This window comes from Sarcophilus harrisii, chromosome 3 (genome assembly GCF_902635505.1).
Source record: "Sarcophilus harrisii chromosome 3, mSarHar1.11, whole genome shotgun sequence".
NCBI classification, from domain to species: domain Eukaryota; kingdom Metazoa; phylum Chordata; class Mammalia; order Dasyuromorphia; family Dasyuridae; genus Sarcophilus; species Sarcophilus harrisii.
Genome location: NC_045428.1, coordinates 281,909,237 through 281,981,325, shown reverse-complemented (window position 1 = coordinate 281,981,325; position 72,089 = coordinate 281,909,237).

Below are 72,089 nucleotides of genomic sequence, written 5' to 3'. Positions count from 1 at the left end.
CTAAATCTATATCTATCTTTCTAGCTACTTATCTATCTTTATATCTATATCTATATAGCTCTTTCCATCATCTGATGACTTCCTCTTTTATTAATAAAAAACACACACATACAAGTCTTTCTCATATGAACTCCCTCAATTCTCTCTTCATTTTTTTAAAAAAGCTTCCTGTCTTCAGTTTATCTCTTTATTAGCTCTCTATTTCCTTCAGAATCAAAAATAAAATAATCTGTATATTTCATAAAGCACTTTATAACTTAGTCCTACTAATCTGTCCAATCTTCTTATCCCTCAATATACTTTTCAATCAGTGATCATACTGGCCACCTTGTATTCCTTTACAAAACATTCTATATCCTGACACAAAATTATTAATTGATAAATTATAATTTTTTTTCCTTCTCCTTTGCAACTCTTGGTTTACTTGACTTCCTTTATGTTAAAGCAAGAGTCTCACTTTTTAAAAGACCATTTTCCAAATTTAGAGCTGTACCTCCGAGGAATATCCTATATATTTTTTCTGTAAATTATTGTTTTCATGTTGTATCTTCCATTAGATTGTGAGTTACTTAAGAATAGGCACTGTCCTTTGACTTTCTTTGTATCTCCAGCACTTTGCACAATATCTGGCATATAGTAGATATTGTTAAATGTTAAATAATTATGTAGGTCTAATTATGTCACCATCTACTTAATGATATAACTTCTTACTCCCTCTGGGACCAAATAAAAAATATTTTGATATTCAAAATGTTTTGTACCTAGTTTCTTTCTACCTTTCTAATCTTCTTACACATCTTGCCAATACATACTCTTCAATCTAGTGCCTCTGTCCTCCAGCTCTTGGCTCTGGACATTATCTCTTACTACTCCTCATGCCTGGAAAACTATCCCTCCTTACCCAAAGCACTAATTAATATCCCTGACTTCTTTTAAACTCCAACTTAAATTTCACCTTAAAAAAATTTTGTTTTTATTTATTTTAAAATTTAATATTTTAATATTAAATAATTTATTTAATAATTTTGTTAATTTAATATTGTAAAAATGTTTTATCAATATTAATTGATTTTAATATATTTATTTTGATACTATATTTACTATTAAATACTTTGATATTACATTTTTTGATATTTTAATTGATAAATTTAATTGATATTAATATTTAATATTAGAGAAATGTGAAGATATAAAATAGTTCTTGTAGTTAGTGTTATTGGAAGTTAATGAGAGAAGCAAAAGGATTTATACACACTGGTAAAAGTTACATGTAAAGTGTGGTTTTTTACATTTATTTTTAAACTTTGAGTTTCAGATTTTTCTCCTTCCTCCCCACCCTACCCCCATTAAAAAAGCATATGTGAAGTTATGTAAAATATTTCCACTAAATTACATTATGAAAGAAAACATAGATTGCCCCTGCCCTCTGCCAAAAAAAAAAAAAAAAAAACAAACAAACAAAACAAAATGAAACAAACAACAACAAAACCTCAAGAAAAACAAAGTGTTATAATAACAACAAAACAACAAACAACAAAACTTCAATTTGTATTCAGACACAATCATTTCTTTCTCTGGTTATGGATAGCATTTTTCATCATAAGTCCTCCAGAGTTTTCTTGCATTAGCATTGCTGAGAATAGCAGTCATTTCCCACTGATGCACAACATTATTATTACTTTGTATACAGTACATTTCACTTTGCTTTAATTCATAGAAGACTTCCCAAGTTTTAATTCCACCTTCTATAGGAAGCTTTCCAGTGTCTTTCCTTTATTATCTCCTATTTAGATACATACAGGTATATGTATGTATGCACATATATACACACAAATGTATGTATATTTGCATATATACACATATATGTATGTTTGCATGCATATGTATAGATATGCATATATACAAATACAATATATACATATATGTATATATATATATATATATTTCTCTATTTTGCTTTGTATTCATGTACTTACATGTTGACTCCCTTTTAAAAGTATTAACTTTTTGAAGACTAGAACTGTCTTCTGCCTTTTGTTATGTCATCATTGTAGCACAATTACTGACACATAATAGGCACTTAATCAATTTTTATTGATTTGATTAACTCTCTTCTTACAAAAAGAAGTTTTCTTTCCATTTCAAAATTAAAGCCTTTCCAGTAACCTGATTCTATTCTTTCTCATGTCATCTAAAATTCACCCATCAATTGTCCTTTTCTTATCATTTTCAATCTTTCTCTTTCTTAGAGATCTTCACCTATTTCCCTCCATTCATGCTTTCCCTATGATAAAGACAAAGATTAGAAAGTTTCTGTTAGTGTAGAGAAGTCAGTAAGGAGGGAAATTCCTTTCAGTAAAGCAGATCAATGTGTTTTTATGTGACTTATAATCAGATATCTATCCAGAAAATGAATGTTTTTCTGACTGGAACTGGTTCGCTCTTCATTGTGTCTATAGTTAATATATCCAAGATCTTCCTAAATGTTAGATTTATTATTATTATTTCTTGCTCTAACACTACCTTTATTGTGTTTATGACTCTCATTGTTTCTTTGTTGACTCATTTTCTTTCTTCCCTTCCCCGAATGTGTACTCTGTATTAATATGTCTTCACTTCTATAAATTCATCTCTCCTCCCCAGACATTTCTACTCCTATGTTGTGAGCTGTATATATAGATAAATGGAGATTTTATTATCAACACTAATCTCTTCTCCAACTACAGATATTTTCACCTACCTTCTGGGAAGCTTCTTGTCAAAACATGTCCAAAAAAATCTTATTGAACTTTTCCCTAAAATTTGATCAGTGATTTCACGGCTGTACGAAACTCTCATGGAACAATCTTGTTCTCTCTTCTAATGTTTACTAATACCTTTGTAACTTAGAGTCTTAAAGAAGTATTTGAGATACTGAAGTGATATGATTTCCTCTCAACATTAAGCTACTTTAACTTGCTCTCCCAAGTTTCTTAATCACTGATCTTTCTAATTACATATGCTCAATATCTTGAAGTCATTCATACTCTTACTCATTCACTTCAATAAAAACTTAAGTAGAGAATTAACATGGTTTAGAAAACCAACTTCAGAATAATGAAGATACACAACCCTATGCAAATTACTTAACATTCCAATAGTCCAAGAAATTTCTCTGAGATTATGAGTCCCACACAACTCTGATTGCAGATGTTCTATGCACTGCTGTTATAGTCTATGTTATAAATACATTCATTTGTCTTATCACCTCTAGTAATAGGGCTTCTTTTATCTTTCTTGTTTACAGACTAACAAAGTATAACACAGATCATAGTAGGTGCTTAATTAAGTGTGAATTTAAATATTATTCAGTTTAACTTAAAGTTCAGGGTATCAGCAAGCATGCTCTAAGTGTGCTCTTACAACAGAAAAACCTTATGAATAGGTGCTTAGGGCATTCTCTGAAGTATCTTTTAAGGGTACACTCTTAATTATTCAATTATGACTAAAACTAGGCCAACTCCTTTGGGGATTAAATATCAGAGAATTGAAAATGATTCAAGCACTGTTGCTGTGAGTAGCACATTTGCCTCAGAGAAAAAGGCTTTCTTATTTTCCTTTGTGATGTCCCAATGATGAACTTAGTGTAAATTCATTAGCCTCTATCACCACTTATTCATCAGAAAATAAATTAGACTAATGAGCATTATTTTTATTAGAACTTAAAACATGTGGATAATTCCTTACTCTAAGTCCTTATTATATTTACTAAATGAGTTTCCCGAGTAAATAATGCTTTTTGTTTATTTTTATTTTTATTTTTCTGCTTCTCTTTTCTTGTGGGATTAAGTGAACATCCTTGCCAAATTCCATTTCTTCCTCTGCTTATGTTTCTTCTCATATTTCCAGCTCACATATGCAGATTCTTCACAAAGGCTAAGCAAGATTCTATTTGAGTTGAGAGGTCCTGGATTTGAATATTAATTGTGGCACTGTCTACAACTGTAACTTTTTGGCAAATCACTTAATCTTTTAAGGCCCAGATTGGATTGATGCTAAGAATTATCCAAGTTGTCCAAGCTTTAAAGATGTAATGTTGAGCATGGTACCAAACTTATTTGGAATATAAGTGGGTGTATATGTGTGTATGAGAGAGAGAGAGAGAGAGAGAGAGAGAGAGAGACAGAGAGAAAGAGACAGAGACAGAAAGACAGAAAGACAGAGAGAGACAGAGACAGAGACAGAAAGACAGAAAGACAGAGAGAGACAGAGACAGAGAGACAGTCTTTTAGTAAAAGACAAGATATAGCTCCGCAGAGAAATAGCTTTGGTTGTACCATATGATATATAACATCTTGATTCCTTATGGGATACATAATTCTATCTCTCCCTTTTTATTTTCTTAACAAGATATTAATTTCTTCAAACATTCTATCAATAGACTGATAGCTTTAAGTGGGCTTCTCTCCATAAACAAGTATGTACCAGATGGTAAAAACACATTTAAAATGGGAAAGAATACCTGCAAGGTAAGTCACACCAGTTAACCCTAGAAGCAAATACACCAGATGCAGACACAAATTTTCTGTGTAATTATTCACAGGATGGCTAATACCCTAGCACTGGCCCTTATGCTCAGTGGGTATAAAGGACATTGGAAAGAAAATTACCAAAGATCAGGGGGTCTTCTGCTTTTAATTGGGCTCTTTTTTTCTCCAAAAAACTCTTTTCATGGTTGTTTCAAAATAGATATTCCTTGTTCTGCATTTTAAATAATAGGAATACTGATGTACCCGCTGAATGAATATCAACAATACCAAAATTTCAGCATCATAAAGAGCCAGAGAGTAAGAGGGGAAATTGAGGGGGGTGAGGGTGGAGAGAGTTGGTTTTAGAAACTGCAGCTCTTACAGATTTCTTTTCAGATATTGTCATGTTTAGCAAATCATCCAAAAACACTTCTGCTGAGCTGTTTGTGAGGATATCCTAGAGAGTGTTTGCTTTATCTTCATTGTTGTTATTATTTTGTTTTGACCATAGCTTGTTTATTTGTAGCTTGTCAAAAATATCAGTGGCAACCACCATGGCAGAAGTAAATGAAGATAGAAAAGTTCTGTACTCTGAAATAAATGTATTAAGAAAGGAAGTTCCTGCAGAGCAGACAGGTTTTCGGTTAGGCTTCTGAAAGGATAAAAATGGTGCTGGCAAGTGAAATGATTCAATTCCTGAAGCTTTTAGAGTTAAGTAACATCAAGTCATTTTTCTTTGTAACAAAAGCTATGGGGGTAGAATGGCATGATAAGACTAATTAGAAGTTTTCTTTATTTCTATTTGACTGCTAAGCTCAGAAATATGGAATCTCAGTTTCCTTATGTTTGAAGTATAGATAGCAATCATTGTAGGTACCTAAAGAATTGTTCAGAGGAAAGCATTTCATTTTCCAAAAAAAATCCTATGGAAACACATATAGTGCACGAACATATGTACACACAATCATATTTAAAACATAGTTGACAAGGAAATTTTAGGGGAACATCTTTTCTCCTCTGTGAGCCAGCATAAAGCTTTAGATAATAATCTGGACTTATTTATTTATAAAGTGAGGGGATTGGTGGACATGGCCTTGATGGTTCCTTCAAATGTTAAATTTATAATTTTATGTTCTATTTCAGTATGAAACTTGATTTGACCCTCATTTCTCTCTGGTTTCCCAGGAAATAGTACTGATCTTCTTATTAAGCCAAGGAAATTCACATGAAGGGCTGGTAAATGAGAGAATAAGGATAAATTGATCATGAATATTTTTCAACTATGTTAGTAGGTCTAACAATAATAATTACTTCTTATATTTAATAATATTTATAGCTCACAAAGTACTTTCTTTTGCATTAAACCATCTGATGTTCACAACATTCCTAAGAAAAAAGGTGGCATGTGTATTATTTTTCCTTTTTATGAATGAAAAAAACTGAATATATGCAACTTATTAATCAATCAATACATCAAAACAAAAAAAGCATTCATTAAGTTCTTACATTATATATCATGAACTATGGTAATCATTGCACATATAAAGAAAACTTTAAAATTGTTTCTGGCTTGAAGAAGTTTCTTGCTAATAAGACTACATATACATACATGCAGAATACATGCACAAATAACCATAGATTATCGTAATTCCTTATCTTATTCCTATCTTAACCATAGATTATATTATGAAAATGTATATGCATATATCTCTACAATCACATATAAATATACATCTTCTATATGCATAAATATACATATACCATGTATCTATAAGTATATACACACATGCATATGTGCATGTATATACCTGTTGGAATCCTAGTGTCAACTCAACTTGAAATAAGGTGAAAACTCAAGGGTGATGTCAGAATCCTGGTGTTAACTCAATAGAATTGATACAGTGCTTATTGGTTCACACCTTAGAGCAAATCCTTACAAGGTGATAAGTTGCTAATACTGATGGAAACAATGCATGTGTTCATACCTTTAGAGAGCTCATAAGTATCTAAGTACTCAATGGAGTTCACACATTTGGGAGATTCAGAGTTTAGAAAGAGATATCTCAATTCACACCTCCCTTATGGCCAGAGAGCATTCTGGGAGATATCCCACAATCCCACTCTCGGAGAAGTAGCATAAATACAGCTCCAGTAAGCCACTCGAAAGAGTTCTCTTGTGAACATTGACTGGGGTAGGAGTGGAGCACTCTGGAAGAAAGCCTGTCTTCCAGGCAAGAGAGATTCATTGCATCTTCCAACTTGGTGCTGGCTGGAGACTGAAGAAAGCAGAGGCAGAAGCCAAGGACAAAGCTGCAAGATCTCTTGGAACCAGGCAGAGAGATAGGCCTGAGCTAACCGGGTATATTGAAGGACACAATAAAAGTTCAGATCTTTTATCAGCTGGCTGCGATTTTGGAGTAATTATTTATTTCAACTGAGACTAAGGCTGCCTCCAGAAAACCTTCACATATACCCATACATATAATTGTATATAAATGTATGTATTGAATTTGTGTGTATACATGTATGTATATATCCAACTGTGAATTTGTAGAGTAGAGAAAAAAAGACTTCAGGACATATACTTGGCTCTTAAAGATTCTTCTGGTATCTTTCCTACAACTGTCAGAACCAACATTCTAACACAAGCCTTTTGATTCCAAGTTGCATTTGCTTTCAAATACATGACAATTGCAACTGTCATTTAATATATATATCACTGCTGTGATGAACAGGTCAAACCTTTCATAAATATATGAAACTATGCCAAATTCATTTGGATTTAGCTCCACGGCTGCGATAGGATAATAAATTAAAATATAAAAACTTGGAATAGTTTAGTGCTATATTCAGATTGCCTGTTACTTTAATCTAAGACTTGGAGAGATGTGCCTTTACATTTTTTTTTCAATTGTCAAATAGTAAAGGTAATTCTTTAGTTTACCAGTATTGGCAAAATACTCTGAGATCCTTACATGATAACTGTTGTAGAACACAAAGAAGTTTTATTTTAATCAGTTATAGTTAGAAACATTGCCTTCTATCATAACAGGAACATGTTACTTGTTGTTTACCCTTCATTTTTGAATAGGACCAGTGACTTAATGGATGATGTCTTGAAATAGATTTAAGTGAGGAAGAGTTGCTTAAAGTCATCAGCCTCATTATTGACTCTAGTCAGCTAAGTCGAATACTAAAATAAATGACAAGATGACTGGGAATGGCTCAGGATGCATTTTTGTTGTCTGAAGAAGCCCCAAGTGTTCTACAGTGCCTACTTTCATCACCTTCATAGCAGTTAAAGTAAATTGTTCTCATTTGTCTGTAGGGAGATGTCTTTCCATGTTTAGAATAGACATCCCGATAACTCACTAATAGGTTTGAGGTCCCTCTGATACTCTCACCCTGGTTTGACTGGTTTGACTGGTTTGACTGTGCATGTTAACAGCTTCTTGGAGACAAAGGTAAGAAATGGGTGAATGTGGATACCCAAAGAAAGATGAGAAGTCCTGAAAAGGGCTTATACCAAGGTTGTTAGTCATACATAAGTATCCCATATAGCTGCTAAGACTCAGTGCTATTCTCAAGCTTGTTATTTATGGAGATCATGAAAACTTCAGATCTCTTTCTTAGTCACATAGTTCATAGAAATAGTTTTATTTTTATGTATTTATGTGGAATAAAAGGTAAGATGGACAAGATAACTTCCTGATTTTTTTTTATACTCTAAGGAGTTTAAGATTTTATGGACAGCATCAATCAAATTGTGGATACTAACTTTGTAATTAATTTGAACCACAAAGACTTTTTATAAAACAAAATGTATTAATTCAAGTTTTTATTCAAAATTTTAATTGAAAAGAAACAAAAAAGATGAAAAAAACTTTTCTTCGACAATTGAAAGATGAGGAACATTGATTTATTTTGAAATTTCATTATCCTATTACTTTTTAAGATTTACATAATTGGGAGGGGAAGTGATAGAGGACCATTTTGAACAACAGGTTTTTGAATTCTAAGCATCTAAAAAGACTTAATGTCTCTCATAAAGTTGGCACCATTATATCCACAGCAGGTATGTTGTCATGAACCATAACTTCTGATCATTATTACAACAACTGTTGTTATTGATGTTCTTTATAGACCAGATTCATATTCAGTGCAGTTCTATAGGTAATTTTCCATACACATTACCACTGAGTTGCACAACATTTTTGCACCTGACACTGTGATGGTATTTTATGGTATTTTCATTGACTTTAGTGAGTTTAAAAGGCTTGCTGGAAGTAAAAATTCTCGGCACTTTGGGGATTTATTGTGCAGGTTGTAGGGACACACAGCCTTCACTTTTCTTCAACTTCAATTCTTCTGCCTCAGACCAAAAAATTGATTGTGCATTAAAATATATGCAAAAACTTGGATTCTTTTTTTTTTTTTTTTTTAATTTAATAGCCTTTTATTTACAGGATATATACATGGGTAACTTTACAGCATTAACAATTGCCAAACCTCTTGTTCCAATTTTTTCCTCTTACCCCCACCCTCCCTAAATGGCAGGATGACCAGTAGATGTTAAATATATTAAAATATAACTTAGATACATAATAAGTATACATGACAAAACATTATTTTGCTGTACAAAAGAATCAGACTCTGAATTATTGTACATTTAGCTTGTGAAGGAAATCAAAAATGCAGGTGTGCATAAATATAGGGATTAGGAATTCAATGTAATGGTTTTAGTCATCTCCCAGAGTTCTTTTTCTGGGTATAGCTAGTTCAGTTCATTACTGCTCCATTAAAATGATTTGGTTGATCTCGTTGCTGAGGATGGCCTGATCCATCAGAACTGGTCATCATCTAGTATTGTTGTTGAAGTATATAATGATCTCCTGGTCCTGCTCATTTCACTCAGCATCAGTTCGTGTAAGTCTCTCAGGCCTTTCTGAAATCATCCTGTTGGTCATTTCTTACAGAACAGTAATATTCCATAATTTTCATATACCACAATTTATTCAGCCATTCTCCAACTGATGGACATCCATTCAGTTTCCAGTTTCTAGCCACTACAAAAGGGCTGCCACAAACATTCGTGCACATACAGGTCCCTTTCCCTTCTTTATAATCTCTTTGGGATATAATCCCAGTAGTAACACTGCTGGATCAAAGGGTATGCACAGTTTGATAACTTTTGAGCATAGTTCCAAACTACTCTCCAAAATGGTTGGATTCGTTCACAACTCCACCAACAATGAATCAATGTCCCAGTTTTCCACATCCCCTCCAACAATCATTATTTTTCCTGTCATCTTAGCCAATCTGACAGGTGTGTAGTGGTATCTTAGAGTTGTCTTAATTTGCATTTCTCTGATTAATAATGACTTGGAGCATCTTTTCATATGACTAGAAATAATTTCAATTTCTTCATCTGAGAATTGTCTGTTCATATCCTTTGACCATTTTTCAATTGGAGAATGGCTTGATTTTTATAAATTAGAGTTAATTCTCTATATATTTTGGAAATGAGGCCTTTATCAGAACCTTTGACTGTAAAAATATTTTCCCAGTTTATTGCTTCCCTTCTAATCTTGTCTGCATTAGTTTTGTTTGTACAAAAACTTTTCAGTTTGGTATAATCGAAATTTTCTATTTTGTGATCAGTAATGATCTCTAGTTCTGCTTTGGTCATAAAGACCTTCCCCTTCCACAGGTCTGAGAGGTAAACTATCCTATGTTCCTCTAATTTATTAATAATTTCATTCTTTATGCCTAGGTCATGAACCCATTTTGACCTTATCTTGGTGTACGGCGTTAAGTATGGATCAATGCCTAGTTTCTGCCATATTAGTTTCCAATTTTCCCAGCAATTTTTATCAAACAGTAAGTTCTTATCCCAAAAGCTGGGATCTTTGGGTTTGTCAAAGACTAGGTTGCTATATTTGTTGACTGAAAAACTTGGATTCTGATAAGCCATTTCTGCTTCTCGTTGAAAGGATTTTATAATTAGTTGTTATATGCCAGGCACAATACTAAATGACAGAGATAGCAAGAAAGGCAAATATAGTCTTTCTCCTCAAGTAGCCCACATTTTAATGCAAGAGACAACATAAAAAAAAAAAAAAACTACACACATTTTCTCTTTCTCTTCCTTTCTCCCTCCCTCTCTTCTCTCTCTTTCTCTCCTTTTCCTCTCTTCTCTCTTAACTCTCCTTTCTCTCTCTCTCCATATAAAATTCCATATAGATACACACATGTGTGTACATGTATATATTGTATATATGTACATATATATTAAAAATAAAAAAATATTTTTAAAAAGCTAATTTGAGAAAGTAGAAATGATTAAGAGTGGCATTAGGACAGACTACTTTTTCCAGGTATGTATGAAATGTCCTAAAACCTGAAAAAAGCCAGGAGTGGACAAGAGAGATTTCAGAAATAGAAATAGGGAAGAAATGGTGAAAAGGCCAGACATGATAAGCAAGCTACAACAACAAAAAAAAATAATATACTAGATCATAGAGTATTTGGAGGAGAGTAAGGTACAGGTCTGGAAAGATTTTTTTTTAAAGCAAGTCATAAGGGGCAGCTAGGTGGTGCAGAGTACCAGCCCTAAAGTCAGAAGGATCTGAGTTCAAACCTGGCCTCAGCACTTAACACTTCCTAGCTGTGACTCTGGGCAAGTCATCTGACTTGCCCAATTTCAGTTTAAAAAAAAAAAAGGAAAAAAAAAGAAGCAGGTTATGAAAGGCTTTAAAAGCTAAACAAGGAATTTTATCATTGATCCTGGAGCTAATAGATACATACTAGATTTTATTGATTAAGAAAGTGACCAGATTAGATTTCCATTTAAGGATTATCATTTTGAAAGTTGAGTGAAGGGTGGATTATAGAGGGAAGAGATGAGTGTACAATCAAAAAGATTTTGCCATAGCTCACGCATGAGATGATGAGTGCCTCAAACAGAAAGTAGTGAAGAAGCTAGCCAAAATAGGGTTTGGAACTGGGAAAACATTTTTACAGTCAAAGACTCTGATAAAGGCCTCATCTCCAAAATATATAGAGAATTGACACTAATTTATAAGAAATCAAGCCATTCTCCAATTGATAAATGGTCAAAGGATGTGAACAGACAATTCTTAGACAAAGAAATTAAAACTATTTCTAGCCATGTAAAAAGATGCTCCAAGTCATTATTAATCAGAGAAATGCACATTAAGACAACTCTGAGATATCACTACACACCTGTCAGATTGGCTAGAATGACAGGGAAAGATAATGTGGAATGCTGGAGGAGATGTGGGAAAACAGGGACACTGATACATTGTTGGTGGAATTGTGAATACATCCAGCCACTCTGGAGAGCAATTTGGAACTATGCTCAAAAAGCTATAAAATTGTGCATACCCTTTGACCCAGAAGTGCTACTACTGGACTTTAAAGTCCAAAGATTTTAAAGAAGGGAAAGAGGCTTGTATGTGCAAGAATGTTTGTGGCAGTCCTCTTTGTAGTGCCAGAAACTGGAAACTGAGTGGATGTCCATCAATTGGAGAATAACTGAACAAACTGTGGTATATGAATATTGTGGAATATTATTGTTCTCTAAGAAATGACCAGCAGGAATGATTTCAGAAAGGCCTGGAGAGACTTACATGAACTGATGCTGAGTGAAATGAGCAGGACCAGAAGCTCATCATATACTTCAACAACAATACTATATGATGATCAGTTTTGATGGACATGTCCCTTTCAACAATGAAGATGAACCAAATCAGTTCCGATAGCGCAGTAATGAACTGAACCAGCTACACCCAGGGAAAGAATTCTGGGAGATGACTATGAACCACTACATAGAATTCCCAATCCCTCTATTTTTGTCCCCCTGCATTTTTGATTTCCTTCACAGGCTAATTGCACACTATTTCAAAGTCCAACTCTTTTTATACAGCAAATTTACAGTTTGGAAATGCATACATAATATTTTATTTAACTTATACTTCAACATATTTAACATGTATTGGTCAATTGGCCATCTGGGGGAAGGGGTGGGGGGGAAGGAGGGAAAAAGTTGGAACAAAATGATTTGCAACTGTCAATGCTGAAAAATTACCTTTTAATTTTTTTGTAAAAAATTTTGTAAGAAATTTTGTAAGAAAAAATATCTTGTAAATAAAAAGATAAATATATATACATGAATTTACTTTCCAGATTCTTCCTTCTCTAAGAAGTCTTCTCAGATGATTTCAGCTCAAATTGATCAATCTGTTCTCTCAATTCTTATCAAATTGCCTTAGATATATATTTGGAAATTGATTTTGTCCTACTAGTATTTCTTATATTATTGAACTAAATTATTACTTAACTCATATTTTCATATAACTTTTTTACTGAATTATTTTCTGTCCCCAGAAATGCACATGTTTTAAATCATGCACTGTGGTCAAAGATCATAGATTCTTTATTTTTGCAATCTGCCACCTCCCTTAAGAAATTTGCTTGCATATATTGCCCTCTCAAAAAATGGTTTGATTTTTGCTTACAAAAAAAAAAATCCTTGAATTCTTCAAAATTTAGGTGAAGTAGTTAATCTCTATGAGCTTCAATTTCCTAATCTTTAACATGAGAGTGCTATATTAGATGATACAGAAAAGGTATCTTCTAATTTTAATTGTGAATAATAATTATCTTACCTTTTTTAAAAAAATCCTCAGCAGTTAGTATGGTGATTTGCACATCATAAGTGTTTAATACATGCTTCATTCATTCCCTCACTTATTCATTCATTCTATGATGCTGTGATTCTCTATCTCAGATAAACATTACAAATCACAGTAAAGGAAATTTTCAAAAGAAATGAAAAAGGAAATAGTTTTGGAAATTGTTCAGCAAATGGACAAGATATGGTATTGGTTGAGTATGAAGATAGGTTTTTGTCGACTTGACACCTGAACATTTTTATAATAGTATAAGCAAAACGAGGCAATAAAAAGCCTGGGCAATATTCATACGGCATTATGATGATGTTAAAATGAAAAGTTCTAGACAGGTGCAAATTACTATTATTATTGTTATTTGTCAATGATAATAATGATTGTTGATGAGGGCAATTTACTTTCAAAAAGTAATTGTATTCAGAAAGTTTTTGTTTCAATGATCATAGAAAAGCCCACATGCCATTAAATATAGGACATAAGGACATCACCTTTCTCCTCCCATACCAATTATATTACAGCTTCCATAGCAACAAGATTAAAAAAAAACACATACATATCCAATTGCTATACTGCCACGAATCACCTTTATTCCTTAGCAATGTGTTCAATGTTCTGATTGTTCCAATTTAAAAAAAAAAAAAAAAAAAAAAAAGTGCTCTAGTCACTGGTTTGTGACTTATGTGGATGCTGCTTTCTTTTTCTTTCTTTTTTTCTTTTCTTCTTCTTTTTTTTTTTTTGCACTATCTACATATGCCACCAGATGGGTGGATTGGCTACACAACATTTATCAAATGGAATCTTTTATGTGTCTGGTGATTTTATGAATTTAGTCAGGCTTGGACCAATTGTGTACTTGAGTTTGATTACAAATATGAGGAGTAGAGCCTGTGTATATAAAACAGCAGGATGATGTTTTACAAAAAAACTGCCTCCTTTGAACCTTCTTAATTTAACAAAGAGGCAATCTATCACTTTCTCTTGGGTATATATTCACATGGACAGTTTAACTGAGATAACTGGCAGGCAATAATGATAATTGCCTCCTCTTCTCCTGATGGGTTATTTTTTAAAAAGCTAGGTACTCTTTTTAACCTTTGTACATAGTCAATGTGATATTCAAGTGGTGAACATGAACATAAATTATCAGATATATGGATATAGATATCTATGAATATGGGCTAGAGATGAATTTCCTAAATACATAATTTTTCAAATATGATTTTATGCTGAATTACTTCTTCATATTAGTTTTGAGCCATGTTGCTTGGTTGAATTAAACAATAAAATCACAGAATAAAAGCCCAATTTCAATTAGGCTTTTAAAAATATTTTTTTGGGTACCATTTCTACATGCATCTATTTAAAGGCCCATGTGCTGATATTTGCTATGGCTTTGCAGTGCCTGTATCTTTGCCTTGCAAGTCATAGGTTTTCAATAAATCAATAAACAGTGATTAAGTACTTACTATTTGTCAAATAGTGTTGTAAGTGCTGGGGTTAGAGGCAAAAAGAGGCAAAAAAAATCTCTGTCCTCAAGAAGTTTTACATTTTAGGTTTTAGTTATATATGAGCTTCAGTCAACTCCTAATAAGCACCAATTTTCTTAAAAGGTATTGGTATATTTTCCTTTCCAGAGGCAGATGTTTGTATTCTTTTAATTTTGTGAATTTGTGAATTTAAGACAATAAAAGAAACTGTAGAATGCTGCTATATGTGACAAAGTAAAGAGACAGTGTTTTTATCTGAAATACTTTGGTTAAATAACAGGAGTTTGGCACTAGAGAAGATACAAATCAGGCAAGTTCTATTCTCTAAGAAAGAAGCCTCGATATTGAACTGGAGGAGGTTTCAAGCACCACCTAACCACAACCTTCCAGTCTTACATATGGAGAAAGTTAGGTCCAAAAAAATTAAATAATGTTTCCCAAGATCATATATGTAGTTAATGCAGAGCCAGGATTCACCCTTCAGATACTAAAAGTCTAGAAACATCACTCTTTCCATCTCCCTACTCTACTTCCATGATTTCCCAGGCAAAATTTATTAAACTTTCAAATATTTTATGAAGTGCCAAATCACTAATCAGTCATTCAGGTTAGACAACAAAGATTCATTAAGTGTTTACTATATGCCAGACACTGTGCGGAGTGCCAGGGAAATAAAGAAAAGAAAATGTATTTGTCCGTAGAGGAATTCACAAATTTTTTTTTGTATTAGTTGTAGATATGTTAATCTTTAGAGCAAATATTAGAATTGTACTAGGATTTACACTTAGATCTTTCAAGGATGCTGTTTCTCAAACTTTTCCAAAATAGTAGAATACTTCAGTTTAAACAAAACTTTGAAAGAATATCTTTTTCTGAAATTATCATTTTAATGCTTACTAATAACTAATATAAAGTTAATTGAAAGAAACAAATAAATACGTTTGGGACACATCAAGGTTTTCTTGCTGTATAGTTTGAGAAAGCTTCCTTTTAAATTTTCTTTTTCCTCTTTCTACTCTCCACTTCATTGTCCTCATACACAAATACACATAATATAAATTATCAAAACTTATCAGTGTTCTGTCCTAGGCAAATTAGTCACTGGGATAACACATATGAAAATAACAAAAATGAAGTATGACTGTAATGATGCTACTATAACCAGCGTCTTAAAAATTTCTCCCTAAAAATCATTCAGAAAGTGTGTGTGTATGGAAAAACAACCTTGAGACCCACAAACCCAAAGATATTTATATTTGAAAAGTATATTTGCATTCATATTGCAATGCCACCTCTTATCAGAATTCTTAAAATTAAGCTGATTTTGCAAGAAAATTTATCAAGCACTCTTCAGTGGAATACCATTCAAATAACACAAAAAGACCTCATATGAAGTTGTGCTTTTCTTTACACTGGCCATAAAAATATTTTTAAAAATATGAGGATGACCTAAGTTCTGATCGAGAAGGAAGCTAGGTGGGATTGTTAGTTTTTTTTTTTTTTTTTTTTTTTTTTTTTTTTTTTTTTTGATTTGGATGAGTTCTCTTTCATTTACATTCTGTTCTGTATGTGAAAACGATTTTGTAAGTTTCTTTACTTTTAAAAATCCATTTATTTCTTGATTTCTTTTTCATTTTATATTTCACCATCCAATTTAAGAACATGGAGATGATGAACTTTTTTTTCTAGGATCAAAATGTATTACTTTATTAAGGCCCCAAGGACAGAAACTAGATTTTTTATTTAACTAGTATAGAAAACTCCCTGGAGAAAAATGTCTTCCTACAAATGAAGATCTATACCTTCTCTTCAACTTATTATTTTAGGGAGTTATCTTGAACACTGACAAGTTAGTTGATGTGTACAAGGTCACACAGTCAATATGTGAGATAAAAGACATGTCACTCTTATTCAACATATCTAGGCAGCAGCCAAATATTCATATTTCTATCTCCATAAATTTCTAATAGCCATCTTATTCTCACTCTGCACATATTCTCTAATTAGACCCTCAATAACACTTGCATGACTAGTATAATGACTTCTTAATTGATCTTACTTCAAAATTCTTCTATGAACCACCTTACATATCATAGATCTTTCCCCTATTAAATAAATTCCACTGGTTTCCTATTATATCTAGGTTCAAACCTTAGCTCTTTTGTTTTATTGGAAAAGCCCTTCTAATCTGGCTTTTATTTGCTTTTCTAAATTTATTTTCCATTAATTTATTTCCAAAATTTTTTGGTTGTTCCAGCTGTCCTTTTTGCTGTTCCTTATACATAATACTTTTCCTCCTACTGTGAAGTCCAAGCTAGCTCCCTGGATGTCTCTGGATCAGCCAGAGTCAGGATAAATTAAAGTCCTTGGTCTTTAGGGGAAGAGGTGAAAGAGAGACAGACAAACTGCCACAAGGCTCACCACCAACCTCCTCTCATCCTGCTGCCAAGTGACTCTGGCCTGTCTCAACCCATGCTCTAATCCTTGCTTACAATTATCTTAATGCTAAACATTGAGCCAGCACACATGGTGAGAAGGGCCATTTTTCCAAACATACACCAATAGAGTCATTGTCTCATATCGAAGAGGTAATTAGCCTTAAGTGCTTAGTTGTCTGATTCAAATACACCTTTTCATATTTTCAGCCTTTTGCATCTCCAGCTTTCTTTTGTTTTAGAACACAGGTGGTCACGCCATCCCTGACTTCTTAGGCAGGCGAGAACCCAAAAAGGAGGTAATCAAGCACTCCCTGACTTCTCAAGGAGGTGAGAACCCCAAAAAGGAGGTAATCAAGCATTCCCTAAGTTCTCAGGAAGGGAGATGAAAAACACCAAAGGGAAGTGGGGAGTCAAGCCAGATATTGTTAGCAGGTTTCTGGGTATGGACAAACCCATCAGTATTGGAGGTATTACACAATCACATAGCAATAAAGCACAGGCTAGCAGTGATGACTCTCCCCACAGCCAGTGCAGGCTCAATGTGGTGTAACAAACATGAATTGTACATGCAAGTAGTGATATAACAAACAATATGGATCAACATGGTATTGTAAAAGATTTCCAGAAGTCCCAGAAGGATGATATGTAAATAACAATCACACGTACGCCTCTTTTAGCAGCCAAGAGTTAGTCCAAAACCAATCTATTGTCCATTACTTCATGTGTCAGGGAATCCAATGATCCCTGTAGATTTTGAAGTCCCACAACATTCTTTTTATGTGTTAGGGAATCTAATGATTCCTACAGATTTTGAAGTCCTGCAACAGTTTTATCATTTCTCAGAAAATCCAATGATTTCTGAAGGTTTTCAAGTCCTACAATAATCTTATCTCAGGGATTCCAATGATTCCTAAGGATTTTGAAGTCCTGCATCAGTCTCATTATCAATTTTTGATATCCATGATTCAAATGCCAAAACTGACAGGCTTTTTCAGTGCTGGGCACAATCAGAAATGGCACCACCCAATGTTTCTTGAGTCTTCTCCATCACTTCAAGGGTCTATTCTGTCTCTCTCTGATGGACAAAGCAAACATGGATTGTTGGCACCCATCTGATTTCTTCACCATCTGTAGAGATATAAGCAACCTCTCTCCCAAGCAGTTAACCTATCTGTTCCCTTCCATTCACCACTTTTTGGGTCTCTCCACATCACCTAGTGATTATCTATAGATACTGGAGCTGCTTGCACCAGACACTGCCATTCTGGTGGGTTATAAAACCTGTCTCCTGGAGCCAGTGTATCTTTGTCAAAAATCAAGAAGTTCATAGTATAAAGGGCTAGATCTAGAAGTTCTCTAGGGTTACCTGTGGCTCCCCTTTCTTTTGTTTTTGGAAGAGCATCATAATGCCTCTGTTTCTTCACTCTACTATTATCTGTCCTTGAGGATAAAAGGGTATGCCAGTAGTGTATAAAATCTTACACTGTGCACAAAAGTGTGCAAAATGTTTAGAAGTATAGGCAGGTCCATCATCTGTTTTTATTGCTTGTGACACATTCATAATTGCAAATGCTTGTATAAGGAATTCAGTGACACCTCGGGCTGTCTCTTCTGCTGTTGGTACTGGAAAAGTGAATCCTGAAAAGGTGTCTACCACAGCATGGATAAGAGATAGATGACCAAAATATTTATAAGGGGTCACATCCTTTTGCCAAATTTCATTGGGTCTCAAACCACGAGGGTTCTTCCCTGGAAAGAACATAGGAGCGTGGAAAGGAAGACAAGCTGTACAGGCTTTTACAATGCTCCTAGCTTCCTCTCTTGGTATTCCAAATAGTAAATGTAAAGCTCGAGCAGCCTGATGATATTTAGAATGAGATTCTTGGGCTTCCTGAAATAAAAGAGTATTGGCCAACATGGTTAGAAGGCTATCTGCCTTTGAATTACCATCATAAATAAAAACTGTAAGTCCACTATGAGAGTGGGCATGCAAGATATAAGTCTTACCTGGATGCTTTCTCACTTGCTTTTGAAGTTCCTTAAAAAGCTGATATATATTAGAAGCTACAAATTTTATTTGGGCTGTAGCAATTCTTTGTACCACACCTACTGAATAGGCTGAATCAGATATTATATTTATATCTCCTGGATAATAAGTAAGAACTAGAATGATTGCATACAATTCATTCTGCTGAGTGGACTGAAAAGGAGTTCTGAATACTCTCTTTATAGTTAAGTCATGAGAGTATACAGCACAAATATGTTTTGATGCATCTGCAAAGATAGTTGGTCCTTTAAGAAGACCTTTAGGAACCTTTTCTTCAAAAATCCATTGCCAATTATGTAATAGTCTGGTTATTTAATGGAGACCCATCTATAAAATTTGGAGCTGTGGCCAATAAAATTTGGCACTCTGGGATGGTTTCACAGAATACATTAATTTGTGCATTGGTATAAAATGTGTACCAGGTCTTATGCTAGGTAACTGTCCCACTAGCTTAATGGCCTTTAATAAAATTCTAGCCACAAGCACTGGGTAAGGAGTAAGGCTTTGTTCTAGTTGTGCTGGGAGGTTTACCCACTCTATCACACTGTCTCCTTGATGAAGGACTTCTATGGGTGCTTCTTTTGTAGCAAAAACTGATACTTCCAAAGGTTTTTGAATAACTCTTTCAACCACATTGGATAAAGCCAATTGAACTTCTCTCAAAGCCACTTGAGCTTCTTTTGTAAGCTGGTATGATGAGTTTAAAGCATTATCTCCCCTTAAAATGTCATACAATGTTTGCAATTGATAGATAGTCAAGCCTAAGATGGGACACATACATATCTCCTATCAATTTCTGAAGGTTATTTAAGGTGTTTAGCACTATAAGCACCTTAGGATATACTTCATACTCTAAATATTGAAAAGGAGCATGTGTTTGATTTTTTTTTTTCAATGTAAATTCCTGTAGAGCATGGTTTCATTTTTGTCTTTGTCTCTGTGTAGTGCTCACTATATAGTGCTAATAAATTCTTATTGAATGATTAGGAGTAAAGAGAAAAGCAGGGATAGCAGGAGATATACCAGGGCATGGCTAAGACAATAAGTACCAACCAGGATTTTAGCATGAAGTCTCGCTTGTGGGATCATTTGTAGAAATTATTTTCTTTTTCCTCCATAGAGCTGGAAAAGAGGGTAGACGTTAAAATATGAGCTCCTGTTTTATGTTTCTTGTGCTCCAGCTTTGAATTGTCTATAGACATATCATTTTAATTTGCTTTGTCTAGAAAGAGATGTATTTTTATGGGCTTTTATAAACTTTTGCATTTTGTTTTCTTTTTTTCACCCTTCTTGTTATACATTGAGAACATTACAACACATTAAGAGGATTTTCTCAGGTTGAAGAAGGCTGAGTTAGTTTAAGAAAAAATAGAGTAAATGCCTAGAAAGAGGATCCTATCTATGCTGGCTACAAAATTGCAAAGAGGAAAGAAACATCCTCCTGTGAAAAATGCTGAAAAGTTGGGTTTCCACAGTGTTGCAAGCTCTGAGGTAGTGTGAGATAGTGGGTACCACTGACCAAGAGTTTTTCAGAATGTGAGAGGCTAAAGAAGGTTAAGATTTCATAGAATGATTGATAATCAATAGAATCCTTGAGGAGACAAGGAATTGGGGAACTAGGAAGGCACAGGTGGATTCAGCCAATCAGAAAGAATCTTGTGATTTTGAGAAAACCACAAACTTAAAATAATAGCCAACACAGCCCAAACTAACTGGGGTCAATGACCTGACTTGACCAAATCATTACTGAGCCTGCTCATTGGACTAAATGAATATTAAACAGCACACCCTGTAGGAGGAGTTTTCCATCATTTTTTAATGTGGGATATATGATGAGGGATGGAACACATTTTATACACTTTAAGAAGAAACATGTAGTGGCCATATCAGAAAGAATTGTGACCTAGATAAAATGGGTCAATCCATTCTCTGAAAAGAGGGGCTGTGCCACACTAGCAAGTATAAAAGCTCTCCCACTTCTGTGCTCAGGGATCCCTCTTCCTAAAGAGGAGCAGAACCTGCTTCTGGTCAGAAACATTATAAGGATCCCTTAAGATTCTTCTTTAATAAATTTTCTTCCAGAGGAAGAAGGAATTTGGGGCCAAAGAAGAACTAAAGATCATTATTGATCATAAAATAGATAACTTTGATTATATTAGGTTAAAAAGTTTTTGTACAAACAAAAGTAATGCAGACAAGATTAGATGGGAAACAATAAGCTGGGAAAATATTTTTACATTCAAAGGCTCTGATAAAACCTTATTTCTAAAATATATAGAGAACTGACTCAAATTTATAATAGCTCTAGCCATTCTCCAATTCATAGTCAAAGGATATGAACAGAAAGCTTTCAGATCAAGAAACTGAAACTATTTGTAGCCACATGAAAAGGTGCTCCAAATCACTACTGATCAGAGAAATGCAAATTAAGACAACTCTGAGATACCATTACATATCTGTCAGATTGGCTAAGATGACAGAAAAAGATAATGAAGAATGTTGGAGGGGATGTGAGAAAATTGGGACACTGATACATTGTTGATGGAACTATGAATGAATCCAACCATTCTGAAGAGCAATTGGGAATTATGCCCAAAAAGTTATCAAACTGTGCATATCCTTTGATCCAGCAGTATTTCTATTTCTACTGGGCTTATATCCCAAAGAGATCTTAATGGAGGGAAAGAGACCCACATGTGCAAAAATGTTTGTGGCAGCCCTTTTTGTAGTGGCTAGAAACTGGAAACTAAGTGAATGCCCATCAACTGGAGAATGGCTGAATAAATTATGGTATATGAATGCTCTGGAATATTATTGTTCTGTAAGAAATGACCAGCAAATGATTTCAGAGAGGTGTAGAGATACTTACATGAATTGATGCAAAGTGAAATGAGCAGAACCAGGAGATTATATATGGCAACAATAAAACTATATAATGATCAATTCTGATGGATATGGCTCTCTTCAATAATGACATGATTCAAGAAGCCAGTTCCACTTTTTCAGTGATGATGAGAACTATCTATACCCAGAGAGAGAGAACCATGGAAACAGAGTGTATGGACCACAACATAGCATTCTTGCTCTCTGTTGTTATTTACTTGCATTTTATTTTCTTTCTCAGTTTTTCTTCTACCTTCTTGATCTGATTTTTCTTGCACAACAAGATAACTGTACAAATATGTATACATATATTGGATCTAACGTATTTCAACATATTTAACATGCATTGACTACCTGACAGCTGGGGGAGGGGGTGGGGAAAGGAGGGGAAAATTTACAACAAAAGGTTATGCAAGGGTCAATATTGGAAAAATTACCCATGCGTATGCTTTGTAAATAAAAAGCTTTAATAAAATATTTAAAATAAAATAATTATAATTTCTTCCATATCTGACTTTTAGTTTCAAGAGTGTAATTGCTAACACTCCTTCCTTTCTGAGATTCCTAAAAAATTTGGCTCCTTTGTATTAGATGGGATACCAAAGAACTATTTATGTACTATCTCTAAACTACATCAATCAATTGATTAACAATGCCCTTTGGTGATTAAACTAACTAATGAATGAATGATGTAATCAATAGATTAACAAACCTTCTTTTACAAATGAATAAATAGCCAAAGACATCAAGGTCTCTGCTATACAAAGATACACTGTTCCACTAGCATTTTTATGGCAAATTAAAATGTGCAAAGATCTCAAAATGAAGACACAGAGCAATATGGAACAAATAGAAATTAAATAAGCATTAAAAAGGAATTATTAAGTGAGGCAACTTGTCTATTCATGAACAAGATTCCACATGTTAGCATTCAACTACAGTAATGCAGGAGTTCTGATTCTTAGGCAACTGAATTAGTGGAAATCCAGTCAAAGGCAGTCTCATGTCTACTTCATTTGGACTGCCCATGGAACTTTGATTCTTTTGTGTGTGTGTGTGTGTGTGTGTGTGTGTGTGTATGTGTGTCTGTACTATACCAAGTTTTTTTCTTATTTACATATAGTATAATACAATTTACATTTATTGTAGATAAATAATATGTTCTCTAATTCCTGTGTTTTAACCTTCAAAATTAATAAAATTTAATTCTTTCCTGAGTTCATAGGGTAAATCTTTTTTTAAAAATCAGCTACGATGAGAAAGAAACTTCCATTACTTCGGTTTCTCACTTGGAAAACAGAAGACATATCACCTAGCACTTAACTCTTTAGGGTTAACAGGCAATAATATAGACAATTAGCACTAAAGCAGAAATGTTAAGGAAACAATTCCAAGAAAGTCAGGGATAAGGTCAAGATTAGGTCGCAAAAACTGACTCCTGGTAATCATTTTCTTGCTGAAATCCCATAAAACTAAATATCTTCCAAACTATAAAGCATCCTTTCTAAATTTCTATGGTACACATATCTATATGCCATTTGGCAACCCTTAAACCAGATGGGCATCAATGTTTTCAGTGTAGTTTATTATGTTTCACTATTATAGAATCTCTAAGTAATAACTGTTTCAGCAACTAATTTAAAAAGAATACATTATGCAAATATCATCATACCTATATAGAAATCCTAGGTGTAAGAGTTTTGTAAATGGTGTCAGATTGGCTTTAATATATTCATAAGATAAGTATATGCAAAAAAACAAAACAAAAAATGAAAATCAAACCATTTTCAACTTTTGATTTGCCACAGCAAAGGGAATGAACAAAGTCTTGAATAATTGTAACCACTTACATTTAGATGAAAAGAACAAACAAGCAAGTGTTCATGCTTACTTTTCATTATTTCTGTAACCCTAGACTTAATCTAAAGACTATTAAATATACTTTCTAGCTATGAAGAATACACAAATAGCAAACACAGCCTACATATGTATCTATGTGTGTGTCTATACATATAAATATACACATATTCCCTTATGTCCCAGAAAAAAAAAGAAGAAAAGTGTCTAATGGACTAATGTACTGACTGTCAATCTATTTTTGTGAAGATCAAAGATCAAGGAGAATATCAATAATTTCCTGTCTTAATAATTCTGAGAAATCTTAACTATTAAATAGTTCAGCATCTTTTAAAATAAGTAAATAATTATTTATTTATCTGGCACTTTACTAGAAATTAGAAATGCAAAAATAAAAGTGAAATAATACTTGTACTTGAGGAGTGTGCATTTGATTAGGAAAAATATCATGCCTACATGAGATGATGATGATGATAACTGATACATAGAAATTAATATTCAGATAAAATTCTGGAAAACCCCTATTGTATTCCAATTATTATACTATAAATTTGATCCTCACAACAACCCTGCAATATAGGTATTATTATTATCCTAATTTTATTGAGATTATTGAGGTTTAGTGACTTGCCCAAGTGATACACTGCTAATAAATATCTGAATTGAAGTTTGAACTTGTCTTCTTGATTTCAGGCTAAATACTTTAGAAATAGAGCAAATCCAGGTCTAAATTATATTTTTCAGAAGGATATCATTAAGTATTCTTCAAATCAGATAATCTTAGATGTACAGGTAGATGAAATCTAGGAATTATCTTATCTATCTTCCTCATTTTACTATTGATAAAACTGAGGTCAAGGGAGATTTTATAATTTTCACAAAGTCATTCAAGTATTGTTATCAGAAGGGATTTTTAAATACTGGTCCTCTGACTCTTGAATATATGTACTTTCCACTATAAGTAAGAAATGTTGATTTTTTTTTTTTTTTGCCCATGACTTAGACTGGCTTTGTTGGTGTTTATATACTGCCTGAAAAATATATTTAAAAAAGAAAGAAAGAAAGAAACACAGACTATTTGTATCGCATCCTTTAATTAGCCTTCTCCCCCCCCACTTCTGTAAAGCTGATTTTCTTAATTATATAGGAAAATAAAAGCAGATGTTATTAAATTTTTTTTCCCCTTTGGAAACATTATGATATAAATACAGAGGGAAGAGGAGTAAAGTCACATATACATTGGATCATAGATTTAGAATTACAGATGACATCTGAGGCCATCTAGTTTGATGTTCTCAGTTAATAGATGAAATAAGTTATATGACTTGTCTGAAGTAGCAGAAGTAAACATATGGGACTGGATTTGACCCCAATATCTCTGACTCTAGAATTAATGTTTTTCCTTTATAACAAACATCAAACTATAAAATAAGATAGAGGGAGCATACATACATAATTAATTATAATTGTACAAAGCCTACCAAGGCTGAATTATTTTATGGTCTCTGTACTTGTTGTAGATGGAGTATATCTTGCATACATCTACACATATATGTCTACACAATAAATATACATATATGCTAATGTTTGTAATAATATATCATTGATGATATTTAATAATAATCATCAATAATATATAGCCATGTTATATAATCTTATTTAATATTTAAGATTTAGAGTTTACTTCAGTGAACTAAAATCTTAAGTTATCAATTTTTATAAAATTATTCATTTCCTACTTACAAAATTCTGCTATGGAATTTTCTCTCTTAAAATGAGTTGTGCAGAATTCAGAGCCTAATAAAAGCTTTCAGTTTTCTTGTTTTCATTTTATTAAGACAACAACTGCAACAAAAAATTTCAACATTTTCTTTAGTCCTGGTGAACTGTCTATGAGCCAAACAGTTGTCTCTCTTCAGATCAGGGATTCAGTGAGGTCATCAACCCCATCATTCCTTGGTCCAAACTCACACAACATCTGAGCCATCAGTCAGATGAATGATCCCCAGAGAAAACAGAGGTAATCAGCTGCTGAGTTGAGGGTACAGCAGAGTTAATGGAAGTTTTAAAAGCAGCTGTCATACCTCCAGAAATATTGGTCTTCACATAGCTCAGATATTTCTTTGTACTGATTAGTTTAACTTCTAAAACCACATTTTCCCCCAACATAAGAAGAAAGTTACTCTTTTTACAATTAATAAAGATCTGAGTTTCATACCCTTTTAGATATATCATGTTACTGGTAGCTTTGGGGTTGTTATCATCTACATAGGACAAACTGTCTAATCGATGCATTAGTTTCCAACATTGAGTTCAACACAAACAGCATCATAATAGTCACTGGCCAAACATCTATTCCCTCTTTCCAAAAATTCCTCTCAAATTCCTAACAGGAAAAAAAAAAAGTGTGATAGGCTCAAGAAGTTTCTTCTCCCTAATGTAGATCTATTTTTTATTGCAAACCTATGAGATGAAATAAAATCAAATCAGTGTCCTTCTCTGCTTGCCTCAGGGAATAATCTTATTAGTTTTTCAGGACTTCTTTACCAGTCCTACCTACTTACCCAGGACCTCATCATTTTTAGCTCTAAATTTATTAATATATATATATATATATATATATATATATATATATATTAAAACTTGTGATTTTAACTTCCTTTTAAAGGGAGAACTACCTCTTTTATCTCAAACCTTCAGAAAATACAAGAAAGTTCTTTAATTATAGTTATTTACTTGTCATTCTTTGCTCAGATTCTAAGAAATAGACCATTTTATAGAAACATCAGAATACAAGAATGAAAGTGTCATTCACCATGATTTCCTTTCCATTTACTTGTTGTGCTAACAAGGTCTGACAAAATTAACAACAGCCAAGTCCACTAGACAACCATGACATGCACTTTATGATCAATATGTCTACCTATAACCAGCGTAAAGTCTTCTATAGAAATGCTTTCTGTTTATTCTATTCAATTATCAAAGTCACAAGACAGAATAAGGAGATTATCAGTGAAATATGAAACCTTTCCCCTGAGCCAGATATCCAAGCCAGAAAGTTGTAAAATGCATGTGCTTATTCAGCTACATACACAATTAATTTATTTTAAGAGCAGACAAGAGTAATAAAAAAAAGTATGATATATTATTTGCTAAAAGGATGAGAGACTACAGAAGAATATAATGTTAAAAATTAGCAGTCTGCCATTCTCCAATTGATAAATGGTCAAATGATATGAACAATTTTCAGATGAAGAAATTGAAACTATTTCTAGTCATATAAAAAGGTCCTCCAAATCACTATTGATCAGAGAAATGAAAATTAAGACAACTTTGAAATACCACTATACATCTGTCAGACTGGCTAAGATGACAGGAAAAGATAATGATGAATGTTGGAGGGGATGTGAGAAAACTAGGACACTGATACCTTGCTGTTGGAACTGTTAATAGAGCTAACCATTCCGGAGAGCAATTTGTAACTATGCTCAAAAAGTTTTCAAATTGTGCATGCATTTTGACCCAGCAGTGTCTCTACTGGGCTTATATCCCAAAAAGATCTTAAAAGAGACAAAGGGACCTACATGGAAACCGAATGAATGCTCATCAATTGGAGAATGAGTGAATAAGTTATGGTATATGAATGCTACGGAATATTATTATTCTGTAAGAAACGACCAGCAGAATGATTTCAGAGAGGCCTGGAGAGACTTATCTTAAAAGAGACAAAGGGACCAACATGGAAACTGAATGAATGCTCATCAATTGGAGAATGGCTGAATAAGTTATGGTATATGAATGCTATGGAATATTATTATTCTGTAAGAAACAACGAGCAGAATGATTTCAGAGAGGCCTGGAGAGACATATATGAACTGATGCTAAGTGAAATAGGCAGAACTAGGAAATCATTGTACACGGCAACAATAAGACTATATAATGATCAATTCTAACAGATGCGGCTCTCTTCAACAATGAGATGATTCAAACCAGTTCCAAATGATGAGTGATAAAGAGATTCATCTACAACCCAGAAAGAGGCCTGTGGGACTTGAGTGTGGAACACAACATACCATTTTCACTCTTTCTGTGGTTGTTTGCTTGTATTTTTTTTCAGTTTTTTTTCTTCTTGAGTCAATTTTTCTGAGGCAGCAAGATAACTATAAAAAAATGTATACATATATTGGATTTAACATATATTTTAACATATTTAATATGTATTGGACTATGCCATTTAGGGGAGGAGATTGTGGGAGGAAGGAGGGGAAATTTGTAAAATTTTTAATTAAAAAAAATAATTAGCTGTCTGAAACAGTGAAGAGACCTCCTATGTTTTACAGAGGGCTACAAATGCATATGGCCAGTATATATAGCTTTCTTAGACAGTTTTTCTTCAACACTTTGCAAGTGGAATAGAATAGTGCTAACCGGGGGGGGGGGAAGCACTAGTCTTTCACTCAGAAAACCTAGATTCTTAATCCTTTCTCAACCATTTATTATCTGTGCGATATTCAGCAAATTATTTCAACTTTAAACATTTTTTTTTTTGGTTGTAGAGTATTCTGAATTAGGTGAATGATATTATTTATTGCTGTTATCATCAGTAGCACCAGCAGTGGTAGTGATAGTAATAATTGTTCTAGCAATAATAATGGGAATAATTTAAGCTGCAACAAATACAAGTTTATAACTTTTGGAAAGGTAAAGGTGATTTATTCACTAACCAATTAATCATTAAAAATGTTCATACCTGTGATTATTAAATTAAGTACTTACTATGTGTCAGATGCTTTGCTAATCACTGAATGTGAAAATACAAGTAAAAGACAGACCCTGTCTTGAAGAAGATTGCATTCTAAGAGAGAAATATAACATATAACATGAGCTGAAAAAGCTGGTTATGAGATTCTGAATAAATGGATGCAGATGGCAGAGAAGGACTGAAGTATTGATGGAATTGCTCCCTGGAACAGTCAGGGAAGATTACTGATAGAGATCAGTTTATCTTCATAATCTCACCCTCTGTGGAGATTGTGGGCAGCCCTGCCTTGCTATGTTCCATCAGAAATCCAAGTCCCAGAAATTGCATTTACCCTATAAATTTTCGATGTCTCATGCAATTTTTGCTGAATCTCTTTGGGTTAGTTTACTAGGGTACATTGCTTTGTGGTGTTTTTCCCTTGTCCCCCTTCCTTTCATCACATGGTATCTTTCTTCTTAACCCCCACTATGCTTTGAGATGTCTTTCTCCTTCTTACAGCTAACTCTTTTAGTGTGTCTTCTTAGGATATACGCCAACCTCACAAAATGTTCCCTTTCTCCTGTAATTGTGAGTACTAGAGGGAACTTTCCCAACTCTTTGGTGTCTTTTCCTGATATCTTTTGTGTCTCTTCATTTTGTCTGTAAGTTTTACATCGATTTACCTTTTGCCAAAGAAAATGGTCATTGTGAATTCTTCATATAAACAAACCCTAATTTGATGCTTACAATCTCAGTACCCATTTTGGTGCTAAAAAAAAGTCAGCAATTGATGTCTTAGATTACATCATTTGGCTACCTAAATCACATTATTGGTCCAGTGTTATATCACATTGCATCTTTTGAAGAAAACTGAGAAGTGGTCAGACAGGTAAGAAGAGAAGAATATCATGAAACCCAGAGAAAAGAATATCTCAGAGGAGAGGAAAAACAATTTCAAATGCTAAAGAGTTCAAGAAAGATGAGCTAAGAGGAAAAAAAAAAACTATCAGATTTGGCAATTAAGAGATCATTAGTGAAATACAAAAAGTCACTTTGGATAGAGAGCTGGCTTTGGTGTTAGAAATACTTGAATTTCCAAGCCTTAAACTTCATAGCACATACTGACTATGTCATTTCATCTTGCAATAAACTGTCAAACCTAAGGTCAAACTATGAGGCAAGTAACATTTATTAAGTACCTAATATTCCCTAGGCACTGGCCTGAGGGCTTGGGATACAAAAATAGGGAAAAGATAGTCCCTTCTTTCAAGGAGCTCATACTCTAATGGGGAAAACTATATACAAATAACTATAAAGGGACAAGCTATAGTCATGATAAACTAGTTGCTTTACATAGGTATCCAGCATTTACTCATTGAAAGCTTCATTTTGTAATCACATGAACAAGAGACAAAAAAAAAAAAGAGAAAGCAGGAGACAAAGACAGAGTAAGAAAAACTGGAGGCAGAGAGATGGAATCAGAGAACTAGAAGCAGAAATAGAAGAGGAACAGAAAGAGTGAAAACAGATAACTTTGGAGGAAGAAAAAAAACAGTTTCAGTTGAATGAATTGATCAGAAGTCAAACTGCAAAGGGATGAGAAATGAGCAAGAGAAGTAGGTAGAAGTAACTCCCATAGCCTTTATAAGTTATTTAAATTTGCTGTTCTTATTGTTCAGTTCTGTTTGATTCTTCATTACCCAGGGATCATGATACAAAAAGCCCTTTGATCCTTTCCAATATTCCAAAGTCTATTCAAGCTCATGTTCATTGCTTCCACTAGACTATTTATCTATCTCATTACTTGCTGTCCCCTTCTTTTGCCTTCAATCTTTTCTAACATCAGGGTCTTTTCCATTGAATTCTATTTTCTCATAATGGGGCGAAAGTATTTAAGCTTCAACTTCAGTATTTGAACTTCCAAAAAGGCTGAATTAATATATTTATGTATTGGCTAGTTAGATCTTTTTTCCTATCAAAAACAAACAAACTAACAAACAAACAACAAATAAAAAACAAAGCAAACAAACAAAAAATCTCTCTGCAGAACCATAATTTGAAAGCATTGATATAGTTTTGATTTTATGGGTCTTTGTAGGCAAGGTGACTATCTCTATTTATTAGTTTGTTATCCAGATTCGCCATAGTTTTCCTTCAAAGGAGCAAGTGTCTTTTAATTTCATGACTGTGGCAACTATCTGAAGTGATCTTTGAACCCACAAATATAAAATCTGATGCTATGTTTATTTTTTCTCCCTCTATTTGACAAGAAGTGATGGGAACAGAGGCCATGATGTTAGTTTTTTGATGTTAAGCTTCAAGCTGGCTTTTATACTCTTTTCTTTAACCTTAATCAAGGGGTTCTTAATTCTTTTTTTTTTTTTTTTTTTTTTTTTTTTTAGCATGTGGAGAGTGTGATGTCTGCATATCTAAAATTTTTGGTATTCTCTCAGTGAACTTCATTCTCTTTTTTGATTTATTCAATTTGTAATTGTGTGGGACAAGTCAGGTGCAAGACCCGTTTCCCAATTAACTAATCAGAGACATCATCAGGTACAAAGAGAAAACATTTATTTAATCCCTGCAGGGAGAGGACCAGACACACCTGGGAGCCATCCCAACTCCCCCCATGTGTGCCTGGAACTGACCAGCTTCCAGCATGTGCAGGGTTTAAAAGCAAAAGACTCAAGTCTTCTCATTCGATAAACTAAAAGCATGTTAACCATCCTTGACCAATGGTCACCAATGCTGGCTGCCTCCTATAGGTCATGTCACTTCCTGCAACTTCCTGTATCTCAGGATTCAAAGTTTGTCCCTGCAGAGATTAAATGACCTCTCTAGGGTCCCAGTTCTGGGAACAGTGATCATGTGACTCAATACTGAGCAATACTTCATCCAATCAGTTCCATTCAGAAATCACATGATATAACCTGCATATAGTTTTCTTAGAAAATAAGTAAGTTGATATAGTACTAATGTAATATAGCTTCTAGAAGAGACAGCAAAAATGTTAAGGTAACCCTAACCTTAAGGTGCTTCTGTTTTAACAATCTGTTAGTAATTCTAAATCTTCTGATTTAGTAATCTATGATCCTGAGGCCCTCTGATCTAAGAATGTTATCCTTCTGTCAATGATTCTAAAGTCTTCTGGCTTTAGGAGATAGTCCTAAATCTATTGGTCAGAGATAAAGAAATTCCTGAACCATTCCTCAATTCTACCTCTAGGTCATAAAATTAGCATATCAATAACATCACAAACTAGATAAATGTGTCTCTTTGCCTCAAATTCCTTTTTAAAATCTATGGACTTTAACCTGCTTCAACTGGCATTACAATTACAATAAACTTTGCCTCTTGACTTGGAAATGGGTTCAATTTTGCAAATTTTTTTGAAACACCTAGTGACACTGATCTGTTACTCCAACCTTTTGGGGTCCTTCCCAACCTTAACAGTACTCTTATCTCTTTGATAACTTGCCACATTTTGTTGTAATCCATATAATCAGAACCTTTAGTGTAGTTCATGAAGCTTCCTGCTTTTTTGGTAATTCTCAGTTCACATATTTTTGAAGCCTAGCTTTCAAAATCTTAAGCATAATCTTCCTTGGGTGTGATGTGAGTACAATTCGTAATTTGAACATTTTTTTGGCTTTGTTCTTTTCAAAGATTGGGAGACAATTTTTTTTTTCAAATTCAATGTCTGTTGAATTTTCCAAATTTGCTGGCTCATCGAGCCAACACTTTTACAGCATAACCTTTAGGATTTTAAATAACTCAATAGGAATTGTGTCACCTTGATGTGGGAAAGATTCCAATCTTTGATTCCCAACCCCCACTAGTTAATGTAAATTAGCCTTTGACTCACAAATCCTGGTCCCTTTGAATTCCAATAGAAGATTCAGACCTGTCCCAGCCCTACCCAGATCTCAGCCAACTTTGGGGCTACACCCAAAAGCCCCTCGAGCTAAATCTCAGGCTTAAAAGGGCCACGCTAGGAACCCCTCTTTGCAGAGATTCCAAACATTCCAGCCATGTGAGGACCCTCTGTTCACTGGACCCTCTGTCCAGTGCCCTCCTTATCTCTACATTCACCTTTCTCCTACTTCTAAACTCAATAATAAACCTCTTTTATCAATCTAGCTCTTGGGCTAATAAATGCTTTTATTGGGGATTCTCTAGGCTACTAGACCTCATTTACTGCCTTATCCTTGCGCTGAATCCAAGGGAGTTGCAGGGGAGCTCTGTTTGACTTCCTGTACCCCAAATCTGCCACTAGACCTTAAATAAACCCTAATTTCATTTAGGTACCCCAAATCTAGACCTCAACATTTACCTCAACAACCTCTATTAGCCTTAGGGTTAGCAATGCTTCCGTTTAAAACCCACTTGACTTTATTCTCCAGGATGCCTGCTCTTGATCAAGTGACTCGACCTTGATTTCATGAAAATGATCTTAAAATTTTTCTTGTATAATCTTTCTGTAAATTCCTTTTGCCTTTTAAAAATCTCTACTTCAGTTAAATCTCAATATTTTTGTTTATATCTTATCTCTAATTTTCTTTAAAAAAATCAATTGACTTTCTTATTCTATTGTTTTCTTTCTTATTTAAAGTTTTCTGCACAGAAATGCTAATTCAACTCAGGAGAACAAAAGAAGGATGAGGACAGAGCCTTGGGAAATACATCCCAGTAAAGGGATGAAGGCTGGGGTGAGCCAACAAAGCAGACTAGGGAGGAAATATATGGGAGAGCATTATGTTTAAGATATCAGATAGGTTTGATTGAGTTAAGATTAAAGTCCTATATCTGAACATGTATCCTGTCCCAATTTTTTTTTTTTCAAATTATCAAGTTGGGTAACTAAGTAAATATTGAAGAGATTGCTTTGGTCCAGACTTTTGATAAGTATTTCTGTGTGTGCTTGTTTGTGTTTGTCAGCAATTTTATCTTCATTATAAAGACAAAAGAAAAGCTTGAAACATATGGATTAACTAAATCATGGTCACAGTACCTACTAAAAGCCAGAGGGAAGACTTCAACTCAGATATTCCAAAATTCAGAGAAATCCCTTTAACCAACTGCCATGATGTTTTTTTTTTAATTTTCAAATAAAATTCACTGTTTTGACAGAATACATTTTACAATCTTGAAGAGGCTTTGATTCCTCATTTTGGAGAAAGAAATAAAACTTCCACAGCAGAATTATTTGTAATAATAATTTTGAGTTGATTTTAAAAGTCTTTTATCCCTTCTCCTTAAGAGATAAGGGATATAATTTAAAATATTATTACAGGAAATCATTGGTATAAAAGATCATGCTATGCCATAGGTTTAAGTGATATTGTGTGGGACAATAGCAACCACTAAATGAATCAACAATCCAAGTATGGGTGTAGGAAAAAGTTTATTTCTTTCTCATGAGAAAGAATGCTACCTTTGGACACACAAAGCATAGTTTTAAAGAGACACAATGTGAGCTCACTTCCTCAACCCTCTGACTCCTTTCCCCATTGATTGGAGTTTCTAAAACAGTTTCTAAAAACAATGAGGTAACAAAACCTGAGGCTATCAAATGCTTAACAGAGTAGAGTGTTTCCCACTCAATCCAGTTCCTGCTTCCAAGGAGCTTCCATTCTAGGAGAGGAAAATAACAGAACAAAAAACAAAAGATTCTTTTCAAATCTCAGGCTACCACCCCGATTACAAAATCTGTTCTATGGGTTTCAATTTTCTAGCATATAAATCAAAAGTTGGTTAATTTCTCGGTTAAATATACACTCTTCCTAAACTATATAAAACACAAAACAGAAGATAGAATCATTGAGTTGTTGATGAAGAATATTAGTAATGAAACTGACTATGGAGATCATCAAATTCAACCCCTTCATTTTATATACCAAGAAACTAGGCAGAGATAAGTAATGACTCAACAAATATTTTTAAACTTAAGTTGTGCAAGACAATACGCTAGATGCTTGGGACTCAGGATTAAACAAAAAAATCATGTCCTCAAAAAATTGCATTTAACTTGTAGGGCTGGTGAGAAAAAGAGGACTTATGAACACAAGTATATATAGCATTTGATACTTTAATGAAGGAGAACTAACATGCCAAGAAAGAACACATGATAATATAACATCTGAGACAGGCTGAAGATTCCTGCAGATGACAATAAGAAACAATGTTATTCTTGGTATGGCACAAAACCTATGTGAATGAATAGAAGTAATATATACAGTGTTGAGAAAGAAGTTATATCAATTGTCTAGAATATAGCTTTTTTGATATGTAATGTAATGAATCAAAACAGGAAAGACAGGTAGAATTAAACTCTAAAGAACATTTGATTCCATATTGAGCAGTATATATGCTATGCTGAATATGATGAGAAGCTACTCACCATGTTTGAGAGGGATATTGATATGATCAGACTTATTTATTGGAATATTGTTTCATTATCTTTGTGTCAATAAATTGAAGTTAAACACTGAAGAAACATTATTTGCCGAGGTTCACAAAGCTCTTTTATCATATAGCTACCTTTTCCATGCTGTATAACTTTGCACCAACTGCCCTTCAAAAAAAAGATTAATGGAATAGAGGCCACTACTTCCTAGCATCCTAAAATAACTCAAAGAAAATAGTGATTCAGATTTTCAAAGGAGCTAGATTATGATTAAAAAGGCAAAACTAATGAACATTTTTCAACATATGTAGGATTTATTGGAATATGAGGAATTGTATCATGGCATGCTTGTTTAAAGTAAGATTTGAAAGGAATACATTTATTGAGTCCTTTTGTTTTACTCAGAAAATCTTGATTGATATATGTAATTTTTTTTTTCGTAGTTCTATAAATGTTGTATTATATAAAGAATGGTGTTTACTCTTCATGTTTCTCAGTCTCTCCCTCATGAATATGAAGATTATTATACAATGTCTGCCATTTACCTAATACACACAGGAATGATGAAATAACGGATGAATTCCTGTCTCTAGAATGTATATTGAACCATTCATGGGTTTATGAGATATGCTTAAGTACAAAATATTAGCATTGTCAGTTATATGGCTTTTAAGGATTCACTAAGAATGCTCTCCACATGACCACTTTGGAAGATTTATAAGCTTTGTTTTAATTTGAAAATATCATCTGCAAATTATCATGAATGACATAGGGGGAACCAAGGGCCTGCTAGACATATGAAAAGGACAGCACTATAAATGGTAATTACTAGTTTAAACATGTATTTGTTCCAGTGAAATATAATCCTCCAATTATATGCTATTTCTTGCTGTGAAATATGGCTTTTGTATGAGTTGAGAGAGGGATTTTCTACTAGTTGCTAGAGATTTATATAAAATACATAAAAATATACCAGGAAAAGACATGAAACATGTCTAAAAGTCAAATGATCAGGAGCCTCAGGTAATGCACATATTACATACTATTGCATAATTGTTTTATTTGTTTTTAGGCCTAGTAGTGAGTTAAAGAGCAAAGGAAAACAAGGGGGAGAGGAGTAAAAAAGAATGTTGAAGTCTTTTGGATTTCTCAAAAATTATGGCAATAAATTTGTAGGAAAATCTTTTAAAAATAAACATTTATTAGTACTCAAAATATTAAAAATATTTTAATAGCTTTTTATTTACAAGTTATATGCATGAGTAATTTTACAACATTGACAATTGACAAACCTTTTGTTCTAATTTTTCCCCTCCTTCACCCCACCTCCTTCCCCAGATGGCAGGATGACCAGTAGATGTTAAATATATTAAAGTATACATTAAATACAAAATAAGTATACATGACCAAACCATTATTTTGCTGTACCAAAAGAACTGGACTCTGAAATATTGTACAATTATCCTGTGTAGGAAATCCAAAATGCCAACAGGCAAAAATATAGGGATTGGGAATTCAATGTAATGGTTCTTAGCCAGCTCCCAGAGTTCTTTCTCTGAGTGTAGCTGGTTCAGTTCATTACTGCCCCATTAAACTGATTTTATTCATCTCATTGCTGAAGATGGCCAGGTCCATCAGAATTGATCATTATATAGTATTGTTGTTGAAGTATATAATGATCTCCTGGCCCTGCTCATTTCACTCAGCATCAGTTCATGTAAGTCTCTCCAGGTCTTTCTGAAATCATTCTATTGGTCATTTCTTACCTAACAATAATATTCCATAATATTCATATACCACAATTTATTTAGTCATTTTCCAATTGATGGATATCTACTCAATTTCCAATTTCTGGCCACTACAAAGAGGGTTGACACAAACATTTGTGCACATACAAGCCCCTTTCCCTTCTTTATGATCTCTTTGGGATATAAGCCCAGTAGTAACACTGCTGGATCAAAGGGTATGCACAGTTTGATAACTTTTTGAGCATAGTTCCAAATTGCTCTTCAGAATGGTTGGATGTATTCATAATTCCACCAACAATGTATTGGTGTCCCTGTTTTCCCACATCCCCTGCAACATTCCACATTATCTTTCCCTGTCATTCTAGCCAGTCTGACAGTTGTGTAGTGGTATCTCAGAGTTGTCTTAATTTGCATTTCTCTGATTAATAATGACTTGGAGCATCTTTTCATATGGCTAGAAATAGTTTCAATTTCTTTGTCTGAGCATTGTCTGTTCATATCCTCTGACCATTTATCAATTGGAGAATAGTTAATATTAAAAATATTAAAAAAATACTAACTTGGCAATAATATATTTCTTAGGGTAAATTGTTTTTGGAGATGTGATTTCCATGGGGGAAATCATATGCAAATTACTAATTCATGATCCATTGCCCCATACATACTTGTATATGTGTCCTTGGGTGCTTTTTAATATATTGGGTAATGAAAATCAAGTAAACATTATTCTATTACACTAACTTGTATTGACACTTAATTGGAGCTTTTTAGGACATTGACTGGCAAACTATGGCCCAAGAGCCATATCTATAAAACCAAATAAAAAAGAAAAAAACCAAGAAAAAAATTGAAAACAAATAGATAAGAACCACTTTTTGATTCCTAGGAGATCTAAAAAGAATTTGTCTCTAAAGCTGTAGCTTGTTTTACCCCTGCTTTAAGGAATGGTGCATTACAGTATTGATCTTTTTTCTTATTCCCCTCCCCCCCTCCAATATTCTCTATTGATTCTGGAAGCCATGTTTTACTAGATAAGTGAATTAAATACTTTAAATTACCATTTTTTGCTCCATTCAGAAATGTGAGAGACAACAGATCTAGCCTTATAAAAGTAATTTATAAAAATCGGCAAACTTGTTAAAAAAATAAAGTAACAAAAAATCCCATGGCAATCTATTCTCTTTTTTCAGTTTTGTCATATAAAGTTAATACATTAAAAGCAGCTAATTTTTTTAGCTTAAATAATAGGGATTGAATGTGAAGAAGAGTGGATCCTACTCCATTTTATTCATACTTAAGAAAACATATATTGGTATAGTGGATAGTGTCAAACTTGTAGTTAGGAAAAAAGCTCTGTTAAACTACCTTTGTGATCTTGAACAAGACATTTAATTTCTATCTGCCTCAATTTCATTGTCTATGAAATAATGGCTCCTACTTCCCATAATTCTCATAGGATCAAAAATTTACTTCCATTTGCCTCAGTTTTTTTCATCTATAAAATGGGAATTATACCAACTAGCTCTCATGCTTGTTGTGAAGATCAAGTAGAAAATAATTGAAAGCACTTCACACAGTGCCTGGCATGTTAAAATGTTAGCAAATAAAAATGTTAGCTATAAATGCTACTTGATAACAGAACAACAGAAAAATTCTTTCAATATAGATGATTATAGTAAAAGATAAGTAGTGAAAATGATTTTGGGACTGCTGGAAGATTAAAAAAGGAGTCTAAAATACTGGAGAAAGCAAAATTAATTAACATATGTAGACATATATATGTATGTATATAGACATGTATACATATGTAGCTAACTATCATCTGTATCCATCTACATTGTTTCTCTAGGATGCAATGTAGGCAGCTGTCTTCAAGGTTAGAAAGATTTTTTTACTACACTATCTGACTCCTATAAAGTAATAATCTCTCAAGCCTCTAGATAGTGCTATTAAACTTTTTGCTAAGGATTCACTAATGTTTGAGTTGTGCCCAACAGCTCATGATATCATCTCGGGGTTTTCTTGGCAAAGATACTGGCATAATTTGCCATTTCTCTCTCCAGCACATTATGATGGGGGAACCCCAAAACTGTCCTGACTGGGAGAGGGGGGGAACAATGAGGTAAACCCTTGAGAAACTCCTTGAAAGGGAAAAATTCTCCTCGAACTCTGGAGAAACTCCTCTGGGAGAGGCTTGCCTCAGGAAATCAAGATGAAATGGTTTCATTCTGTTATCTTGGTGGGCTATTGACCTCTATTGAGCTGAAGATTGGCTCAGGACCACTCCCTGTAAATGGTCCTATTCTACTGGAAATCTAGGCCTTCAGGCAGTGACAGCATTGAGGGAACCTTGTTCCATTGAAACTTCTGTCTCAGATTTCCTTATAAAAAAACAATTTTAAATTCATTTCTTTGAAGAGGCCCAAAGCAGGAACATGCAAGGCCAAGGGACCTCTCCTTGGCATAGCTGCCTGCAAGGACCCCCTGCTTGCAGAGAAGATATTCTCTTTTCAGAGTTAAACCTTCCTTATTTCTCTTACTTACTTCTTTGTCAGGACCTGGCAGAAGGTCCAAAACAGGATCATGCCATGCCAAGGAATCTCCCTCTCTCTCCTTGGCCTAGCTGCTTGCCAGGACCCTGCCCACTGAGAAGAGATCCCCTCTTCTCAGTGTTAATACGCCCCTGTTTGTCTCTCTGCCAGGACTTTGTGATTCGAAAGTTAGCCTTCTAGAAAAAAGCTGGCTTCTCAGTGCCAATAAACTTCTTTTTGCCAGTCTAACTTTTCAGGTTTGTAAATTCTTTTACGAAGGATCTGTGCTGACCAAAAGGGGATTTTAACAACTCTCTGCACTGCCACAAACTTCATCATTTGGTTCCCTGCCGAAAGTGAGACAAGCAGAGCCAAGTGTTTGCCCAGTACCATACTGCTAAGTGCCTAAAGCTGGATTTCAACTCAGATCTTCCTGACTTTCAGGCTAATACTTTATCTACTATGATAATTTGAATTGGTAAAGGCAGTTTCCTGAACTGAGTACCTTGTATCTTTGAAATCACTAGTGACTCTCTATCACATTCTTAAGAAGTGAAAGTAATAATTTTTAACAATGTAGAAACAATGTTTTATGAGTCTATGTGCAAGATATTTAAATTTTCATAAATCAGAAGGACACAAATAAAAGGAGCCATTGTAGCATATATTTTATGCAGAATAAGCCTAGAACAATTATGGACCAGCTTCTATTCTGTTACTAAATTTCTGAAATAGTTGGTGTGAATCCTAATTGATACTATTGCTACTATTATACATTTTCCTTAAGAATTTGCCAGAGATAACATAGACATAGTACTGATATCTAAACTAAGTAGGACAAAATCAGAGAATGAATATTGATGCAAGAATCATAAATAAAATATTAGCAAAGAGATTATAGAAAATCATCCCCAGGATAATACAACATGACCAAGTAAGATTTATAACAGGAATGCAGGGCTGGTTCAATATTAGGAATACTATTAGCATAATTGACTACATTAATAACCAAATTAACAAAAAAACATATGATCATCTCTTTTGTTTTCTTTCCCAGTTTTTTTTTTCTTTCTTGATCTGAGTTTTCTTGACAGCAAGATAACTATATAAATATGTATACATATATTGGATTTACCATATATTTTAATATATTTAACATGTATTGTACTACCTGCCATCTGGGGCAGGGGGACAGAAAAGAGGGGATAATTTAGAACAGAAAATTTTTCAAGAGTTAAAGTTAAAAAAAAAAAATAACCCATACTATGGGCTTATATCCCAAAGAGATCATAAAGAAGGGAAAGGGATCTGTATGTGCAAGAATGTTTGTGGCAGCCCTCTTTGTAGTAGCCAGAAACTGGAAACAGAGTGAATGCCCATCAATTGGAGAATGTCTGAATAAATTGTGGTATATGAATATTATGGAATATTATTGTTAGGTAAGAAATGACCAACAGGATGATTTCAGAAAGGCCTGGAGAGACTTACATGAACTGATGCTGAGTGAAATGAGCAGGGCCAGGAGATCATTATATACTTCAACAACAATACTATATGATGATCAATTCTGATGGACCTGGCCATCTTCAGCAATGAGATGAACAAAAGCAGTTCCAATGGAGCAATAATGAACTGAACCAGATACACCCAGTGAAAGAACTCTGGGAGATGGCTAAGAACCATTACATTGAATTCCCAATCCCTATATTTTTGCCTGTTGGCATTTTGGATTTCCTACACAGGATAATTGTACAATATTGTAGAGTCCTATTCTTTTGGTACAGCAAAATAATGGTTTGGTCATGTATACTTATTTTGTATTTAATTTATATTTTAATATATTTAACATCTACTGGTCATCCTGCCATCTGGGGGAAGGGGTGGGGAGGAGGGGAAAAATTGGAACAAAAGGTTTGGCAATTGTCAATGCTGTAAAATTACCCCTGCATATAACTTGTAAATAAAAAGCTATTAAAAAAAACCCATGCATATATTTTGTAAATAAAAAGCTTTAATTTTTTAAAAAAATAATTTGTCAGAGAAAGTAGAGTCATCATGATGAGGGAGTTTCATTTAAAAAAAAATGGGACTCTGCTGTTAGGAATTTGCTAGAATTGATAAATGGAACAACAGGAGTAAAATATTGATTCACTGCTTGTCTTTGGGAATAGACTATCTTGCTTTTTCCTGGGATCAATTTCACCTTCAGTAAGATGGGAATATTATCTTTTCCTTTACAGAAGTGTCAAAAAATTGTAATAATTTTTATTGCATGTTGAGAAATTTTCAGAGAAAGATGACAGAAGTCAAAAATAACAATGTGGTTTTTATTTAGTCATATTCTCCACCGGTTCATCATTGTCAACAAATAAAGTCACCAATATATCTTATAGCAATATTAAGAAATATTATGTTATTTTGCAAGGGTTCTTGATGGCAACAAATAAAGTCACCAATATATCTTATAGCAATATTAAGAAATATTATGTTATTTTGCAAGGGTTCTTGATGGAGTGCATGAACTTGACTGATGTATAGATAACTATATTTGAATTAATTTCCTTTGTAACTCTATGTGTTCTGTTGTATATATTTAAAAACACTTTCCTGATGAAGCTAAAACTTTATCTGACTGCCAAAGATGTCTATGACAGAAAAAAAAAATACTACTCATACTCATAATATATGTCATTCAGGACTTGAAACAAAAGCTGCCTTACCCCATAGGTCAGTTCTCTCTTCATTATGCCATACTACTTCATCAATAATAAGGATTCTTTATTTTTTTTTTTTTCTTGTCACTCAGAAGTTAGCCAAGTGGATAGAATACTTGACCTGAAAACTATAAGAGTCTGTTTCTGAAATTCAAATATGGGCTCAGATACTCATTGAGTATGTGATTCTGGGCAAGTCACATAACGTTGTGTGCCTCAGTTTCCTCATATGTAAAATGAGCTGGAAGAGAAATTGACCAAAAAAAATCCATATAGGATCCTCAAAAGTTGCACAAAACTGAAAGGACTCAACAGCAACAACAATTTGGGTAGTGTCCTTAAACTCTCAGTGCCTGAAGCAATGCTCTAAAACATGAAGTTGCAGAACAATTGTAGAACTGCTTTGCCAGGTTCAATTTCCTTACTGGAGCTTTTATATAATAATGAAGTCAATAGTCTGATTTAAAATTGCATATGTTTTTGTGTATGAGTGTGTGTGTGTGTTTGTGAATGTATACAATGTGTATGTGATATATATGTATAAACATATATGCATAAATGCATACATATATAAATCATATACATATATTAAGATAGACAAATGATTGTAAATGTTCAATATTAACAAGTAGGATTATTTTCATTTTAAAAAATAAAGAAAAACATACAATTGCTACAAACCTGTATAATATTCTTGGAAAGGGAAAATATGATATTTTTTTTTATTCCCTTGGGCTCTGTACTAGAAAGAAGAGGCCAACTGATATATGTGTGTGTATATATATATATATATATAATATATATATATATATCGCAAAGTCTTGATCTGTTAGCTACTCCTATATGTTGATGTTTTACCCAGAACTCAATGTTGCTGTCAAAAAAGCATATGAGAAATCAAAATCTATCATTCCTAATGCAAAGGGGTAATTTATCTCAACCTTTCTACCCTTGCATACACACACAAGTGAATGGGGTGGTGTAGAAAGTACACATATCAGAAAACTCTTTCAAATTGAAAAAAAAAAAACAACTAAGTAATCAAAAGTCCAATTGTGAAGAAAGTTATTTTTTTGTTTTAGAGAAAAATCCAATCTTGTAAGCAATTCAACTTGTCATTCCAGAAACAAGAAGGGTCCTAACTAATGCAAAGCTTCCTTTACAAAGGACATTTGCTCACATAGAAATAGAAATATCTGAAAACTATCAAAACAGAGACTAAAAAAAAGAAGAAAAATGTCATCACTATGAAAAATTAAGGTCAATTTGAATATTTGATAGATTTTTCCTTTTTCAAAGATGTCTTAACGTTATGTCCCAGTGATCATCAGTCAGTGTTTAGCTAAGATGTCTCTTTTTATTCCCTCCACCCAACTTGTTTGGCATTTCTCTCACTATTGAATTTAAGAACATCCATTATGAAAATAATATGAGTATTAGACATGAATGCCCTTTCCTGGTTTGGTGTGAGGCCCATAGTAATAAGAAACACAATATTCTCATGGGCTTGACAATGCACCTATTTGATTAGGATTCCCATTTCCTACTAAAATAATGCATTGTAGACGGAGCCTTTTAAAGGGGTTATTATTGGACTATTTAAGTTTTCATATTTAATCAGCTTTCAGTGACAGGATTCATAATACCAACTAAAGCATTCCCTTAAATTCTCTGTTTATCATCACATGACTATTAGGATAAAGCAAAGAGGCATTTAACCCTATATTGATTTTTTATCAGTATTTTTTGAATCACAGACTTTATTGAAAGAAAGAGAAAAGAAAAACCAACACACTATAACTATTCTGTAACTCTTTTCATAATTAAAAGTGGATTGTTATACCAAATTATTTTTACTTTTGGGAAACTTATTTTTTCAGATTTCTTTTGTTCACGGGGACTATTTAAAATATTGAATGCTTTACATAGACTATGTTAATAAATATTGTAATGGGTTTAGTATATTCAAGTAATAAAACCCCAAGTCTTTCTGTAAACAATCCATTAGCTTCAAATTTTAGCACACTGGAAAACTATTAGATTTGTGTCATTAAAGTTGTGTAAATTCACTCAGAGAAGTTAGGGAGATACTAAGTGACAAATTGTAAAAGAAATGGGTACAACAATGGGTTTAGAATCAAAATTGAAGTCTATTTTAGTATGTTGAAGTCATCTATTTCTACATTTAGAAAATCAACAACTAGTGAACAAAATGAAGAGGGTAAACTATTTTCTTAGTTCTTCAATAACAACACTTGTGACTAACTTGTGTCACAGAGATATTCTCCAGATTAAACCAGGACTATGTTTTATAAATGTGAAATTGGTAACAAGAAATGTCTTCTTACATTTAACAAACCCAAGGTTGATGATTGTGTTGTTTTGTGATTAAAATCATGAAAAGGAAATCAGAAGACAGCATTCTTTTAAATCCTGTTCGTTCCTGTTTTGTTGTTCAAAGCATGGCAATAATTTTCTCTCTATTCTATTTTCATCATGTGTAAGATATATAGATCTTAATAATAATAGACTATGTTTACCTAGTGTTTTATAACTATTATTTAATTTTATTCTCATCACAACCCTGTCAGGTAGGTGCTATTATTATCTCCATTTGGAAGATGAGGGAACTGAGGTTTTGAGAGGTTAATTTACTTCCACAAGATTACACTGCTGGTTTGTATCAGAGGCCAGAAATAAATCCAAGTAATCTTGCCATTTTATTCACTGCATCTGAAGCTCTTATCCTGGTACAACAGAAACCAGGGTAGCCAGTTGAATGGACTGGCATAAAGTGAATTCTTAATTAATGTCTATTCCTTGACTTATTTGCTACTTTGTCTTGTGGTATTTTGGATAAAAGACCATGGAAATACAATCTATAGTATTTTGAATCTTAGTATTATTAATACCAATGAAATCATTATAAAGAGAGGAAAAAAAGAAACCGCTAATAAATTATACAAGAACAATGGTTTTTATTTTAGATTCTGAGTCCTTTGGTGTTAGTACCCATTTTTCTATAATGCCAGAGAATTAATACATTTTTTAGACAAATAATTGTGATAGTAAGTGTATGTTAGACTGTAGGGATGAAAATAAAATTATTGATGTTACCATAAATAAAATGTGTTCTGCAGATTGGAGCTGGTTTCTTTTCATTTGATATCTTAGAGAATTGATTCTTCCTCTCCCAAATTCAAGAAAATAGTTGTCTTTTATCCTGCAATTTTTCTGGTGTTATTTAATAATACTACATGTCTGTTAAAAGTTGTACATAACTAGGTACTGATTTATAGATATTTCTTCCAGGTTGTTTGGAGCTGCACTTTTCAAATATTTTGCCAAAATTATTATGGCAAAATAAGTTATGATTAAAAAATAGAGAAATAAATATATATTTCTTAAATAACAAGCTTACCTGATATATCTCAGTTGAAAACATTATCCCAGAATTTGATGGTACATCATGTAGTTCTATGGCAGTATCTTCTAAATTTCATATTAGTCTCTATTGTAATAGGATCAACTTAAAAATACATGACCTCATTTTTTAGATTGCCTATTCTCTGATAATAGGTATTATTAATTAAAGGTGACTTATCACACCTGCAGTCAACAAAATTAAATTTGCCCAGAACTAAGTCTGGGTCTAATTGTAAGTTACGGATATATGGCATACCCCACACTTACATAGAAATATACTAATGTATTCCTCTTCCTTTTATTCCACTCTTTAGCTAGTATTTTCCCCATTTTTACCTTTCTATGACATGTTCATCTAGAGAAAAATGGAAAGAATACTAGTGATCATTACTTTCATTTTATAGATGAGTAACCCACGCCCCCCACCCCCTCAAAAAAAAGATAAATAATTTGCCTAAGTTCACACAGATAAGTTTGATTTGAAGTTTGATTCAAAGACAAAATAATGTGATAATTATTATTATTTTTTTCTTACTTTTACTTTCTCTAAGCATATAAAAAATTGCCTCTGCCATTTTTTAATGAAGGAAAACAATAAACAGAAAGAAGTCCAGAAAAAAGAAAAGACAAACTGGGCAGCTTTCAAAACCATAGTTTAATTTTATTATATACTACTTTAAAAGAAGAACAAGTTAAATATTAAAATAAAAAATATATATCTGCAGTTTCATGTAAAATCTTTATGTTCAGAATATATGCAAATGTTTATTTTTTTGTTAAATTCAGAAGAAAATAGTTTAAAATTTAATGTTTAAATGTTGAATTATCAATGCCATTACTCTGATGAAATTGTGCTCCTTTGATTATGATACAATTAAAAGAATAACTAAAAGAAGCTCTTATATGAGTATCCACTACTTAGTATTTTTAATTTTGTCTATTTTCTATTTGGATAGGACAATTGAAAATTTTACAGAGTTTATTATTGAACATTACCTCATAATATTTAAATAAATCTCTGTATGTGTGTGTGTGTTTCTCTGTATGTGTGTGTATGTGTGTGTGTGTGTGTGTGTGTGTGTGTGTGTATATATATATATATATATATATATATGTATATATCTTGATAGTTTTTTTTAGGAAAATAGGAAAGTGTCATAGTAATCAGCAATTATTTATTTGAACCAGCCATAATTCAAGCAGCACTTCAGAGATGGGGATGAATATGGATTTTCTTCCCACTGCTTTTCAGGAAATCATATAATTGTGTGGAGAGAATCAGGCTTATTATAAAGTGAAACAATAAGGCATATCCAGTTAAGATCCAAGTCAATTTAATATATATGTATATATATATATATATTTATATACATATATATATATATATATATATATATATATATATATATATACTATATTTCAACTGTGAAGAAATATTTTCCTAGAATCTTGGAACAATGTACATTTATTTATTTTTAGTTTGGAATTAAGCATTACATAATCTCTTTCTGACATGTAATTACTTTTTAGGCTGATTGATCACATCAGAGTCCTGACCTTCTAAAAACTCTCTGGGTGTAATCTTAGCTGCCATCATACCCCACCTGTCTTTTGATTGATATTTTGGAGCTGGGCCCTGCCTCTCATTTTCCTGGGTCAATCTACATTCAGAGGCCCAGTGAAAGCCTCAGTTGAATTTTGGATATGGGGTTTTGGGTTTTCTCTCACCCTGTCTTCTCATTCTATCTCCATATTTACAATGAGCTCTCAAATGTCCAACTTTTCCACACTGAAAACATCGATGAGTTTCTCTAGACATTCCTTGCCAAAAGGGACCCTGTCTTCCCATGTTCATCATAGTTTGGGTATAATAAGCATTTGTGCCCACTGTGGCATAGTTCCTTATGATCTCCTCTGAAGGAGCATCTTTGTCAAGTCCCCATATAATTCTTTTGCAAACATCATTGGCATTTTCCTTAGCCAGATGTCTGGTCATTAATTCTGTAGCTGCAGTATCTCCAATGGTTCTTATGACCGCTGTTTGCAAACGTCCCACAAAATCCGTAGAAGATTCATTGGAACCTTGCTCTATTTTTGTGAAGGCTTCCCTTCAATCTTTTTGTCCTGGGAGGGAACCCCAAGCTTTTATTGCAGCCTTAGAAATTTGCTCATGCACTGGTATGGGATAATAAATCTGTTCTGAATTATCTCCATACTGACTTTCACCAGCTAGTTGGTCAAAAGCTATTTGTACATTAGCTCCCGTTTGCCTATTACATTGGGCTTGAATCCTACATAATTCATGAAACTCTGAAAGCCACAACAAATTTTGTCCAGGTTCTAAACATATGCTAGCTATGGATTTCCAATCATTTGGGGTTAAGATTTCATAAGACAAATTATCTAGTAACATTTTAACATAAGAGGATGTAGCCCCATAAAGAGTGCAATCCTTTTTCAAATCCTTAATTTTTTCCAAATTACAAGGAGTGTATCTTCTCCCTTTTTGGCCTGAAGAGTCAAGCTCTTCAATCATAGGATGTGCATTTATAAAATCAGATACATTTTGCCCTTCATTTTTTTGCCTTAATCAATGCCTTTTCTAATCTTGAAATATTCTGCCTCACAGGAGATGCTGATTGTGTTTCTGCCTCTCCCCCTCTTCCTTCTCCCTCCACCCATGAAAGGTTAATTGAGGGGGGAGGGTCATGAGAAGTGGAATGATCTAATTTCTCCTGCTGTGAAGTATCACACTCAAAATTGTACTTAACTACATTCTTATCTGATTCTTCTTCCTTTTTACCTAATTTAGTTGGCACCTCCCCCTCCTGCTCTTTCTTCTTTTTCCTTATTCTAACACTTATATAATTTCCTAAAGCCAATTGCATTAAATTATATGTATTAAGTGTGTCTTTGGAAATTGAGTCAGGTCCATTTTTATTGTGGAATTGACAAAGATCCTCTCCTACTAATTTCCACTCGTCTAGATCCAATTCTTTTCCATAGAGAAACAAGAACATATGTATTTTGCAGTTTCTAAAATTTTAGTGATCTGCTCCAAAATTATAATTAAACCTTGGCTTTTCATAACCTTGACAATGCTCTCTAAACATTTTCCTTGAACAGAAACAGAAGGCTGTTTTCTAAACATCTGTCCTATCTTAGCTAAAATTCTACTTTAACTCTTTTAACAAAATTTCTTTGTTGTACTCACCCTAATTTCTGGGTTGAGGAGACTTTTCCACTGAATCAGGATCATAGGCTTTTTCACTGGGATCAGGATCAGAGCTTTTCCATTGAAATCAGGGTCCTGTAAGCCCCACTTTTGGGCACCAAAATGTGGTTCTTCTGTTTCTAAAATATAATGGTTCTCTCTGAGAGCAGGTTTCTCAGCGGAGGTTGTCTGGAGGCAGCCTTAGTTTAGGTTCAAGGTAATAATCACCCCAAATACAGCCAGGAGTTAAAATCCAGTCCTTTATTGTGTCCTTCAAAAACTTGAGCTTCAGCCTCTGACTCCCTCTGAATGTCTCCAGCCAGCACAAAGGGGAATATGGAATGACTCTGTCTCTGCCTCTGAGAGTGGGCTTCTGTCCCTGGCCCCAAGAGCTTCTTGCTTATATGCTGTACACTGAGTACACACCAATCATTATATCACTGGAGAACCATTATTTGTTGTAGGATTGAATCAATTCTAAACTAGATTTAAACATTGTCTCCTCAATTCCACTTAGTACCTTGTTTCAAGTTCTGGCCCATAACTCTTCTTATAGGATCAGATCAATCATACTGAACCATGCTAAATTAGATAATTATTGTCTCTATCAATTCTAATGACTTAACACTTTGTAAGGATTCCGATAGGTATCTACTTAGTTTCCATTGCTTGGTAGTGGTAGTTTTTATTTTCAAATTCTTCAAATTATTTATTTATTTATTTTTAATACACATTGCTTTTTGAATCACGCTGGGAGACGAAAAATCAGAACAAAAGGGAAAAACCATGGGAGAGAAAAAAAAAAAAAAAAAAAAAACAGAAAGAAGAAATGGGCATAGCATGTTTTGATTTACCCTCAGTCTCCATAATTCTTTTTCTGCATCCAGATAGCATTTTTCTGATTTGGATCACTGAACCACTGAAAAGAACAAAGTCTTGCATAGTTGATCACTGTACTTTCTTTCTGTTATTGTGTACATTTTATTCCTGGTTCTCTTTGTTTCTCTCAGTTTCGGTTCTTGTAAATCTTTCCAGGCCTTTCTGAAATCAGCTTGTTCATCAATTTTCATATAACAATAATATTCCATTATATTCATATGCCACAGCTTATTCAGTTATTCCCCAGTTGATGCGCATCTCCTCATTTTCCAATTCTTTGTTATCAAACAACAAGAGCTATAAGGAACATTTTGCACATGTGGGTCCTTTCCTGTCCTTTATGATTTCCTTGAAACAGACCCAGTAGTGGTACTGTTGTGTCAAAGGGTATGCATAGTTTCATTGCTTTTGGGGTATAGTGCTAGATTGTTCTCCAGAATGGTTGGAACATTTCACAACTCCACTACCAATGCATTAATGTTCCAGTTTTTTCACATCTTCTCCAATATTTGTCATTCTTTTTTCCTGTCATCTTAGCCCATCTGAAAGGTGATATCTCAGAATTTTTTTTAAAATTTGCATTTCTCTAATCAATAGTGACTTAGAGCATTTTCCCCATATAACTATAGATGGCTTTAATTTCATTATCTGAAAATTTTCTGTTCATATACTTTGACCATTTATCAGTTGGGGGAAATGATTATACATTTTTTGTGTCTAATGGTAACTATCTCTAGAGTAGGGAGGAAAGGAAGAAATAAAAGAAGAAAAAAAAATAAATGTACATGATAATTTCATTATATATCTTAAGGGAATAGCAAGTTGTATATGAGAAAACTGCAATCATCTTTTTTATGGGTTATGAAAACATTTGTTTTATTTCATAAATTAAAAATTAAATATATATATATATATATATATATATATATATATATATATATAGGAATAAATGTCTCCACAATTGTTAAAGGCCTTTCTGTAGAAATTTAGACAAGAGGAAAAAAACTGAGGAGGAAAGGATATGAGACTGTATACATTGCTCTTTGAATTCACTTTTTCTTTTGCTCTTGAGAAGAATTTGTCAACAGTGAGAGACAAGAGGGCTGACAACTAGATTAGCTAGCCTGAGAATCTCTGCCTATCATTATGGCAGGTGTTACCTATAGGATCTGGAAATGAATCCCTCATGCTGCAAAACTCTCAGCCAGCTGGGCAAGCCTTGACAAGCTTTTGGAATTTCATCTATCAATACACAATCATTTATTAAGTGCTTATTAGATGCCTGTCCTTGTGCTAAGGATTCAAGGAATGAAATAATCTCTACTCAGAAGCTTATATTATATTAGTGAAAACAACATGTATACATATAGGTCCATACAAAGTGAATGTAAAGTAAATACAAGATAATTAGAAAAAAAGGATACTAAAATTTCAGGGATCTATAAGGCTTTCAAGTAGTGGGTGATATCTGTGTTGAGTCTTTAAGGAAGAGAGAGATTTAAGGAGACAGAGGGAAAGATGGAGTATATTGCTTGTGGGAAGGCCAATAAAAAAGCAGCAAATGAGATATGGAGTGATTTATGTTAAGAACAAAAAGAATGTCAGTTTGACTTGATCACAGAATATGGAAAGAGAGGTATTATATAATGAGACTTGAAAAGTAAATTGAGTTGGGTCATTTAAGAAATTCAGAAGACAAATGAGGATTACATATTTGATCCTAATGACATCAAGGATCATGTGGAGTTTATTGAGTTGGAGAATGACTTGATCAATTCTTAAGTAAACCCTCTTTGTCAATAAATGCCCAAAATAAAAATAGAAATATTGGAGTAAAGCTCAAGGGAAAAAAATGGAGATAGATATATGTTTACATATTTATACATTTACATATTTACAAAATTTTGCCATAAATAATAATTAAATCCATGAGAATTGATGAGGTCACTAACAGGAAGAATATAGAGAAAAAAGAGAAAGTGACCCAAGACTGAGCTTTGATTAACAAAACATTTAAGGAGCTGACTATTTATGCTAAGTATTTATCACTCAGACCATCAAGTTGAAGCATGTCATGAGCTTTTATGGTATTTTATGCAAATACCTGTCATAAAAATATCGGGAAATGATAACTTGAGATCCACTGTCCAAGACAACATTGTAGTCTATATTTTCTACATTTAACATCACCTCTGTTGCCAGGTCCAATGAGTAGGGATAGGATAGATTAATAAAAAATTAATATAGTGTTCAATATGACTGTCCTTGGGGCCAAGGGTCATTTCTTTCTGTGACTCAGCTATTGGAAAATGTTCACTTCTTCATGAACAAGGATATAATCTCTTTGTTTTGAAACCCAACATAAATATGTCTATTCTATCCACAATTATCCTAAAATGTGTTTCTGTTACCCTGACAATTAACTGATAGAGGTGTTTTTACTTCAAACTTTTGGGTACTCCATTTCCTTGGTCTCCTACCTCTCCATTAATTAATCTAGTCCAATTTTTTCAATTTATGGATAAAGGAGGTTAGAGATGTTATCTGTCCAGTGTTACACGAGTAAGTGACAGTCAGTTTTGAGCCCAGGACTTCTAACTGCAGATTCAGTAATTTTTTTTTTTCCTTTTACATATGTTACTTCATTTTCTATGTACTAGTAATATTATCTCCATTTTACAGATGAAGACACTGATGTATGCATTTACCATTATAGTAGGGTAGAGTTGAAATTAAATCTAGATCTTCTGCTTCAAAATTCAACACATTTTCCCCTCTACCATATCATGCAACTTCTCTGAAGAGTCAATATGGTTCTTGGATATAGACATTTTCAATTTTGTTACAGTAGCAAAAATTATATAAAATTTTTAAACACTAAACAGAAAACAGAATTAGGTTCATCATGTTATGAACCTAATTGTTTTAAGGATAACATTGAAAGGCACAGATGGTGAATGTTTTAAACAGTCAGCAAGAAGAGATACCAATACTTTCTCCAAATATCAGGGAAGGCTTTATGGAGGCATGGATTTGACAGTTCCATGAGATCTGGGCAGTATAATGAAAATGGATAGAGGGGTGGCCTTGGAGAAAGGATGACCTAAATTCATTTCACTTCTGACACATAGAAGTTGTATGATTGTGAAAAGACACAGCTTCTTCATGATCTAAGAATATGTTTCCTAACTATAACCTGAAACTAATTTAAGTGAAATTGTAAGGCATAAATTAAAATAAAATAAAGTAAATTATTTTAGTGTGAAGCTAAATGATTATGGGCACATAGCAACATTTAAGTATGGCTTAGTGACCTGGTTTCCTGATCTAGGAAACTCTTAGACCGCTTATTATTTGCAGAGAAGGGTGATAATATGCATTAACAGAGACAATTTTCTAATCTGTTAGTTCCTTTATTTATGAAATCAAAGGTCAAGTTGCTACCTGCCAGGATGTATAGGTAATTTTTATTTGTAAAGGGAGATCATGGAGGAGACACTACAAATAAAAAAAATCAGTAGAGCAATCAACAAATAGTTATTGGTACTTTCACTAAGTGCTGAAGATAAAAAAAAAAAAAAAAACAATAGGCAGTCTTTGCTATCAAAGAGTTATAAGTGATTTAACAATAAAAATAATAGAAATATGCAATTAAACTGATTTTGCTCAATAAGGTAATTTTTCACTTTTGAGATTTTTGTTTCAAAAACCAAAGAAGCTTCTCAATTATAAAACCAAGTCATGGGCATAATTATTACCTTTGACTCTGTTAAAAAAGTTCTCAGTTAAATGTTGTCAGTTGTATCTCTTGAGGTTCAAATAGCAAAAGTATAAATGTCAACAAACAGAAAATGGGATGCCAAATTGTTTGCACAAGTCAAAGAACATTGAATTGGTTGTGACAATTAGAATTCTTGAAAGGATGACATTTTAAGATCTGAGAATAACTGTATGCAGTACCATTAAACAATTCCATTGATAGTACTTTCTAGTTCAGTCATTGGTTATCAAATATTAAACCATATTGACAGCTGAATGATCACTAGGCTTCTAAGTGAACCATCATGTGCAGTGAATTAACTTTTTTTTTAGTTATTTTATTATTATAATAACTTTTTATTGATAGAATCCATGCCAGGGTAAATTTTTTTTTTGCAACATTATCCCTTATTCCTTCTGTTCCGATTTTCCCTCCACCATCCCCCCTCCCCTAGATGGCAACAGGCCTATATTGTTGAATTTGTCCTAGTATATTCTAGATACAATGTATGTGGCAGATCCAAACAGCTTGTTTACAGGGAAATTGGTTCGGGTAAAATAACCCAGGAAGAAAACAAAATGCAAAAGTTTAAACCCAAATGTTTTCCGTTGTAGCTGTTCTTATCATTGATCTTGAAACTGAATTAGGTCTCTTTGTCAAAGAAACCCTAAGATTACATCTTCATACAGTATCTTGTTGACGTATATAATCATCTCTTGTTCTGCTCATTTCATTAGCATCAGTTAATTCCTTAAATTCTCTGTATTCATCCTGTGGTCATTTCTTAAAGAACAAAATATTCCATAACTTCTATACCACAATTTACCCAACTATTCTCAATTGATGGGCTCCCCAGTTCCAGCTTTAGCCACTACAAACAGGGCTGCCACAAACATTTGGCACATACTGGTCCCTTTCCTTCTTTATATCTCCTTTGGGGTTATAGAAAACTTGGATCAAAAGGGCACAGTTTGATAACTTTTTGGATAATTAATTCTCCAGAATTTGGTTCGTTCACCTCAACCAAATGCATCAGTTCAGTTTTCCCCAATCCCCTCCAACAATCATCATTATTTTTTCTTGTCATCTTAGAATTGACAGGGTTGTAGTTATCTCAGAGTTGTCTTAATTTGATTTTCTGATTAATTGATTTGGAAAATTTTCATTGAGTGGGATTTCTTTCATCATCTGAAAATTGTCTGTTCATATCCTTTGACCATTTATCAATTGGAGAATGGCTTGGTTTCTTATAAATTAAGTCAGTTCTTATATATTTTAAAATGAGGCCTTTATCGAACCCTTTAATTGTGAAGAATTTTCCCAGTTTTTGCTTCCCTTCTTTTTACATTAGTTTTGTTTTACAGAACTTTTAATTTTATGTAATCAAAATTTTCTTTTGTGATCAATAATGGTCTCTGTTACTTTAGTCAAAATTTCTTCCTCCTCCAAATTGAGATAAATATCCTATGTTCCCAATTTTTTATTCTTTCTTTATGTCTAACCAGGATTTTGATCTTATCTTGGATATGGTTTTTTTGGGTCCATCCAATTTCTCATACTAATTTCCAGTTATCCCACGTTTTTCAAAAAGAATTCTTATCCCAAAGTTGGATCTTTGGGTTTGTCAAACCAAATTTAGGTTGACTATTCTGTCTTGTGAACCTAACCGTTCCACTGATCAACTAATCTATTTCAAATACCAAATGGTTTGATGACGCTGCTTTATAAATAGTTTTGATCTTTAGCTAGGCCACCTTCATTTTTTTTCTTAACTTTTTGGATTTTAAACCATTTATTATTCCATTTAAATTTTGTTGTTATTTTTCTAGATCATTAAAATATTTTCTTGAAAGTCGTTTTATGGCACTAAAAAATGATTAGTTTAGGATATTGTCATCTTCATTATATTTACTGACCTATCCAGGAGCCTTGATATTTTTTCAATGGTTTAATCTGACTTTTTTGTGGAAAGTTTTTGAATTTAGCTCAATAATTCCTGACTTTCCTTTGGTAGATAGATTCCCAAATATTTTATGCTTCAAAGATTCTGAATGGAATTTCTTTTCTATTCTTGTATTGGATTTTGTTGGTATTTAAAAAATGCTGGGGTTTTATGGGGATTTATTTTATAATCTAACTTTGCTAAAGTTATGGATTATTTCTAATAGCTTTTTCTAGAATTTAGGGTTCTCTAAGTATACCATCATATCATCTGCAAAGGGATGTTTGGTTTCCTCACTCCTATTCTGATTCCTTTCATCTCTTTTCGACTCTTAGCCGAGGCTGTGTTTCTAATATAAATTTGAATAAAATGGTGACAGTGGGCAACCTTGCTTCCCCAGATCTTTACCGGAACGATTCAGTTTTTCCCCATTGCATATGATGCTTACTGATGGTTTTTAAAATACCCTGACTATTTTAGGGAAAATTCCTCAAGTGTTTTATTAGGAATGGATGTTGGATTTTATCAAATGCTTTATCTGCATCTATTAGGATGATCAATGGTTTTGTTGGTTTGCTTATTGATTAGCAATTATGCAATAGTTTTTCAATTTTAAAACCCTGCATTCCTGGTATAAACCTTTGGTCGTGTATTATCCAGGTGATTTCCTTAATCTTTTTAATATTTTATTTAAGATTTTAGCATCAATATTCATTAAAAATTTTATTTTTCTTTTCTGTTTTCATATGGTTTTATCAATACCATGTCTGTGTCGTAAAGGGTTTGGTGGACTCCTTCGTCATTTTTTCAAATACTTTTATAGATTGGGTTAATTGTTCTTTTGTTTGGTAAATTTTGGAAACCACGGTCCTGGGGATTTTTTTGGAATTGGTTATATTGTTCTTTTCTTTTTCAAGATGGGTTTTTTAAATATTTACTTTTTCTTTAATCTGGGAAGCTTTATTTTTAAAGGATTCTTATTTCATTTAAATTTTAATTTAGCCATAAAGTTAAAATTCCCTAATTATTTCATTTCCTCTTCATTAGTAGTGAGATCTCCTTTTCTTTTAAGACTAACAATTTGGTTTTTCCTTTTTTCCTTTTTAATCAATTTACTAAGGGTTTGTCTATTTTGTTGGTTTTCATAGAAAACTCTTTTTATTAATTAATTCAATAGTTTTTTATTTAATTTTGATCTTCCTTTTATTTTTAAATTTCAAGTTTATGTTTATTGGGGTTTTTAATCTTCCTTTTCTAGTTTTTTAGTTAAGCACAATTCATTGACCTTCTCTTTCACTTTTCAAGTTCTAGAGATATAAAATTTTTTATTATTACCACTTTGGCCATCCCACATTTTGATATCATGTCTATTATTGTCATTTTTGGGTGGGTTATTATTCTATGATTTGCTGTTTAAATCATTCTTTATAATTATTTAGTTTCCAAATATTTTTGGTCTACTTTCCCCTGGCTTTTTGTTGAGTGTAATTTTTATTGCATCATGGTCTGAAAAGGATGCATTTACTATTTCTGTCTTACTGCATTTGATTTTGAGGTTTTTATGTCCTAATGTATGGTCTATTTTTGTATAGGTTCCATGAACTGCTGAAAAGAGAGGTACTCCTTTCTGTCTCCATTTCGTTTTCTCCAGAGGTCTATCATATCTAACTTTTCTAGTATTCTATTTACCTCTTTGACTTCTTTCTTATTTATTTTGTGATTTGATTTATCTACTTCTGAGAGGCAAGGTTGAGATCTCCCACTATTATAGTTTTGCTATCTATTTCTTCTTGCAGCTCTCTTAATTTCTCTTTTAAGAATGTAGATGCTACACCACTTGGTGCATATATGTTTAATATTGATATTGCTTCATTATTTATGCTACCCTTTAGCAAGATATAGTACCCTTCCTTATCTCTTTTAATTAGATCAATTTTTGTTTTTGCTTGATCTGAGATCAGGATGGCTTCCCCTGCTTTTTTGACTTCACCTGAAGCATAGTAGATTTTGCTCCATCCTTTTACCTTTATTCTGCATGTATCTCCCTGCTTCAGGTGTATTTCCTGTAAGCAACATATTTTAGGATTTTGGCTTTTAATCCATTCTGCTAATTGCTTCCTCTTTATGGGGGAGTTTACCCCATTCACATTTATGATTAAAATTACCAATTCTGTATTACTTGCCATCTTGTTAACCCCTATTTATGCTTTTCTCCCTTCTTTCCCCCTTACCTCCCTTCCCAGTATTAAACTTGTGAGCACCACTTGCTTCTCTCTTTTTAGTATCCCTCCCCCCACCTTAGAGTTCCTCCCCCTGTCTTATTCCTTTCCCTCACAGTTGCTGTATTCCCTTCTTAGCTTATTCCTTCCCTTTTCACTTTTCCCTTCTCACTTTTCAATGAAATGGGAGAAGTTTCACCATACATTGAATATGCCTAAAATTTTTTTCTCTTAAAGTCAATTCTTATGGCAGTAAAATACCCACTATATTCATCCCCTCCATTCTTTCTCTCAGATATAATAGGTTTCCTTTGCCTCTTTGTGAGATGTAGTACCCCCACTTTACCGTTTTTCTGGTACAATGTCCTTTCCACCCCTAATTTCTAGAAGAAGGTATGCATGTATTTTTTATACATCTTTACAACAGAAATATAGTTCCCAAAATTTCTTTTTACCTTTTTAGGTTTTTCTTGAGTTCTATATTTACAGATCAAACTTCTTGTTAAGTTCTGGTTTTTTCACCAAAGATAGGTGAAATTCACTTATTTCGTTGAATGACCATTTTCTTCCCTGGAAAAAGATGCTCATTCTGGCTGGGTAAGTTATTTTTGGTTGCATATTGAGTTCCTTAGCCTTTCGGAATATCATATTCCAGGCCCTTTGATCTTTTAATGTGGATGCTGCTAGATCTTGTGTGATCCTTATTGTGGCTCCTCTGTATTTGAATTTGTTTTTTCTAGCCGCTTGGAGTGTTTTTTCCTTTGTTTGAGGGTTTTGGCATTTGGCCAGTATATTTCTTGGTGTTTTGATTTTAGGATTCTTTTCAGTGGGTGATCGATGAATCCTTTCAATGTCTATTTTACCCTCTGGTTCTATGACTTCTGGGAAGTTCTCTTTGATAATTTCCTGGAAAATAGTGTCCAGGCTCTTTTTTTCATCATATTTTTCTGGGACTCCAATGATTCTCAGATTGTCTCTCCTAGACCTGTTTTCCAGGTCTGTTGTTTTTCCCAGAAGGTATTTCATATTTTTCTCCATTGTTTGGTTTTTTTGGTTTTGCTTGACTGATTCTTCTTGTCTCCTTGAGATATTCAATTCCATTTGTTCTATTCTGATTTTCAATGAAGTGTTTTCTTCACTCACTTTTTTTATATCCTTTTCTAATTGTCCAATTTGTTCTATGGAATGTTTTCTCATTTTGCCAATTTTATTCTTTAGTGAGCTATTTTCTGTTTCCAGTTCATTAATCCTATTTTTCAAGGATTTGATTTCTTTATCCACTCTGTCTTTAAATGAGTGAGATGACTTCTCCAGACTCTCTTGCCAAACCTCCCTCTCCTTTTCCCATTTTTCTTCTAGTTCTCTTGTGAGAGCCTTTTTAATTTCTTCTATTAGATTCATCTGTGCTAAGGAACAGATGATCTCCTCCTGTGGGGATTCACCTGGAGATAATCTGTTTTTAGTCTCCTCAGGGTTTAGAGTCTGTTCTCTGTTTGTATAAAAGCTGTCAATCGTTAAAGTCCTTTTTAACTTTTTGTTCATTTTGTCAGAGAAGAATCAGAGACAAACTAGCAAAGGAAAAAAAGGGAAAATACCCCAAATGGAATCTGCTTTTTTGGGGGAGGGGGCAGCAGCGAGGCACTAGCAGGACTGTGTTGGGCCTACACTCTGAGACTCTGAGAGCATGCTGAGACGCTGTGGGGTGGGGTGGCTGGTCCCAAGGAACTCCAGCTGTTTGGGGTTGTATTCTTCACCCCTGGTGTTTTTAGCTTCTCTGCTGGGCTACTGACTTGCTGCCAGGGCAAAGTATCCAATCCTGTAGCAAAACTCTCCTTGCAGAGACCCCTGAGATCACACCCCAACCCTCTCTGGTCTGCTTGGCTGTGAGCTGGCTGCCCAGCTCTTGCTGCTGCTGCCTGCCCTCAGCCTGTGCCCAATCTAAAACCGTCCTGCCCTCAAGCAAAAACAGACCTTTCCTGTTGAATCTCAAGGATGTCTTCTCTTGGTAACTGTTTGTGTTTTTTTTTTTTCAGTCAGGCATTAATTCAGAGGCTTGTAAAGAGATGGATTCTGAGAGAAAATGAGGAGCTTACATAGCTGTGTGCCTCCTTGCCGCCATCTTGGCCAGAAGTCCCATGAATTAACTTTTCAACACTGACTCAAACAACAACAACAATAAAGTAAATAGATAAATTAAAAACATTTGAGTCAAATTTTTGACTTCAATCTGTTTTATACAGAAAATAAACATGTACAGTGACTATTTAAGTCATAATCTAGTTTATGTTGTTACCTAATTCAACAAACATTTATTAAGTACTTAGTGTTGGTAAGCCACTGTACTATACACTATGGAAATTCAAAGATATATTTGAAAGTCCTTGTCCTTAAATTCTGAGGAGTAAAGTATGTATATGAATAAGTAATATAAATGCAGGGTATTTTCAGGAGAGAAAGAGACCAACAATTGAGAAAGATGAACATAGATTTAACATAGGAGATAACATTCACGCGGAAACTTGGAGGAAGCTAGAGATTTCAAGAAGTGGAGGATAGGTGGCATAGGGTTCTGACTGTTTGGCTGCCTGGCAAATGAGGATGAGAATTAACATATTTAAGGCATCTAATAACTTTAGATTTTAAGACTCATTATTCTTCATATCTCTTGAAACAATCTTATGTCAAACGAACAAAAACCTTTCTTTCTTGGGAAGTGCTCTGGTGCTTACTATTGTCCCATTTAGTAAAGGAAAGAAATAAATGTTTACTAAGTACCTGCTTAATATGTTTTAGGCACTATAAAAGTGTTTATAAATATTATTTTATTTGATCCTTACAAAGTTCTATGTTAGATGCTTATTTTGAGAAAAGTAAGGCAGATAGAAATTTAGTGACTTGTACAGGATCATAAAGCCTGAGGCAGGATTTGAATTTGATTCTTTATGATTCTAGGCACAGCATTCTAGTCTTTGTATCATATAACTATTATTTTAGGGAAGGAGAATATTCAGAAGTGTTCTACCCTTTCATTGACAAACAGCTCCTATGAGCAAAAGAAAAACTGAGTTTCACAGATCTGAATATATCAGAAGATTCTGCTTCATAAAATCAGTTCCAGGCTTCCTTTCACAGCAAAGCACATTCCACAACAAAGCAATCTGTTATAAACTTCAAAACCTGAAAAAAAGTCAGATGTAAATGAGTTTATGGACCATCATACTTTGCAGCTAGCATATATTTCAGGAATTTCTCTGCCTTAAAGCAAGTAATAACAGTACATTAATCTTAGCGGAGAGTTTTCTCTCCAGTCTCACAACAATTGTGTGTTTTCTTTAATATGTTTTTTGGAAGATTATTTTTTCAAAAATATATTTTTATCAGTTTTCTTAAGAAATGTTATTTTTTTCTGACCTGTCCAATAATCTAGCTGTTCTCATACAAAATGGTCATTGCTTTATAATAGAATCACAAATTTAAAACTAGAAGATTCTTAGAGTTCATCTAGACCAACAATATCATTTTACAGATAAAGAAGCCTCGACACCAAACGATTAAGTGATTTGCCAGAATCACTGATCCCAAATCACTTGCTCTATCCACTGAACACAAACAATGTACTTATGCAAAGAGAGAGAAATGGGAAATGGAAGATTATGACTATACAATGTTCAGTTGGCAACATTTACAGGAATACATGGAGAATTCCTGAAGGAAATTTATTTAAAATAAGTTTGGAAAAGTAGGTGGGATCCAGAATATTGAAGGTCATCAATTTCTGCCTCAGAAGTTTGTATTTTATCATGTTTTTCCTAGCCCAATTCTTGCTCCCTTCAACAGAAAACTACAAAAATCACTATAGCAATAAGCAAGATCAGCATGCCCCAGTGAGCAAACCATCTGGTTTATGTATACTGTGGAAATCAGCCAATGAGAGAGTAGGACCAGTAGAATGCAGAACAGTGCATTGGACCACAAACCTCAATAAATCTTTCTCCTGACACAGTTCCCATTTTTTATTTGCTAAACCTATGCTAGTTATAATGTCATTACCATACATTAATACCTTCCTGAGTAGGCTTTTCTCTATGCCTTCTGGGTAATCATATGGGCAGTTCCACCAAGATTTTAGAATCCCCATGTTAGCAAACTCCTCTTATAACCTCAAAATTTACATATTTTATGACTAATCATCACTGTTTATAAAAATCCTTGTCTTGTTTTACTGGGCTACTAATTCCTTCAGGGATTTTGGTCTGTCCAGTGAGTGTGTAAATCTTACTAAAACACTTTTGCTTTGGTTGGAGAATATCTGAGCATGAATTATTGTTGTTTTTTAATTATAGCTTTTTATTGACAAAACATATGCATGGATAATTTTTCAACATTGACCCTTGCAAAAAACTTCTGTTTCATCTTTTCCCTTTCTTCCCATCACCCCTTCCCTAGATGGCAGGTAGTCCCATACATGTTAAATATGTTAAAGTATATGTTAAATACAATATATGTATACATATTTATACAGTCGTCTTGCTATACAAGAAAAATAGGATTTAGAAAGAAGGTAAAAATAACCTGGGAAGAAAAACAAAAATGTAAGCGAACAATAACAGAAAGAGTGTAAATGCTATGTTGTGGTCCACACTCATTTCCCAATGTTCTTTCTCTGGGGGTAGCTGATTCTATTCATTACTGATCAATTGGAACTGATTTGGATCCTCTCTTGTTGAAGAGAGCCATTTCCATCAGAAGTGATCCTCATATAGTATTGTTGTTAAAATGTATAATGATCTCCTGGTTCTGCTCATTTCACTTAACATCAGTTGATGTAAGTCTTTCCAAGCCTCTCTGAAATCATCTTGCTGGTCATTTCTTACAGAACAATAATATTCCATAACATTCATATATCAATTTACTTAGCTATTCTCTAATTTATGGGCATCCATTCAATTTCCAGGTTCTAACCACTACAAAAAGGGCTGCCACAAACAGTTTGGCACAAGGTTCTTGTCTGTGGTCCTCTTCTCTTCTCCCACTTCATTATTTCACTTACTGATATCATCAACTCCCATGGATTTAGTTATACAAGTGATTCTCAGATCTCTCTTTCCATAATCTCTCTGTTGATCTCCAGTATCACATCTTCAACAGTCTTGCAGACCTCTCAAATTGGATCATGAATAGAATCTTAGACTCAATTAGTTCATAGTTGGTTCCATTATTTTTTTTCTTAAATACTCCTCTTACCCAAACTCATTATTGATAAGGACAACATTATCTTCCCACTCCCTCACTCACAACTTAGAATTTATCCTGGATTCAGTATCTCTCATCCAATTGTCCTATTTGTTGTCAAGACCTTTCAGTTTTATCTTTGAATATCCCTTGAATATATTCCCTTTTTTTCTTTGACAATGCCACTATTTTGGTTCAGGGCTTCCTCATTTCACACGGAGTCTGTTGTAATACCTACTGACTAGTCTACTTACTTTAATTTTTTCACTATCTAATCCATCATTCTTTCAGCCACCAAATCAATTTTCCTACAACATTACCCAGACAATGTCATCCTTCTACTCAATAAATTCCAATGACTATTTATCACCTCTAGAATAATATGCAAAATCCTCCACTTATCATTCGAAGTCTTTCTACCATAGCTTCCTCCATAACTTTCTTGTCTTCTTATATCTTTATTCTCCATTGTGTTATATGCTCCTCAATCCAGTGGCACTGGTTTTCTTTCTTTTCTTTGAATAAGCCACTCTGTCTCTTGTCCCTTGGTATTTTCTCTGACTGCCCCCCATGCCTGGAATCTTTTCCCTCTTAATCTCTGCATACTAAATACCCTGATTTTATTCTGAATCCCATTTGAAATTTGAATTTCTACAGAGAGCCTTTCCCAACTTCTCTTAATTCTAGTACCTTCCCTCTTTAAGTATTTTCCATTAAAAAAAAATGCCAGAGAATGAATCATCCTAGAAATTGCTATTTACATAAGAAAAATATGATTTGTTCTAAAAAAAAAAAGATTAACAAAGTTGATGGACATTTTGCCAATATAGTTAAAAAGAAAAGAAGAAAATAAGGTTAATAAAATTTTCAAAATGAATAAGGCATAAAATCATAATAGAAAATGTATTTATTACAAGCTAATATACTGATATATACCAAAAAAATTGAGATTACAAAAGAAATTACTTATTTAGCAAAATATAAAATTATCCAAATCTACAGAACTCATGGATATATTCCATAATATAATATCAAGAAAAATATTAAATTATTTTTAAAAGGGTTATCAGAAATGGCTGGAATGAGTACTATGATTCAGTTAGATATTTACTACAATTATATTAAATATTTTATTATGATATTTTCTCAAAAATAGAGAAGGAAAATGTTCACAATATTTCTTTCTTTTTTTATTAAAATTTTTTATTTACAAAACAATTGCATGGGTAATTTTTCAACACTGACTCTTGCAAAACCAAAAGTTGGGGGTTATTGGGTTTGTCAAACACTAGATTATTATAGTTATTGACTATTTTGTCCTGTGAATCTAACCTGATCAAGTAGTCTATTTCTTAGCCAATACCAAATGGTTTTGGTGACCACTGCTTTATAATATAGTTTTAGATCAGGTACAGCTAGGCCATCTACATTTGATTTTTCTTTTCATTAGTTCCCTTGAAATTCTTGACCTTTTGTTCTTCCAGATGAATTTTGTTGTTATTATTCTAGGTCATTAAAATAGTTTCTTGGGAGTCTGATTGGTATAGCACTAAATAAATATATTACATTCGATGATATTGTAATCTTTATTATAGTCACTCGACCTATCCAAGAGTACTTGATATTTTTCCAATTGTTTAGATCTTTTGTGTGGAAAGTGTTTTGTAATTTTGCTCATATAGTACTTGACTTTCCCTTGGCAAGTCTATCTTCCCTTGGCAGATAGATTCCCAAATATTTTATACTATTGACAATTATTTTCAATGGAATTTCACTTTGTATCTTTTGCTGTTGGGTTCTGATAGTGATGCATAAAAATACTGATGATTTATGTGAATTTATTTTGTATCCTGCAGCTTTGCTAAAGTTGTGGATTATTTCTAATAATTTTATAGTTGATTCTCTAGGGTTTATATCATATCATCTGCAAAGAGTGATAATTTGGTTTCCTCATTACCTGGTATATATCTGGGTGTTGATTTTCTGTAATCTCTTTCCCAATATTTTATTTAAGATCTTTGCATGAATATTCATTAAGAAGATTGGTCTATAATTTTCTTCTCTGTTTTCAGCCTACCTGGTATAGTTAGCAGTACCATATCTGTGTCACAAAAGGAATTTGGTAGGAGCCCTCCATTACCTATTTCTTCAAATCATTTATATAGTATTGGAGTTAAATGTTCTTTAAATATTTGGTAGAATTTACATGTAAATCCATCTGGTCCTGGAGATATTTTAATAGGGAGCTGATTAATAGCTTGTTCTATTTCTCTTTTCTAAAATGGGATTATTTAAGTAATTTGTTTCCTCTTCTGTTAATCTGGCAATTTCTATTTTTGTAGGTATTCTTCCATTTCACTTAGGTTATCAAATTTATTGGCATAAAGTTGGGCAAAGTTGCTCCTATTATTGTTCTAATTTCCTCTAAATTGGTAGAAAGTTATCCCTTTTCATTTTTGAGACTAACAATTTGATTTTCCTCTTGCCTTTCTCTAATCAAATTAACCAAAAGTTTATCTGTTTTGTTTTTTTTTCATAAAACCAAGTCTTATTTTTATTTATTAATTCAATAGATATTTTTTTTACTTTCAATTTTATTAATCATTCCTTTTATTTTTAGAATTTCAAGTTTGGTATTTGATTGAGGGGTTTTAATTTGCTTTTTGTTTTTTTAGTTTTTTTTTTTATTTGTAAGCCCAGTTCATTGATCTTCTCTTTCTCTAGTTTATGCAAGTAAGCATCTAGAGATATAAAATTTCCCCTTGTTACTACTTTGTCTACACCCCACAAATTTTGGTATGTTGTCTCATTATTGTCATTCTCTTGGATTAAATTATTAATTATATCTATGATTTGTTGTTTTACCCATTTATTCTTTAGGATGAGATTATTTTCTAATTACTTTTTTTTCTATTTTCCTCTGGCCTTTTATTGAAAGTAATTTTTATTGCATCATGATCTGAAAAAATGCATTTGTTATTTCTGCCTTTCTGCATATCATTTTAAGGTCTTTATGTCCCAATATATGGTGAATTTTTGTATAGATTCCATGAATTGCTGTGAAGAATGTGCACCCCTTTCTGTCTCCATTCAATTTATATTGATATATAATATCTCATTTTTCTAGTATTTTATTTACCTCATTAGCTTCTTATTTATTTTGTGGTTTGATTTATCTAGTTCTGAGAGAGCAAAGTTAAGATCTCCCACTATTATAGTTTTGCTGTCTATTTCTTCTTGTAGCTCTCTTAATTTAATCTTTAGCAATTTTCAGGATATATCATGTGGTGCAAGTTGCTTTGATATTTCTTCATTATCTATGGTATCCTTTAGTGTAAAGGACTGAAACTCTTAAAAAAGTGTGCCTGAATCAGACAACCCAGCACTTAGGGCTAATTACCTATTTGAAATAAGACAATGACTTTATTAGCATATATTTGAATAAATGTCTCTTCTCACCATTGATGCTGGCTCAATGTTTGGTGTAAAGATGATCAGAGGCAAGGATTAGAGGGTGGGGTTAGACAAGCCAGACTCACTTGGCAGCAAGATGAGGAGGAAAAAAGTGGAGATTCTGAACTCTAGAATTGAAGAGAGATCCTTGGCAAAATCATGGCAGTTTTGTCTGTCTCCTTCACTTCTCCCCCTGAAGACCAAGGACTTTTGCCTATTCTGACTCTTGTTGATGGTGAGGCTTCAAGGGAGCTAATCCAGACTTTACCCTTTAGCAAAATATAGTTGCCTTCCTTTTCTCTTTTAATTAGATTTTTTTTTTGTTTGTTTTTGCTTGATCTGAGATCAGGATCACTACTCCTGCTTTTTTACTTTGCCTGAAGCATAATAAATTCTTCTCCATCCTTTTATCTTTAGTCTATATGTATCACTCTGCTTTAAATGTGTTTCTTCTAAACAATATATTGTAGGATTGTTTCTTTTAATCCAGTCTGTTAGCCACTTACACTTTATAGGATAGTTCACCCCATTCATATTTATGATTAAAATTACTAATTCTGTATTTCCTGGTATCCCATTAACCCCAAATTATTCTTTCCTTTTCCCCTTTCCCTCCTCCCCAATATTTTACTTATGAGTACCATTTGCCTCAAGCAGCTCTCTCCCCTTAGAGTCCGTCTTCCTTTGTTATAGTTTTCCCCTGCTATTTCTGTTTTCCCTTCTATTTTGCCTACTCCTTCCCTTTCTCCTCTCACTTTTCTATAAGGTGAGAGAAGTTTCTCTGTGAAACCAAATATGTGTAATATTTTTCTCTTTGAGCCAAATCTGATGAGAGTAACATTCATACAATGTTCACCCCCCCCCTTTTCCCCCTCAATTATAATAGGTCTTCTTTGCCTCTTTGTGAGATGTAATTTTACCATCTTTTCCTTCTTTTTTTCTGTACAATTCCCTTTCCACCTTTAGTTTCTTTTTCATATTATCATAATAACATCAAATTTTACCTGCACTCTCTACGTATACTCATAACAGAAATGTATTTCTCAAGAGTTCTTTTCTTTTTACCTTTTTCTGCTTTTCTTGAGTTCTATATTTGGAGGTCACATTTTTTTTTTTTTTTTTTTGGTTAGCTCTGTTCTTTTCATCAGAAATGAATGGAATCCACCTGTTTCATTGAATGTCCATCTTCTTCCCTGAAAGAAAACACTGGGTTTAGCAGGGTAGCTTATTCTTGGCTGCATTACAAGTTCTTTTGCTTTTCTGAGTATCAGATTCCAGGCTCTTTGATCCTTTAAGATGAAGACTGCTATGTCCTGGGTAATCCTTATTATGGCTCCTTGGTATTTCAATTTTTTTTCCTTGTGACTTGTAAACTACATGTTTTTTTATTCCATTTCACTATTTTGTTGTGTATTTTCTTCAGATAATTTCTCTTTTGCGAACCCTCTTATAATGTTCTCATTTAATTTCCCCAGTTTTCTTCCAGCTTTCTTTTAAGAGCTTTTATAGTTTTTTTTTTCCCCTAGCAGAGCTTTGTGTGTTGGGGACCAATTTATATCGACCTTTGTGGCTTAATCTGGAGATCATCTGCATTTAGTTTCCTTAGGATTTATAATCTTTTCTTCTCTTTTACCGTAAAAACTATCTATGGTCAGAGTTATTTTTGCTTTTTTATTCATCTTTTTTTCAAATTTGAGATCTGTTTTTAGGGCAAGGGAGGTTGTCCAAGCTTCCTCAACAAGGGCAGTGGATGTGCTGGATCTGTGCTGACTCACATCTGGTGTTGGGTGGGTGTGGCCAAGTCCCATGAGATTTTGGTTTTTCCAGGTTTATTATTTGCCTTTTGTGTTTGTGTTGGATATTTTCTAACTTCTCTGTTGATCACCTGGTTTGTAGCTAGGGCAGAGTAGCCAACACTGCTGTAGATTCCTCCCTGTAAATTCTCCCCATCTGCCACCTGGGATCTGTTCTGCCTGCATTCAAGGTGTGTGCTTGCCTTGCTTGCTCTTGGCCCATTTTCCTCCATGGCGAATTGAAACAGACATTTTCTGGTGATCTTTGAAATAGTCTTCTGTTCACAATTTTTTATTCTCCCTATATACATGGATTCTTCCAGTCTAGAGCTAATTCAGAGATTGGATTTGGTAATTAGTGTGAGGGTAGTAGAACGTCAGAAAGAAACACGTGTCCTTTCCACCATGTTGGCTCCACCCCACAATATATTTTTTTTCTTGAGACCTATAATGTTTTAATACCTAAGCCACGGCATTAAAAAATCAAGAATGAGAACCTTATAACTATAATTACTGAAAAGTGATTTAAAATTTTCAAATTAAAGCAATTTATTCAAAAATATCATTTACTCTTTTCATGTATGATTTATAACAGTCATGTAAATCAACATGAGGAAAATTATATAATTAAATATTATAAGAATTAGGAAATGAATTCACATTTTTAAAGTACCTACTGAATACTGGAGAATATAGAAAGTACTTTACTAGTATTATCTCTTTTGATCCTCCTCCTTAAAAAAATTCCTAAGATGTAAAATGTTTTTATTGACCCCATTTTCAAGTTCAGTTGAGGCAGACAGAATTAAGTAGTTGCCCAGTGTCACAAAGCTACTAAGTATTGATTCTGGATCTAAATTCAGGTCTTCTTGACTCTAAGTCTAAATCTCTACCCACTGTGCAATATAAGTGTTAAGAAAGTATTGAACAACACATGAAAACAACAGGTATTTTGTGCATTTGAAATTATCTTCCAAATTTACATCAAATAAGTAATAACTACATTTTGTATCAGGGTATTGAACCACTTCTAAATTTATCTGTTATTGTTCAACCTACGTCTTTTTCTTGACTATAAGCATAAAATGAGAGACTTTGCACATCGATAAACTGTCCACAATCTTCATCTTAAATTGTCTTCTGATGACTGTCAAAAAAATAGTTAGCCTAGAATCATTTTTTAAAATATATTAAAAAAATCTTTTAATGAAAATACGCTGAAAATAGTTAAATGACTTTTTCTTCTTCTTGTTGTTCCCTCATCCAGCATTTTCATTTTATTTAAGAATTGTGGACTGCCTCCAGATGCTGACTTCTGCTCCATAGATCCTTCTGACTATAAAAGAATAGAGGATCATCCATTTCTAAGACTTTGCCTATTTTCCCTCTCTCCATTTTTGCCCATCTCTGCTCAGGTATACAAGCTTCAGTGAGGTTTTGAGCTGGATTTTGCTTAGGAATGAAATGGATTCTGATATAGAAAAAGACTGCAAGGGTATATAGCACATTCTGTATAACAAAAGAACACATGGTCAAGAATCAATCTTTATTTGGCATAATTTCAAAGAAAGGATTCTTGCTCTCACCTTGAAATGCCTTTTAAGTGCACCTCTGAAAAATAAACTATTTTATAACACTTATTTGCAGTCCATAAATTACCCAGATATTCTAACTTATTATCAATTGAATTACATTGACCTGAATTGAGGTTTAGTAACCATATCTGAAAAGTTCCCAGTGTGTATCATCACCTTTAGGGAAATGCCCAAAATATAGGAGAAAAATTAAATGAACATGTATTACATGTGTGCCAGGCACTTTATAAATGGTATCTCACTTGATCCTCAAAACAAATCTGTGAGTTGGTAGAATCTATTATTATTATCCCCATTTTCAGTTGAGGAAAATAAAATAACCAGGTTAGCTGACTTGCCCAGGGTTACATAGCTAAAAAGTTATCGGAGACCAAGTTTGAGCATAGATTTTTCTGCTCTGCTAAAGTAACTAATACTTAGATGAGCTTGTTAAATAATCCCTTGAATAAAATGTTGGACAATACTGATTAACAAAACTTGCAAGCTTTTCATCAATTTTCGTATTGGTCATATTTTGTTTCTATATCAGTAGGATCCCTGGGGTAGGGAGATGGTCCAGGGATAGACAGCTAGAGCTGGAATCAGGAAGAATTATCCTGCTGAATTCAACCTAACCTTAGATATTTACTTACTAAGATGCTAAACTCTAGATAAGTCACTTAGTTCTTTATGCCTCTGTTTCCGCATCTGTAAAATGAGCAGGAGAAGGAAATGACAAACTACTCCTGTATCATTGACCAAAAGATCCTAGGCAATATCAAGAAGAGTTGAAGATGACTGAAAATTACTTTTTTTTTTTTTTTTTTTTTTATTTAATAGCCTTTAATTTACAGGATATATACATGGGTAACTTTACAGCATTAACAATTGCCAAACCTCTTGTTCCAATTTTTCACCTCTTACCCCCACCCCTCCCTAAATGGCAGGATGACCAGTAGATGTTAAATATATTAAAATATAACTTAGATACACAATAAGTATACATGACCAAAACATTATTTTGCTGTACAAAAGAATCAGACTCTGAATTATTGTACAATTAGCTTGTGAAGGAAATCAAAGATGCAGGTGTGCATAAATATAGGGACTGAGGAATTCAATGTAATGGTTTTTAGTCATCTCCCAGAGTTCTTTTTCTGGGTATAGTTAGTTCAGTTCATTACTGCTCCATTAGAAATGATTTGGTTGATCTTGTTGCTGAGGATGGCCTGATCCATCAGGACTAGTCATCATCTAGTATTGTTGTTGAAGTATATAATGATCTCCTGGTCCTGCTCATTTCACTTAGCATCAGTTCGTGTAAGTCTCTCAGGCCTTTCTGAAATCATCCTGTTGGTCATTTCTTACAGAACAGTAATATTCCATAATTTTCATATACCACAATTTATTCAGCCATTCTCCAACTGATGGACATCCATTCAGTTTCCAGTTTCTAGCCACTACAAAAGGGCTGCCACAAACATTCGTGCACATACAGGTCCCTTTCCTTCTTTATAATCTCTTTGGGATATAATCCCAGTAGTAACACTGCTGGATCAAAGGGTATGCACAGTTTGATAACTTTTTGAGCATAGTTCCAAACTACTCTCCAAAATGGTTGGATTCGTTCACAACTCCACCAACAATGAATCAATGTCCCAGTTTTCCCACATCCCCTCCAACAATCATCATTATTTTTTCCTGTCATCTTAGCCAATCTGACAGGTGTGTAGTGGTATCTTAGAGTTGTCTTAATTTGCATTTCTCTGATTAATAATGACTTGGAGCATCTTTTCATATGACTAGAAATAGTTTCAATTTCTTCATCTGAGAATTGTCTGTTCATATCCTTTGACCATTTTCAATTGGAGAATGGCTTGATTTTTATAAATTAGAGTTAATTCTCTATATATTTTGGAAATGAGGCCTTTATCAGAACCTTTGACTGTAAAAATATTTTCCCAGTTTATTGCTTCCCTTCTAATCTTGTCAGCATTAGTTTTGTTTGTATAAAAACTTTTCAGTTTGGTATAATCGAAATTTTCTATTTTGTGATCAGTAATGATCTCTAGTTCTGCTTTGGTCATAAAAACCTTCCCTTCCACAGGTCTGAGAGGTAAACTATCCTATGTTCCTCTAATTTATTAATAATTTCATTCTTTATGCCTAGGTCATGAACCCATTTTGACCTTATCTTGGTGTACGGCGTTAAGTATGGATCAATGCCTAGTTTCTGCCATATTAGTTTCCAATTTTCCCAGCAATTTTTATCAAACAGTAAGTTTTTATCCCAAAAGCTGGGATCTTTGGGTTTGTCAAAGACTAGGTTGCTATATTTGTTGACTGTTTTATCCCTTGAACCTAATCTATTCCACTGATCAACTAATCTATTCCTTAGCCAATACCAAATAGTTTTGGTAACTGCTGCTCTATAGTATAGTTTTAGATCTGGTACAGCTAAGCCACCATCATTTGATTTTTTTCATTAATTCCCTTGAAATTCTTGACCTTTTGTTTTCCATA